At 40.9% G+C, this 72,089-nt stretch overlaps 1 long non-coding RNA gene across 5 annotated transcripts; it reads right to left on the reverse strand.

Moving 5' to 3' along the window:
• Nucleotides 1-21,913: 21,913 nt before the first annotated feature.
• Nucleotides 21,914-42,588, reverse strand: LOC146258593 (uncharacterized). 5 transcript variants are annotated; one of them, XR_014729739.1, is made up of 7 exons: nt 42,460-42,588; nt 42,079-42,183; nt 41,594-41,669; nt 33,462-33,509; nt 33,185-33,256; nt 31,488-31,822; nt 21,914-22,948 (listed from the first exon to the last, which is right to left on the reverse strand). It is a non-coding gene; the product is annotated as an uncharacterized LOC146258593 (long non-coding RNA). The 5 variants fall into 5 exon arrangements; XR_014729735.1 differs by having other exon boundaries at nt 42,079-42,164; nt 42,460-42,579; XR_014729738.1 differs by having other exon boundaries at nt 42,079-42,193; nt 42,460-42,565.
• Between the last annotated feature and the right edge of the window lie 29,501 nt (nt 42,589-72,089).

A 72,089-nucleotide genomic window follows, 5' to 3' on the forward strand; every position in this document is an offset into this window, starting at 1 on the left:
CATTGGCCATACAAATACCATGGTTCTCCCACAGAGACCAGGTGGATATTCATTCTCCTTAAAACATGTCAGGTGAGTCTGCATGGGAAAATCTCTGTAATATGCCAAGATCACTGGGTTTCAAAACACCTCTGATGCTGTGCTATTGGACAAAAGTTTTGAATCATTCATAATATAAAATTGTTGTTCTAATATCTGTTTTATTAAAACAATTGAATACAATAGCAATCATTAGTTGATAGTTCCAGTTCCAGTTTTTTTTGCTAGATATTCCACTCTTGTACATTCACACAGTACATAACATTCTGTTGCATGATGATTACATAAAAGGGGTCTTTAGTAATACAGTTGGATGGTAATACTGAAAGAACACAATGCAAGTGATACTTACATTACAGATGTATAAGGATGTGTGTGCGTGTGTGTGTGTGTTATATGAAGAGAGAGAGAGAGAGAGAGAGAGAGAGAGAGAGAGAGAGAGAGAGAGAGAGAGAGAGAGAGAGAGAGAGAGAGAGAGAGAGAGAGAGAAGAGAGAGAGAGAGAGAGAGAGAGAGAGAGAGAGAGAGAGAGAGAGAGAGAGAGAGAGAGAGAGAGAGAGAAAGAGAGAGAGAGAGAGAGAGAGAGAGAGAGAGAGAGAGAGAGAGAGAGAGAGAGAGAGAGAGAGAGAGAGAGAGAGATGCTGTCAGGTGTTAGGATCAATCCCATGTTTCAGAGTTGTAACCTTTACCCTGTCCCTTGACTTCAGAGAGATATGATACCAGGGGTTTGAAATAGAGATGGAAAATACATTTAAAAGTACTTAGAGAACATGATCCTGCTTTGGGCCTTTCTGTCTATTCCTTCATTTCCCAAACACATTGTGTGTGAAACCTATCTTTCTTCTATTCTACTCTTGCTTGAACTTGATCTGCATGATGAGGGTAAGAAAAGCCATGCTCAATCTTCTATGATTCATCCAATCATCATAGGATACAAAAATGGCATCCTGCCTGAGGTGATTGTCATTGAACATGCACAGTTAACAATCAATGAGAATACTATCATGCATTATCCATTAAAGGCTGACATTGTCTATGTACCCTCATTAATAACTTTGTCTTCCAACTCTGTGGTCTAATCATGTAGCATGGACTTCGGTTTCTGCTAGACAGAAAAAAGGAGCAAAGTCTTGAAAAGGTTACACAAATCACAGAACTGCAGAAACACTAGGCAAAATAATAAAGGGCATCACAATCAAGCTATCATATCAGGACAAGCCACGGGTGTTGAAATGACAGTGCACCCAATGTATTGTTCGCCTGACACAATGTATGCATTATTCTAGATGAGAAGCATTGTTTGCTGGGAGGTACAGTCCATAGTTTTAATTGCAAAGTGGACATGACAAAGAGAATGATTGTTGGATATTTGCATTGTATGTACTGTATATGACAGATTTTATTTTGCAAACTGTCTAAAGCTCATATTGACACTGTATCTATCTATACAACAAGGTTGAAACAAAATAAACCACTCTTTTCCAAAGCAAGAAACTAGGTGAATACTTTCAGAGAGTAAATGAGATTTAGGTTGAATACAGCATTCCAGCTATATTTATTATAGAAATATTAAAAAGATAAATATTGCATATAAAGTATAAAGTGTCAAGGTTAACATTGAATTTCATGTTTTGCATTTCCGATGTGCTCATTATTTACAATGTATGCAATCCCTTTAGCATGAGTAGACCAATTTATGGGGAAGAAGAGGATCAAGTTCAGTCCTAATGACAACCCTTTGCTGACCTCTCTAGAGAAAACAAATGGAACCCCAAGGTGATGTTTCAATTTCACTAACCACTTGGGTGTCCTGGGGAGAGGAACAGATGTAGCCCTGAGGATGAGGACAGGGTGAGGTGCAGGTCAAGGTCACCATACGCCAAGGTTAGGGTCAGATAAGCACGGCTGCCTCGAGGTCTTCAGATGCCCAAAGGCCATGAAGGGAGGGGTTGGAGAAAGGCTCAGGAGTATGGATCAAGTGTTCTGCTAAGGGACTGGGAAGTGGGTGAGGCCAGGGCCCCCCGACTTCACCACTGTCATCTGCTTCGGTTCTACAGTTGCCCAAGAAGTAATCATCTGCTTTAGCCAATTGCTACCAGAATACTTTCTAAATGACTATTATGTATTAATGGGGTTACCATAAACTTTGAAGCTACATCAACACACATCAATATACAGACCATGTTTAGTAAGATATTAGTTCATATTATGATTTTATTTGGTGAAGTAAGTTGTACTATAATTTATAAACTTTCAACAGTTTTGCTTATTCATTTAATACATTAAACATTACTTTATATACCTTTGATTGTTACATTTAATTGTTAATAAGTTATATATATTTATATATATATGACTAATTTAGTAACAAAAAGCTATGTTCTTACTGAACTCACTTGGGTCTAATTGCAAAATTAAAATGAATTAGCAGAAGTTAACAGTGAAATGTCAGAGTAAGCCATTAGTTGCAGAAGGAGATCCCAGGGTATTTCGAGAGAATAAATTAGCTCTGGGACACTTATTTTGACTTAATTAATAAGATAACCTAAATGATTTATTTGATTCCCAAGACTGTATGATACAATAATAACCTACAGTAATGGAGGAAAAGTGCAAAATGTGTTCAACTACAGAAAGACAACAGCGCCAGAGTGAGACTGCAATTACTGTCATATTCATGGGGAGGAGGATAGTAATAGGGAGAGTCTTTGCTGCAGATCAAATCAAATGTAAATGTATCCTGGTGGGCTGTGGTTCCCTTAATTAGAATGGGCTACAGTAGTTTGATAAACTCTTTCAGATTCTCAGTACAGGCTGTCCTAGTTGTCAGCTCATCGGTAACACACTTTCTCATTATGTTGCTGTAGGGGATCTACATTATTAGCATATTATGTTATGGTCCAGTTATTTTACGTTTGAATTAGAATTAGGAAACGATACAATTACTATATGTGTACAATGTCTACTGGCTAAAAAAATCAAGAAAGGATTGTCTACCTCTATTCATCAACTAAACTCATTGGAAAAGTGAGATACGGTTTTAGAAGAATGTTGATCCTGTATTCATCTATTATTTAGTTTCCAGGAGACAAACAATGACTGACCTCCATATAATGCACAGAAGATTAAAGGGGGATCTAGACAGAATGAAACTAAATCAGTTTCACACATCAAAAAACATACCAGACAAAGAACTCGACAGATTAAGGCATCCACTTTTGTTATCTAAGATAAAAGTGCAAATCACATTTGGTAACTTATAGGACTGATGCTAATATAAACACAGCTAAACAACTGAATATTTAATGAAAGAGATGATACTGGATTCCTATCTGATGTCATGTCTCCGGAACATTGTCAGCAGAACACACAATATTGAGTCTACAGTGCATATAGATACAAACCTCTAATGGGAACGAGAGCAAATGCCACAAATGTGGTGTTTGTGGGATGTGAAACACCTCAAATCCATCCAGCACATTATGGATACACTACTTTACATTACATCATATGAATTCATGGTGCAACACAAACACAGCCTTAGCTGCTGTGATGTGCTATTTTTACTAAGATTTGGAAATGCTGATGTTACTGTAACTTGAATCAAGTTTGGCACTATGCCTTTCTGCCACAGCACAGCAGCCAGGGACATGGGGTGACCAGGCTCATTGCTTTTCTGCTGTTCCTCTCTGTTATTGTGCTCATTTTGATCAGATTTTTCAAAGAAGGCCTGTTTGGTAAGTGAGCACATTAGCTAAATCATCATCTTAAAACCACACATTAGGGCAATACATGTCAATGGTGCCACCTTCAAAAACCTAGATCACGCTTCTGGTGCCAATTGTAACAGGGAACTTCACATCATGTCCATATCAAGGAAGTGGTGTTGTGTGTCTGGACAGTACACAAACATTAAAATTGCACTAGACATAGTATAACTGTTATCTCACACTTCTGTAGGCACTTTCCCATCTATTCTAAGAATGTTATGGTGAATTTGTAGGGCTCATAAAAAAATGACAATGATAGTATATGTAGAAAAGCAATGGATAACGAGAAAGGGAGACAAACATATATGTGTAAGAGAGCGAGATAGAGGGTGAAAGAGCGAGTGAGAGAGACAGAGAGAGAGAGAGAGAGAGAGAGAGAGAGAGAGAGAGAGAGAGAGAGAGAGAGAGAGAGAAAGAGAGAGCGAGAGAGAGAAGGGGACAGAGACGTGCCTCCACAAAGGTCACTCCTTCTTTGTAGTCAATAATTGACATTTAAACGTGCATTTCAAACGTCACTGATAATGTTACGCGAGATAATGGAGAGAGACCTGCCTCCACTGGCATGCAATTATGAGTATAATGAGATGCAAAAATGCAAATGTCTTTGTGCATGCTCCAGCCTCCTTTTGTGGGGTGCCGTGGCGTCTGTGGAGGATGATAGATGCCACGCTGGCGGTGGCAGACAGAATGGTGACATGTGGGAGTGGGAGCAAGCAGGGAACAGAATTGGGGCAAATATGCCACATACCCTCGGAAAACCAAATCCCACAACTGCCTCAGCTAATGCTTTCCTGAATGCTTTCCAAACCACCACTTAACTGGTGATTAATTGTTACAGACAGACAGCTCTTTTAGTCAATCTTTGACCAATAAAACTGTGTGTCGTCGTGTCCGTTTCTTTTTCAGTTCAACATGCGCATGATTCGTGTTCTTGTCAAAACACAGTTCTCAAACATGACACAATATTGCTAAGCATATCTGAAAAATCCCCACCGTATTGCAGAGCTGCAGTTTTGTGCTTTGTGAGGTCAGAAAGCAATGTATGCAGTATATACCTAACCTCTAAGTGCTAACAGAACCCTGTGTCAGAGTAGTTCAGCCTGGTCACTCTAATTAAAATCCAGGCCTACTTTGTAAGGGGGGCAAAGTGACAACCAGTGTGAGGCATGCAAATGCATCTCATATTGGTTTAGAAATACACCTGGTCTCGATCATTTATTGATCAGTAGCTGGAAATATGGCATTTGGCAATTTTTTCATGAAGAATAACACCAAGACCTTTTGATACATCTTGTGTCATTAGCTTTGATCAAATGCATGTAAAACATATTGCCAGGAACTCTTGTCCACCCCTTCCAGACCTTGCCTCCGCCCTCCATCTTGGGTGGGTGATAGAGTGGCACACTAAACTTGTGAGCAGTCATGCTGTTTGTTAGAAGCAATTAATTTCTCTGGGGCCTTCAGTCCATTCAGAGTAAGCTTTTGTGCTTTAAATCCCACTATTCTAAGCTTCTCTTGTGCCATGTAGAGGAAGGAGAGGAGAAAGGAGGGTGAGAAGGGAGCGAGAACAGGGAGGGGGGAGACGCATAGACAGAACGCTTTGGTTGACAGATTATCTTGGGCCAGTTAAGCATGTAATTGCTCAAATGAGTTAAAATCCCTTCAAATATCTGTCTATGCACCTCATCACTCCACTTCATAGACTCAAATATTTGACAATTGACAAAGATGAACTTAAAAGGGATCTTCATTAGTTGCCAACCACCATGACAAGATTCTCTCAGCTGAAGGAATACATTCACCAGATTTCTAAAAGCTTACAGAAAGAAAATGTGAATTGCTGTCATCGGTAGAATTTCACATTTTGAAAGTTAGACTAAAGCATTTTCTATTTATAAGTCAGTGACATCCTCATCAATCCTTTTATATGACTGACTGCTACATCACTTCACCAGAGGTTCTATATTGTGTGCCAAAGGTACAATGCACACACACACACTCATCCTTAGGTTTAGTCTTTTAAATTGGGTTCAAATGGTCTTTTTAATTATTCATAATTTTCTACTTCCTTTTCTTGACTAAAGACAGTCTCTGTATTTATGCTATTAGTGTGAGATCGACAGATTGGGTAGGAAAAAAACTGAGCAGTACAGTGGTAAGTGTTAAAGATCATGTAACAGAATGGATATGTCTTAAGTCATAAGACAGAGGGATTGTTTCGAAGAGTGACAGACACAGCAGTCCACAATCAGATCTGGATAAAATGTGCCTTTCTCTTGCCAAGCCTTTTCACATAGCCACTCAGGCCTAGGCTGATGGATCCATGCCTTGAACTGAATGCCTCCTTCATGCCAGTTTGTCTGATGGCCTAGCAATTCAAAGGATTGTTCCCATGGAAATATGGGAATATATTCCCCTTTAGTCATTTTTTCTCAATACCTGCATTATACATGTATACTATATAGACAAAAGTTTTGAAAGACTTCTGTACAGAAGGAATATACTGTATATACTTTACAGAGGTCTTTCACAACTTAGGATTTCAAAGCCTTGATGTTACATCGCCTATGGTGACAGAACTGAATTCCACCTTGACAGCATTAGGGCTTAATTATCACTTATATACCACTCCTACTTATGTGTAGCAATGAGATCCATCTGTATAAGTGTCAACCATGGAGCTTTAAGCTTGTTTAATTATTTTTATACCATATTAGAACAACATTTCATAGCTCATGATGGATGAACAGGAGTTGGTCAAAAACAAAACATGGTGAATTTGATGAACTGGGGCGAGGCAAAGAGTTTTGCCAGGTGTATTTAGGCCCTGCCAAATGCCACCCTCAGAGTAAAGAGGGTGTGCTGCTTTGCTTCCCTGAATGAATGCTAATGAGGGCGTGTGTGTATGTCTGAGTGTTATTCACACCACATCAAACTGGGCCTGCAAAGAGGTGCAAAACTGGGGCTGGCAGGCTACCAAACCAAAACACCCTGGAAGAATGTCAGAACATTATATGTGCTTAGCACATACATGAGTGGAAACTGTGTGCGCCACAATGGAAAGTACAGGGGTCGTTTTAACAGTGGCTAAGCAGTCAATGATACAAATGTAATAAAAAGTATATACACAAAATTGGAAGAAATTGAAAACTCATAACTCCAAAAGCTTTTTTAAACACATTATTTTGTATTTTTGTTAGGAATGCCAAATGCCATGAAGGAAAGCCAAACAAACCAAGCAAGGACTGAGGCAAACTATCACACCTCACATTTCAAATGTAACATATTGGCTTTATCTCACACACTTCTTTAGCAGCACTTGGAAAAATAGTTTTTGGAAGTTGACTTTTGCAGTAAAAGAGGGGATTTATCTTGTTTAAAGTGCAGCTAAATAGTTATTTGCATAATTTGACAGGAATTCACAGCAATGATGGTTTGAGTTGAGACCGAGAGCCCTGCTGTGACTGCTCTTGGTGATGGCACAGTGCTGAGAGGGTATATAATAGCTCCGTAAATGTTAAGCTGAACCGAATGCATACTGTATATGTAAATCCCTAGATATACATAGTTATACAAAAGTCTACTTGCTCGGGAAAACAAGTTTCAGTCTGCGAAGATGTTTTATTTTTTTCTTTCCCTCAGACCTATTTTTTTGAATGTATAAAAAGTATGTATGTATGTATGTATGTAGGTATGTATGTATGGTGACAAAGTGCAAAGGGAGCACATACTGTTTTTTATTCATGTCTCTAAAGCAACTTACAGTGAGAGCTAAATGTAGGCCCATGTAGGACAACTGTCATGTCATGGCTTTACCTGCTCAACACCACAGAAACACAAAGTGAATATAATAAATAAACACATACATATTCTGCAGGGTGATATAAATATGAACCTGATTTCCAAACAAACTTTACCTACCATACTGTGCTTGAATCACCAATTCAAGGATACCATTAATTCAAGTTTGTTGTTGACAATACAACATACAACATAAAAGCGATAACAAAAGCATCAAAGTCACATTTTGTAGGATATAGTGCTAAGGTAAGATACCCAGAATAGCTTTACCATTCGCTGACAGCTGACAGTCTGACAAGGTCATTGGATGTACAAGCTCTCATTTAAAACATAGACATGAGAGCAGGACTGGGGTTAGTTGGGTCTATCAGAGCTGTCAATCAATTAATGACAATTATTGAGCAAGGACACCCGTGGGAGGCAAGAGAGGGAATGAGAATGACCGTGGAGGAACAACATGGGGAACAGGATAAATTAAGAAGATTGGAAAATAATAAAGCAAACTGAATGATATTACCAGCCCACACAAGTAGCTCTCTAACATCAGAGCCTGTGCCAAATGAGAAGAGTGACGTCTGTGGGTTCCTCAACACTACTGACTTCATGATCTGGAAGTGAGCATTTCATAAACTGGAAAAATGACTTTTATTGTCTTTTTGAAAATAAATACATTCAACAGCCTTAACACATTAGTTTAGTTGACTATAACATGCAATACACAATGCTCAAAACAATACAGTAAATTATCGATAACTGTAGGACCCATAGCCAGAAACATGTACAATCTTGGCTAACCAGTATTTGCATGCTACTCTGAATAAACACTCTGAAGTAACCATTGAAGAAGAATTTAAGACAATAACATGCATTTGTCATCAATGAAGTAGTTTATGCAATGCATAAGGGATCATTCGTGACTGAATGAAATACATACTCTTTGATTCAGGACAGCAGCTAGCATGGAAACCAGGTTAGCACATTTTATTTATAAGAAAGGATAGCAAGGAGACGGTTTGTGGGTGGACCAGACAGTGGGCGAGTACAGCACTGTGAACATTTATACAAATAAGGGATTGAGTACTTCTCATTCTCAAATAGAAGAGGAGAAAGGCAATGAAAGAGGAGGGTGAAAAAATGTTTTGAAATTCTCCAGCTGGCAGGCTTTAATTTTCCACCATTCTAATTAAAATGCAAATTAAATTTATAATTAGCAACCACAGTATCCGAGAAACCACCTTGTGTGCAACCCAAACATATGGGGCAACCAGTGGTGGGCAGCACTGTCTCTGTGAGGCAGTGGGGGTGGGTGACTGGAAGGGTAGGTGGGTGGAGGGCCGTGTCGCTGATCACGGGCTGGGCTGGACTGGTGACACTGGAGCAGCACAGGGTTAACCTGCTCTGCTCAGCTGCAGACCTTCTGAGCTCCACATGGGAGGCCTGGCAGGGGAGCATGGCCCAGTTTACTCTGCTGTCACTGGCCATGTCACAGGTCACTGCCTGTGTCACCTCAGCCTGGCTGAAAGCAGTAGCTACTCCTATTGGGGTCAGCTCCTCCAGATCGAAAGGTCCAGGACCAAAATTAGCCTCTGCTGACTCTCAAATAATACATTCTTCATTGATGGGTGTTCATCTTTAATAAAGCAGTAGGCGTCTCTATAACTATTACCTGTCATCTATGGGAGAGCAAAATATGCAGCTGCTTTGCAAGCTTGCTCATATTAAGAACTATGATAATAAAAAATGGCAAACTATTTTTTTCTCTTCAATCAGTTAACAACACATTGTTATCAATATATTGACCAAAATGTTTTGCCAAAGAGATTTATTCAGACTATACGCAATTGTGCAGTTAAAGCAGAAAGCTATTTTACCATGAACAATCTACAGCCAAAGCTGCAGTATGAGGCAGTTATCATTAGCTGACAGGATAACGTTTGCAAACTGTAGTTGTCATGACTATCTTTTATAGTCCCACTCAAAACAAGTCACATGGGTCGCTATGGGTCAACATGCTATTCTCTTTAAGGTGACTGGTTCTACACTGACACTGCTGAGGCGGCACCATCAATCACCCATCAACTGTCAGAACCTGAAGCCGAGGTCACAGCCAATCCATGTCAAAGGACAGGCCACATCTCCGCACGTCTTGTCCCTCTGGATGGTCTGCTGACACAGTGCCTGGGGACAGATCCCTTGGTCTACAGGCATGCTATGTGATGGATTTAGGCAGCAAGAAGGTCTCGTATGACCTCTTCAACGCCTGCATCCCTTTGTCACTTGAGTTGGACCCTTGCTCCTGTTGCCCAGTAAGTGTCTTGCCTAAAAGCTGGACTTATCTGGGAACCTGTCAGGTAAGTTAACAAGCAGGTCAAAAGCTTTGTGTAGACACTTTGATGTAGCCCTGTGTCATGGGTGACAATGTTTCCTCTCTCAGGTTGCTCTTTGAGTGCCATTCATCGTTGCTCAGAGGCAAGCGGTGACACTTTGTCTTGGGTAACGATAGCTACAGGAAGCCTTATTTCTTGTATTGTTCAGTGGAATTCTAAAAATGGAAAGAATCAAATGGATATAGCTTGTTCAAAAAATAATGCATATTCTCTCTGGACTATTCCACAAATCTTAGACCGATAAATAGTAATTTTCTCTAATGAGCAGCCATTGTTATATATAAAAAAATTATATTCCAATTGCAACATCGTACCTTTTGAATATATGATGCACCATACTCCTCTAAGTTGACAAGCTGGACACTATTAAGATGATTAATGAACGTGACTCCTGTTTATGCATCATTCTATAGAGAACCTTAAAAGAAACCTTTCCGCATATAGTAGCAGTGATATCCAGACTGCAGTGGCATACAAAAAAGTCAAGATGATGTATGGCTGAACCAAAGTGGGAGCCATTGTAGGACAAAACCTAGCTACTAAATTTAATCCCTTGCATTGTTTGCCTCTCTCTGTGAAATGTTCTTCGTCGATGCTTGGTTGTGCCACCTGTTGCCTTGTTAATCATGCTGAGAAGATACTCATAAATCATAACATTCCGCAATTAATCAAGCTGTCAGCTCCCAGATCAGAGGTCATGTGTGGAAGAGACAAAGGTCATCTTATGGTGTGAAAGGGTCATGGTTGTGTGGCATCTCTTATTCTTGGGAGGTGTCAGGAGAGGAGCCAATAGAACAAAGGAGAAATCAAAGTCCAGGGAAAGAGAGGAAGGGGGTGGGTGATGGGTGGGGGGCAAGCACACCAGACCCCGAGAAAAGAAGCAGGGTCCGCAGCACAAAGCCAGTCAAATTGACCTGTCATTACATCAAGAGTATCTTGCCAGACTGCCTCACTATCAGACTCTACCATACCCTTTCAAATGACAGAGTTCCCGCAACCTACCAGCTCCCTGCTCTACACCATTTACATAATTAACAACTCATTTCTCTTCATTCATTTCACTCCCAATCATTTTCAGAAAGCTCAAGATGCTTTGCATACACCTTATCAAGCATCATCAATTTGTTAAAAGAGCCTGATGATGCATTTATTCTTGACTCATAAAATATTTAAATTTGTGTGTATTTACACAATTGTTTTCTGTGTCACAATTGCAACGAGGCACTCATGGAATCATACCAATTATGACTATTCTCTGAGAGTGGAAGCATGGTGCATGTGCATCAACCTGTATGTACTGTTGTGTCTACAGCCTGTTTGAAACACTTGATGTTGACTTACCTTCCACCATTTCAACCCTGGCAGACTGATCTGTTATCTGGCACAGACATTGGACCAGGACCGCTTGCTTGCAGATGGTGGCTTTGGCGTAGCTGTCAGTGAAATTAGCCCATATCACAAATCCAGCATGCCATTTTGCAGAGCTGGCATTTTCCTGGCTTTAGTCACATAGTTGGATAAAGCTCTGTTGCTGAGCAGAGTTCACGGAGGCCTTAAGATGCACCCTTCCCCAAAATTTTAGAGATTATGCCAGGCCTGCTTCTACCTGTGCTGTTCTTGCTCACATTAACATCAACAGACATGACTCAAGTCAGCCTGGCCCAGTCATACGGGTCTGATGCAGTCCAAACAGGTGTGCGGCCCATAAAGAACCGACGGGTCGTGACAAGGCAGAATAAGGGCTGCTGACTTACTTCCCCTATGTCACAGAATAGTGACTGCTCTGGGTGCAAAAGAGCATTAGTGTGCATCCATACAGAAAGTTGTGAAGTGATCCTTTCAAACAAAAAGAATAGCTAGAAAAGGTTTGGCTTCGCCATCTCAGCATCAGCACAACCACATTGTACCATAAGACACTCATTACCAGTTTCCGGAAATAAACGTAAATTTTCTTCCTCACTAAAGCAGTTATGGAAAAGTAAGTTACGTTTTCATTATTTGGCCGTATTCTCTGAAAAGTAAAGTAGAGTACTTTCAAATGGTCTGATATCCCATTGCATCACATAAAGCGAGGGTTCATTCATTGCTGTTAATTATAACATCCATAAAATCTCAAACTTAATGTACTATACATTAGATAGTTGAACTTTACACAGCTCAGCACATCAATCAATCTGCAAATGTATTTGCTTTTGCATTTGTGGGCTTGAATGACATTTAAGACTTTTAAATGTTGTTGCTAGCCTTTCAGTGCCCACTTATGCACCATTCCAGAATTGCCATGTGATTTAGTAATTGATTGGCAAGTATCTCACAAAAGTGTATCTTGGCAAATGTAAGATTTCAGTTCACTCCTACTAAGGCCAATTATGTCTTTTTGTCTCTTTTCAAATTACAAAAAGGGCATTGTGCTTGGAATTTGCCAAGGACTGAGCATTTATTTTATAATGACATTTATATATATATTTTTTTTTTACTCTATGCCATTTGCATAAAATATGTTTTTATACTTTTGTACTAACACAAGAAAGCATAAAGCAGAGAGAAAGACAGAAAGAAAAGAAAGAAAGAGAGAAAGAAAGAAATACTGAACATTTCTACCTTGGAGCCACATAAACTGTATGCACCACTGCCAATAGCGTCTGTTTAACAGTTTGATTAAATGCTTTAATCAATCACTTTCCCGGCCTGTTTATTAATCACTTTATCAAGCAGTTGATGCATTGCTGCTTTTAATGGGCTCCATTTATTTTGATTTCTCCCCTCTTCATCTTATCGAGGGGGCTCTCCGAATCTGGACAGATAAAAGAGGGATGTGAGAATGTCTGGGTGTAGTGGTGAGAGCACAGGCGGCCCACTTCCCTTAACTTCATTAAGATCACTGTACTCAGACTTAACCAATTTATTAGTGGCAATATGTGCCCTGAGCGATGGCTAGGTAAACCACACAGTCTCAGATAAACAGACACTCATTCGTTTGTCTCCTAACCTGACACCACAGTGATATATGATCCTAATAAGATTAATATCCCCTTCTTTTATTCCCTCTCAGTCCCGGTGGGCAGATTTTAATGTTCCTTCTCACCAATCTCAGCCTGCTGCACAGTTTCTATGTTGAGGAAAATGCTTTCACATCTATAAAAAACAAACTTTTATTCAGTTTATTTATGTTGGCCTGGTGGTGTTTGCAGATGTACCCCATTGCATTATTAGATTTTCCTGAATTACACTATTACATTAGCAAACCAATGGCATTACTCACTGCCTTATCATCACACTTCGAAAATAAACTCCATTGTCTTCTTCCATTTAGGAGGACTGAAAACAAAATTTCTTAGCTGAAAGCCTCCTCCAGAATTTCATTGTGCCAACTCTTTTTTCAATTGAGAAAGCTTTAAAGTAGTCCTTGATCTTGCCATGTTCTGGTCAGAAATGGCCACAATTAGCAAACAATCCATCCCCTTTTTAGCCTGCCCCCCACCAACCTCCCCACTCAGCAACCCCTACACCACACACATTCACATTTACACAGAGACCCTCAGTCTCATCCATATTTCCCCACCGTCTGCCCTTCAGATTCTCCTCATCTTTTCGTTGTGTGCTAAAAAGCTATTGTCTGCGTCATCTGAAACTCTGTCCACTCTTACCCGTCACCAATGGAAAAAACGAGAGTGCACAGGTTTGGAACAGTGAATAGAAAATTGCACTTAAGTGGTCTTCTCTTGCCCATCACCCCTACCCTCCACCCCTCCTTCTCATGAGAAGGGCTGCCGGGGTGGGCTGCGAGGGGAAGCCGGCGGGGCAATGGCAAACTTGAAAGCAGCCAACATTTGCAGCACTCTCGAAAAAAAACAAGCATTTCACACCTGAAGCCTTTCATACAGGGCCTCGAGGCATCCCCTTCAAGGCATTTAATTGGCTATTGCTTCAGAGCTCGTTGAGCGCACCCATTATGGTGAGGCGACAAGCAGCCAAGTATGTCGAATGAAAAGGGTCCTTCTCCCAGATGGGCCCAGTGGCATTAAAAACTGCCTGATCACTTCTTTCTGTTGACTGGCAGAAGCTAGGGCCAGTTCAGATGTATACACCTAATACTGCTGATGGGTAGGTACATTGGCAAGAATGGGAGGAGGCAATACTAATGCCCGTAGGATAGGAAAGGTTTGTGAAGCTTTTTTTCTCCGGGAAATAGTGTTTGTCACACTCCTGTAAGACTGTAAAGACCACGGTGGCTTACGGATACAGGGTACGCTCAACTGAGACAGGACACTGAATATGATCCTGTCTTCCTGCTCACATGCCGAGAGCTCTGGAGCAGCAGTTAATTAACATATTGTTGTTAGCCCTAAACACATAACTCTACTAAAAAGATGAAAAATGCTCATTCTGCGCCACCACACTTGCTGGCAAAAAGTTCAGGTCATCAACTTTTTTGTCTTCATTTTATATTCGGATGTGCTTTAATACTATCTCTGGGAAGCAGTGTTCTACTTTTGTTTGGCAGTTCCACCTTAAAGATATGCTCTTTTTTTCCTCTTCTGTGCCATCTGCCATCTGAAGTTTCACCCATATCAGCCTGAGGCACTGGAGCTCTCGATGGCAATGTTTTTGAGGGCACACTGACTCCACGGACAGCCCTGGGGGGACCAAAGAAAGTAGGTGCTAACTCTCTGGGCTGCTGATGAGGAGGGGATTGGCTTTGAGTTGGGTTGGGGCTCATGGGAAATCTGGCGTGCAAACTAATTATGTTGTGCTGCCAAACTGCCCATGATTACAAAATGGGGAGGGGGCAGGGGTGGAGCTTAAAATTTATTAATTTACCCTCTATTTTTATTTAAAAGAAAATAAAGCTGTTATTTCAAGGGGTTATATCAAAGAGATGAGACGATTTTTAAAAATAATTAGCTCTATGAAGATGTAGTGATTTGCCTAAGATTTAATTGTAACTACCAAAAGTAGAAGGTTTTCATAGGCAAACCCATAACTTGAGAAGGGATCTGAGTAGTCTAATCTCTGAGGCATCATGGCATATCCTCTGAAAAATCCATCCTCAAGTCATAAATCCTCAGACCAGTCTTCTACATCGGGGGGTGTGACAGAAAATATCTAATTATTCCTTCCATGTTTCCCCACCTGCCAGTCACACTTTTGGGAATGGATGCTTAAAACAGGTTACCTCACAAATGATCTGCTATATTTGTATTAACACCTCAGCTGGTGGCACAGACAGCCCCTGAAGGTAAGAAAACCATTAGAGGTAGTCTACTAGTTTACTACCCCAATAATGGAGCGCAATCTAGTTTCTTGTCCACAATTACAGCTGGAGTCTCTAATTTTGTATACACAAAATATGGTAAAATGCAAATGACTGCAGTTACATTACGTGCAATTGATTATGGAATTGTGGAAATTCTGAAAAAGTACACATCAGTGTAATAACATGAACCTTGGAACAAAGGATATACTTAACTCGATATTTTTTGTTGTTTTACTTAAAAAGAAAAAAAGCATGTGCGAGGTTGTAATAAAGGATTACACATCTGATTACAATTTAAGATAAATCATATCTGTCGGTCCTTTTATTTTTATTACATTTGGTTTCATTACATGCAAATGTGCTTAGCAGATGTCTTCATGCATTGTGACGTGCATAACTTATGTTTTAGCACATAATCCATTTACCGTGGAACATGTCACAAGTTCAGATGAAACACATTTGTCAAGGGTGGAATGACACCAAACACACAACACTAGGAAAAACAATGTAATTCCTTAAAATAACTACCTTGGCAACCTATAGCAAAATCCTCAGCATCTAGAGAGTTAAAGAATGGATCTGATTTTATAAGGGAATTGGAGGCACAGTCATGGATCTAATCGTGAAGGAAGGGATGCTGGTAACATCAGTCATTGACATGGAGCAACATGATATCAGACACGGAATAGATCACTGTCTGTGTGGTATCCATAGCCCCACTCTTCCTGAGACCTCATTCTTCAAAGGGGCAGACTGGTTGTGGTTAGGGAACTGAACTTGGGACTACAGGGCTGCAGGTTCAATCTCTCCAGTGAGACACTGAGCGAACGTACTTAACCTGAGCTGCTTCAATGAACAACCCGCTTAATAAATAGATGGCATGTAAAATGTCAGCACAGCGCGGCGAGCAAGTAATGCTCTGAAGATATATGTACGAGGACCGTAGAGATGCTCAGCTGTAGGTCCTTTCTGCAACATGTGACAGGTGACCATTCCTAGCAGTGTTGTAGAATACAATAGTCTGTTTAACTGTGTAGGATCCAGTACACAGCCAGATATTGAGCATTAGCAGAAACACAGGCCAAAGGATGTAAACTGTCTGCTCGCTGGCTGTGTGGACAGAGCCCCCAGGGCAAAGTACAGGGGCCGGTGTCTGCCCTCTTTTTGGCACCTCAGTTCTCGAGTTTCTGTCCCAGGTTCTCTGAGCAAGGAAAAAAATCAATAAACCAACAAGACAGCTAGTCTCAATGGACTTCACTCTGGATTAGGTATTGGTTAGAAAAAAAGAAATACTGAATGCAATGCTAAGATTGCATTATGACATTATTATCAAAATCCACATTGATTATTGAAGTGTAAAAAATAAAGGGTAATCCTTCAAGTAGTAATTGAACCTAAATCCAGCAGATCACTGTTCGTCCAGCAATGATAGCCAATGACATGACATTAAGCAATAAGACAGGGGCCAGTGGTTTAAGTGATCTGGCAGGCAGTATGATACCCTTCCTGTCAGGATCGATCAGGCCTGGTGAAATTAAGAGAGCGTCTCTAAATTGGTCCTAATGTTGTGTTTCATCCTCAGTCTCCTCCACACATTGCCTGAGCACTAGTGTCCTTCATCACGCTGGGTCCCTGCCCTGCCCTCCCTTCCCCTCCTTTCATTCTGTGCACACGGCTGATCTCTGCTCTCTGAAGGAAGGGAGCATACTGGGCCGGGGGCCAGACAGCACCCACAACCTCACATGGCTCTCATCCCACCACTGGCAGACAGCAAGAATTAGACAGACAATAATGCAGGGGCTTCCCCTACCTACCTGTCAGAATAAAACAATTCCAAAACTGCTCAATATACAACGCAAAAACTATATTTCAACCCAAAACACTTTTTTAAATACATGGGCCAAATTACTCACTACAAGAGACTGCTGTGGAGTGAAACATTTCACCTTAGAAAGAGTTTGTCTGTTATTTCACTGGCCCTGTAAAATGGATATGGACTTTAGTCATAAAAGGGTCCTAAAAACCCCTATATGCCCCTCTCCCACTTTGTAGGAAAGTAATCTGCTTACATCATTAGGCTAAGCTTGCTGAAACTAATTACCAGATGTTGTGTTCCTTATTCTCTCCTCTTTTTTGTCAGCATGTTAAAATACCCACCATTTCCGTGCTAGTGTCCCCTCCTTCTCTGACACTTCTACACAATAAATCCATTTGCAAATAACAACAATTGAAAAAAAGAGAACTCCCCTCCTGCTATTCAGAAGATCTATCTTGGGCTGTTCACCTCCTTCCTATTTCAAACTATGCAGTCATGTAGAGGCTAATAACCTGAACTAAGAAAAAGAAAATACCAGAAAAAAATGAAAGCAGAATGAACCGAAGCAATTGAGGTCCCCCCAGCCGCGTTTGCACTTGGTAGGATTTTTGAGGGTCTAGTTTAGCTTATCACATTATTACCCATTTTGAGATAAAGAAATGCCCCAGTGCTTATTATGGTATGGTAGCATGCTGAGCGTGCAAACATATTACAATCCTCTTCTATTAAGATATTTCTCAGCAAAAGAGGAGCAAATCAAATGAACAATATTATCAAATAATATTTCAGAGATTAACTCTGGAAGTAAAGGTTAAGGTAGATTAAAAATGTATTTGTGAAGTGTATTTTTATCGAGTACCTTTTTTTTCCCATGTAGAATTTCCATAGCTTATAATTAAACATGCATATGTTCTTCCCAACTAATAAACTGCCAAATTAGTACTACATTTTAGCAGAATTATTGCACAAGTATTGATTGTTATTTTAAATTATTATTATTATTAATGATAATAATAACAACATCGACAACAATTAGATGGTTAGTTCTATACTATTCTTAGAATTATTTTACTCTTCATCAAACATAATCAATAACCAAAAACTTTATTTGGTAATTTACACAGAAGAACATTTATTTCACTATGATTTTGATATGGGTAGCTCAATCTATCTACTATCTGAGCAGAACATATAAATACTGTATTTGTGTCAAACAAATACATGTCTGTCCAAATATGTTCAAAAGGACTTCTTTGCAGGATTTATGAATGGTGGGAAACGACAAAAATATATAAATACATTGTAAAAAACATCACTGTTTTAGATTGCATTTACTAGAAACAAAACTCCATTCTCCAGCTAAACTGCTACACTGCCCATCTGGCTCTAACCTTATTTCCTCAAAAGAGTGAATAAATAGACAAACACTTTTAAAACCCAGTAGCTTGTGTATTTCTTTCTTATCAACAGCCCAGCAGCAATTGTGATTCATAGCAGTCATTTAAGTGATAATACACTCATTCACTCAACTAACAAACGCGTACCTCCTGGTTATCTGTGTGGCAGAGTCGCTGCAACGCTAGCCGCCAAACAGGAGGCAGAAACTCAAGATGGTGTTGATTGATAAATTGACAAGTTAATTTTCGGATGGATAATGAGAGTAAGTAAGACTGGATAAAAAGTCTCAGGCCCTTTGCTCTACCTTGGCTGCAGTGCCATCTATCTATTACCAGTAGAACCGCAAGTTGAAACAGGTAGACTGAATGTCAAGCCCTTGCCAGTTGTTATGACTTTCAAGGTAAAGCATGATCTTTAATATCATATATTATCATATATATATATATATACATCCAAATGTTTGATTTTTGGATAGCATATTTAGAGAACAGTAAATGTTAGAAAAGTACAATCTCTTCTATGGGGACAATTTCTGCGTTATATTTCATTACATTCTTTAGGTTTAAAACTACAAAGACAGAGATATCAGCTGTTTGTAGTCCCAATATTTTGTGCTCTTCTATGAAATGTGTATACAGTAGAATGTAAACAGTTATGCCTATCTATGTAATATTCTCACTTTTGGTCATTTCTTTTTTACAGATTAGAACATGGTCACATTTAATAATAACATATACAATTGTGTGGAAGACTGGTTATACTAAAAACTACTTTAAGGATCTGAGTTAGGAAGGTAATGTCAGTTTTGACTAGGCACCATTAGCGTAATTTCACTTCTGTGAATGTTATTACAAAGTAGGTAGAATTCCGGTATAAGGCTTAATTAGGGACCGAATCCTTAGAATGGAAGAAAGGTTTTACGAGAGGTTAGAAAGGTTTCAAATCCTGACACACATGCTTTTGCTGCTTGTCAGTGCAAGGTGCCGAGTCTGCACGTCACTCTAATTAACTCACCACAACTGTTATTATTCTTCTATGAATCAGCATACAATGTAATGCTAACCAAGTGTCCTTAATGTTATATATGCATTCCTATGTGTCCGTTCTTGAAAATAATTACAAAATAAATAAAATGTTCATACTTTTGCCGGTAGAAGAGGAAAAGTATGCTACTGATGAAGTGATCATTTACTATTCGTGTTTTTTCTATTTATTAAACTTTTTTCATTTCTACATTATGAACACAGTCACCAGTGTTTAAAAAGTAAGAAAATCTAACCCAATTAAAGTTCTTCTCTCGAGCTTGTTTGTTGTACAGCTCGAAGAGACCTCAATCCCTTTGGGTTTGTCTGAATTGAATTTGCTGGCTTGTAGTTAGCTTTGCCTTTCTCCCACTAGTATCGTATTTGGCTTGGAAACAAGGTTTACCACTTTGAACCAGCTAGAAATTTAGTTTAGAGACAATGCACAGTTTTATGTTTTTAAAAAGACACATTTAAAATATTTATTTGTAAGATACTGTGTTTTTCTACATATGTTTGTGATACATTTACTGTGGGTTTCATATGAAAACCCAATAATGTGCTGTTACCTGCAAATTAGTAAATTCACTAACAATTTAATTAGCTTGTGTCAATACTATTCTGTCAAAACTGTCCCTTCACTTTGTAATTTGTTCAATAGTATTTATTTCCTTGAAACCATCATCTTATGCCCACGGGGAAATACATGCATTTTAGAAATTTGGCATCATTACAAAGCCCAGCTACCTGCAAAGCTTGTATGCTCGTTCAGACACGAGCCATGTTATGTAGGAACAGTTTGTGTTGATAAGACAATGGAAGGTGACAGTCCCCCCTGAATAGAAATCTCACTGGGTTTAGAAGACTGGGAGCGTTTTGGTAAAAAAAAAAAAATATAGGGAATAGGGAACCGTTAGTACCTTTGCTTATTTTTCTAAAAGAGTTGAAAATTCAATATCCTTTATATGATTATTGGCTCTTGTTCTAAACCGAAATAAAAAGGTAAACAGTGTTATAGTTCTAGCTTTTTCAAAGTAAAAAAAATATAATCAAAGTACCAAACTTGACATAGAAATGTAGAATTCCATACCTGTTTTGCATTGTACAAAAACTTGAATAAAACATGACAGCTATAATTTACAAAATGTCATACGTAAACATACCGTATGTTTACATTTCTATAAAAACCTTTGGTTAAAAATATCGTTCAAGACTCAAGGCTAACAGAAGGACAGTTTGAGGTGCTACCATATTGGTGTTAATACTCTTGTTCATCAAGAACAGCATGGCAACACCTAGGGGTGCCTCACCCCTCCCATTCACCAGAGCACTACCCTGAGGTCTGACAGACAGACAACAGAACAACGAGAGCCATTGACGTTGCTGTGGTAAAGGAAGGTTGGAGAGGACACATCTTGGGGGATTCACCCCGTCCCAGCCTCCAAAGCACCCAGCAGCTTGATCCTGTGTCACTCGGAGGGCATGGCTAGGCACTCCCTTGATTTGCCTTTGAAATCTAAACGTTTAATTGTGACTGATAAAACAGGTTCAAGCAAGAGATGGAATGAATAATGTCGGAGTAGGGAGGGGCTTTATCAGGGCTGTAAAATGATGTACATAAAAAAGCTAAGGGAAAAAATCAAGAGGGAATAATGAAATTAGAGATGGGGCGAGAGAGAAAGAGAAAGCGAGGGCTGGAAAACTTGAAGCGCTGACCCCTATCGTCCGTGGTGAAAAGCAGAAGATTAGAAAGTGTTTCATGCTAATTTCCATGGAGATTTCTGTAATTTCTCAAAAATTACTTCTTCTCGCTTTGATTTGTCGGTCCTGCCCGGCCCCCCGCTAGTGTCGTCAGGGTGGTCTGCCCCATCATGCCGCTGCTCTCGTGGGCCCCAAGACGGACCCTTGCTGAGCTCAGGCGTCGTGAGATTACTGAAGCGGCGCTGACGTCTCTATCAGCTCGCGCCACCACCATGCCCTCTCCCAAACCCCCCTGGCCCAGCCCCCCCTCCCCTACCCAACCGCCACCCACCCTCAGTGCAAACTCTCATAGATCTGTCAGATGATGGCTTCATTGGTGCGCATTGCTCCCTGCAAACTCCTACCAGTCTCTTTGCACTCCCCCATCCCATCATCTCATCCCTCCCAGATACCCACTCCGCAAGAAGAATCAACCCCCACCCCCTTTCATTGCAGACTGTTTCACCTTTTGCTATCCCTCTGCCTCCTCTCTCCCTGCTTCAGCCTGGTTTGTGCTTCTAGCTGCCACATCAAAGGAGAACCAGGGGTCATTGAGCCACAGGCATGGAATATAAATGCAGCCAACTGCGTGGCTGTATGGGAAATCAATCCTCTAAAGATAGCTCTATCCACTTCATGAACCCATCATCATCCTTTATCACATAAAGTATTACATAGGAATTATTGTGTGCGTGGTATTACGCATTATAGAGATGTTTGTTACACATAGAACTGGGCCAATAGTTGTGCTGTCAAAATATTTGTTTTCTAACTACAGCTATTTTTATTGGACTTGTGTACATATTAACTGTATTAGCAGTGATTTCTTTTGGTCAAAAAATGTGCTTGCATGAATTATCAGAGGGGTATTCAAATGTGTTAATATTCACTGTCTATACAGTAAAACAGCCGCTGTTTGAGCATGTTCATCAAATGTTTGTGATGATGAATTGAGGGGTAATACTTTCAACTTCCAATTCACATCTCAGAGGGTTGTAAATGGAGAACATTTGTAAATAATCTGACAATAATCTAAAATTATGAGTTTAATAACAAGAAAGTATGCTGAAATAAAAAATCTGTCTATTCATCAAACTGTCGAGTCTCCTGTTCTCCTGTCATGCGGATAGGTGTGTCCGGGGCACACCTTTGTCATTTCTAAAATATGGGAAGAGTTTCAAAGATGTAGCAAAACTACTAGATAAATACATAAACAGCGCTTGTTGTAAGCCCCCCGCTAAATACTAATGCTGCACTTCTAGTTAAACACCTGTGAAATATTCTTGTATGTTTTACCAATATGTTTGAAGCTCTGCATATCCATGATACTGTACCACCATATTTTCATATGTACAAATCACTAGATAATGTATCATCAAGCTACTAAAACACATTCAAAATACTAAAACAACATTGTATTCTTACTACCAAGTGATGCAAGATACATTTCATGAACAGAATATGTCTGTCTCCAGTTGTCAGATGCTCTTGTTTAGAAATGTGATGCCTCCATGTGGTGGATATTGGCTCCAGTTGCTTGGTGTTAGCATTAGATGAATGCACTGCCGGAAGATGTCAATGTCTCCATTAATGCCAAGCCTGCCACACAGGCTGAGCTTGAATGACACAGGGTTTTGTGGTGTGTGACAGGGTTGCAAATGTTAACTCTCTCTGGCTAGTTCCCCGAGTCTAGTGGACCCATATCTCTCCTGGTGACTCCTGGGAATGGAAGACCCAAAAGACAGAAATGCTTAGTGAACATGGATAGATGTTGTTCAATTTACAATTACCGTATGAATGATACAGTTTATGGTGTCTAGTGGGTAACGGGAAAAAAACATTGACTGTATTCATGTATGTTTGTTCTTAGATATACATACAATTTATGCGAACCAATTTATATCATTATCAAAATCAAATAAATGCTAAATTACAAAAGTGCAAGTGCTTGATTTTGACACATATTAGATTAGTATTAGGGGATGGTTCACATCTTGGCCCATTACTTGATGCCACCCTTCTTCTGAGAAGATTATCCTCATGCAGTGGTGTGGCAACCCCAAAAGGCTTTTCCAAGATCCTCACAAACCACAATATTAAAGCTGTACATTCAGCACAAATGTAGTGCACTTAAAGGAGCACACCAGGCAGTACAATAAGCAGGATATGGGTTTTCCATGCTTTGACAAAGCAGACAGAGGAGTCTTCCAATCAGATGGGGTATCTAGGGATGATACATTTTTAGGTGCAGTAAAAGACATTTTTGTGAATCAAATCTCAGTTCATCTATTGACATACTGTACATGCTTTGGAAAACATATAGACCGGAAGGTAAACAAGTCCCTGGTCCTGCCTGAGGAGGTGTGAAAAAATGTAAATAAAAGAGCTGTATGGAAGTCAGAAAAAAAAGAATATAATAAAAAAGAAAAAAAAAAGAAAAAAAGGTTGATGTTAGAATAATGTTTGGAAAAAAAATACAGAATATGTTGCAAATAGTAAAACTTCCAAATATGCATGGATAAATTATTCTCCATCTAGAAATGCAGCAATAGAAATTGTGGGAATGTTTCCATTCTGACTAAAGCACCTTGAGCTCGATAATCCTGTCTGTCTAAGAGCTGCTCTGTTGTGTTGTAGGCTGGAGGGCTGGACAGAGTAGTGCACTCTCCCCCCTAATGCCCTGTCCATTGATCTTTCCCGTAACTACAGCTCCCCACAGAAACCCACACAATCTGGGCAGGGGAGTGCTCCTGGGTACCCCCCACTTCAAAGGTGCATATTTACTGTTAGAAATTTAGAGAAAGTGCAGCTGTGGATGCATCCTCCAACCTCAATCAATGATGGGGCTGGTCCTCCTGACCCCCTCTGCTGGCTAATAAAGTGCTTCTTGGGCTTGGTGGTAGCACTGTTGGCCTTATGAGGTTGGCTGAAACTAGCACTTAGGTTTGTTTCCATTGCCTCTTCTCGTAAATTGATTTTGGAACAATCTTGTTGTTCTACAAAGTTCACGGAAAGGAAACTTTTTTTGGTATTATATATCAAAATATTCTAAACCACAGGTTTTGGAAAAAAAATATTATATCTGGTGAATTAATTGGGTTTAATTAAGACTTGGTTGATCATTTAGGAGAACAGAAATCTTGAAAAAAAATGCCCCAATTTGAAAAAATGTCAGATGTCTCAGTAAAATTGAAATGAGGAATCTGCAGATGATGCGAATCTGAAAGTTTCATATTCGTATTGTTGTGGTAAATGGCTAACTTACAATGCCTTTAATTTGTGTGTTTTTTAAGGATTTAGATGAGTATGATGTCTACTTAGCAAGTCTCTGTTTCTTGTCTTCAACATAAAAGTTTCATGCTGGGATGCAGATTATCATAATTGTCTTCCCCACTCTTCTAAAACAAATGTGTATTAAGAAAGTGGATAGAATGGGCCTTCCACTGATACGAAAATGAGACAATCAGAATCTTTTGTAATTACGTTCAGTGATATCCTAATTACTGATGATTTAAAGTACTCTGTGCTGCTTCATTCCTCCTTTGCTACAATTAGAAAAAATATGTCACATGTATTTTTGTCTATCATTTCACTTAAATGGAAGTCTCCAAAGTGGAACAGTTGGATATGCATTTGAAACAATGATATCGTAATGCTCATTGAGGAGAAGTGCATGCATCTTCTGCACAGCATGTAAGTTTAAGTAATGAAAGAACAGGTCAGTGCAGATTAGATCAGCATATTCATGAAGTGATGAAACTAGTTTTTGTCTTGCAATGTAGCTGAGTCTTGACAATTGAGGCAAAATAATTACCGTGGGTTCTGTCAATGTGACCTACATGCCAGCTACACTTTAAGAACAAAACAAACCAACCTAAGGGTCTGCCAACTGCTCTACCACTTGTTGTCTGGAGATGGTCAGAACTCAACCTGATGTCCATACTTATTGTTGTGAGCCTGTGCCTAAGTGGATCCAGATGGCTGGTCACTCTTTTATTAATAATTAATCTATACTTTTTAACACTTTTCAATGCAAAAGGATACAAGTGATTCTGGAACCCACAATCCTACAGTTATTCTGAACATTGTCCCTTTGTGGAGGTGGCTATATTCATTTTGGTATTTTAATTAGAACCCATTAAGACACATGCTCAGATATAACACCATTTGTAACATTTTAACCTAACACTAAATCTATCTTTCTAAATCGGCACTCTGATTGGTTGATCGCCAAGGGTGATTCTCCATGTTGATTTGGCCAAATAGGAAGTCGGATAGCTCTTGCTCATCTCCAATGTTGGCCAACTAGGTATGTATAGGGTTGCAATGTTTTGGGCTTAAATAGCTTTAATGCTAACAGCTTTCATTGAGACAATGAGATGTGTTTTACTAGACCAGCTCCGTCAGTAACTTTTAGATTTGATTCTGCCTGGTACCATAGCTCATTACTTTTAACTGACGAGTTGGACTTCCTCAAAGAGCACCTCTCTAAAGCACACACACACACACAAACACTTTATTTCACTCCCTCTCTGCCTTGCTAACATGTTGACAGCCGTTTGTTAATAGGTATCAGTTTTCAGTGTGCAGGATGAGAAGGATGTGGTAATCATCTTTATCTCCGGCCGCTTGGCAGTGGTTCCCCTCGGTATGCTGGCAGACACTTGCCATTGAGCGCCTGTCAGGCAGAAAAGGTGTGGGATGTGGGCTCAGGCTACACAGGTCACGGTCATTTCTCTCCAAAATCCACTGAAGCTAAAACCTTAAGTGGCATTTGAGCTACCTGCACTGTCAGTCTTGACACTCACAGCACTAACAAGGAGACCACCAGTACAGAAGCCAACTCTGTTATGCCTCCCTGGTGGCTTTTCTTTAGCATAACTGGCTCCTTGTTCCTGTCAGGATCCATGTACATGCATGCTATACATGCATGTGTTGACAAGACTTTCTGTGATCTAAAATGTCGATACAAAAATAAACATATTTATGCAATGGTTACAAAAACGCACCTGCTGAACACGCTAAATAAATGTGATTACATGAATGGTCCTTTTCTTCCAAAACTGTTCCCTTTACTAATTGACAAGGGGAAACTGGTTGACAGCACTACCCCTAGCAAACATGCTGGGATGAGAATCATCTCACATTACCTAAACCTCAAACATTTGCTTCTAGTTTTCTTCTTGTTTTCAGTTGGGGCAGCCCTGCCTGAGGGTGGTTTTCATTGAGAGTCCGTCAAGCAGCACATCTCAGACTTGCAGTGACGCCGCCGTTGATGGGCGGTGAGTAAGCTGTTCTACAGCACAATTGGAAACCACTCTGCTCTTGTTCTCTCTTTTGCAGCAATGCTGGATGTGCTGTTGAATAGGTATTGGATTTGGTTAAACACACATCATTGACAGATATACAGCTGCTGGTCAGTGGGGTTTACATAGGTCCAGTAATGGTCCAGGAGTTTGTTTTGTGTTGCATTAGCGCCAATTTGGTAATGATGCAAGCAGTTGCAAGCCTCCATTTAATAGCATGAAATGTGACTAGTTTTGTTTTGATGCAACACCATGCTTTGACATCCATCTGGTACTTTGTTATCCCAAATGAGGCACACAAAATGACAAAGGGGGCGACTTTTATACGCACATCAAAGGTGTAGAAAGTACTGAACTTTAATATTTATTAAAGTAACGCATTACTTAAAAGGAAAGCCAGAGAGTATTTCATTTCACTAGTTTTGACCTTGTAGATCATAGCCAGAACAACCAGTGAGTAAGAATGGATAAAGTGTTGATTCGGGGCCAGGTGGGAACAGATTCAAATTGTTTTCTAAAACCTTGTGAATCATAAGTCACCACTGTTTTCAAAAAGGTCATTGACTGTGACTGCACTCATAAAGCTAAGAACAAAGATGCTTTTCCAAGTCATGCTCTTTTCCATAACAATTATTCTACATTAATTCAAGTTTTTTGCTAGTTCAAAAATGCACAGCCCTTATACTTCATGCAGTTATTTGGAAACAGAAATAATTAGCAATCAAAATCTCCAGTTGCACAAAAAGGTTATGTCCCTGAACTAAACTGGATGAGAAAAAGAACTCTGGCAAGTATGGATGTGAATTGGATCCTGCTCGATAAGTTACAGGCTCCCGTAACCTGGACCTGTTATCTTTTGAGGGATACCCTCAAGTTCACGCCAACAAATGCTCTCAATCACTCAGGGAGATGTTGTATCTCTCTGTTGGCCAATTATTGTTTTAAAAAAGCCTGGGGCATCAAGGAAACTTTGACTCCTAGAAATAAAGACCAATCTCAGAAAGAAACATAGCTACTATTAAAATCTTTATAATTCTGTAAATCACAAGTGATTTGTTTTGCCCTATGGCTTGTTCAGATACATCCTTGCTGCTATTGCAAGGGGCAAAAGGTGACTACAATTGAGAAGAACTAGCTTATTTTTACAACTGGGCCTGAAAGGAAATGGGTTTTTTTCTCTTTTGGATGGGGAGCAACAGCCAAAGATCTCCTCTGTGTCATAATTGCCTGAAGTGAGTTAGCAAAGGCCCCGGACGAGGGGTTTGGAGTCAGAACTTCTTTAAAAGCCCAGTCCCTCCAGAGGATTAGGCTCTCTGTTGTTTATGTAATGAAATATTTTAGAAAAAAAGAATGTTTGTTTGTATGGTTTGTACTGTTATTCTTTCACTTTTGTTGACAGATACTGCAATTGTTGTTATTGTTTATATCAAACAAGTAACCAACTTGTGCAGCATTAAACCATTGCATATTGTTTTACTTTTGCATAGCAGTATTAAGGGCTATACTGATTAATTTTGAAGAAGAATTAGCCAGCCTATTTAAACAAAGTGGGAGCCAAAAGTGGTAGAGAGGATCATGCAATTATGACTAAAATCACTCCAATTAAACATTACCATGTTAACTTTTGGAGAGCCCACACTCCACATAATATACTGTAATTACAAATCAGGGGGGATGGGGAAAGAAATAGAAAACTAAAAAATCATGGAATGACATTAACAGTGTATGGATACAAAAAAAGAAGCTCTTCCAGCCCCTGGTGCTCGGGGTTAAGAATGGCACTCTTACTCTGGCTGCCACCCATCCCTAACCACCCCCTCCCTATTCAGTAGTGATAGGCCCTTCGGTACTAGACAAGGGCCCTGACTGAGGACGCTTTGATACTCCAGCCTCTAATCACCAGAGTGTCCCCAGTGCCCAGCTGATGGACCACATGGGTCGCAGGGAGGATGTCCCAACGATAAATCAGACTACAGGGGTGACAGCACACAAAATAGGTGGATTGTCCTTGGTTTCCCAGCACTGACGGCAACCCTTGTGTCCCCGAGTCACACCACCCTTTTTATTATTTGGGGGCGAGTCAAACGGATGCCTTACCAGCTACTCTGCCCTCCCCCATCTGCTTCTCCTCCACTCTCCAAGCCTGGACCCAGCTATGAACTGTTTCCAGAGTCAGTTACCGGTGTAATTGAAAGTGCTTTGTCATCGCTTTCAACCAAACACTGATGGATGTGAAGCTGAATGAGGTTTGGGTTTTAGTTATATAGGGGGAGTCTGTGTGAGATTTATCACATGAGGCTTCAGAGGGTACAAGAGGCCTTTTAAGTAAAAACCCCTCCACCCCCCTATGGTCTGTTAAGTATTACTCATTAAACTAGCACACCTTAAATAATTCCAGTTTATCTATGACTTGAAAGTTACTTCTGTACATGTGTATGCTGAGCTGAAGGACTTGCGTCCAATCAGGAATTATGTTCAAAAGGTTAATCATATAAACACATAACTAAGCAGAAACTAAATATATTCTTGTTGCAGTGAAATTGGCCCTGAAAAAGCCCCAATCCAAAATGACACTGTAAACACACTTCCATTAAATTTGATAAGAGTAGAGGGTCATGAAGCTGTGAATGCTGATATGTACAGTAATTAAACCAGCCCACCAATACTATATGTTGTTATTGTATCCTGGCAAAAATCTCCTAGCAGAAGGCCTTGCTTCATTAATTTATGAAAGTGAAAATTCAAAATGATTGTAAACAATATCATGAGACAAAAAGCCCTCAATCTGAGTACTCTGAGCTGCAAGTGTCTTACACACAGGTAAAAAAACAAAAAACAAATAAAAAGATCTATGGAACCATTGAATTCAGAACTGAAATTCAACAACCAAATGTGAAGCGTGGGAGGTGGTTCTCATTGTCTCCCCCTTATTAGAGCCCGCCCCCAGTTGCCTGGGCTGGCTGCTCTGTCAGGGCCTGGGTCCTGGCTCCCATCCAGCTCTGCTCTGATGTGGGCCTCTTTGTGATTTGAGGAGTATGGAGTTTTGCGGTGCAGCTGTCCTAAAGCCATGCTGGAATGCTCGAGCAATGGTGGAGGTACAGAGGAGGAGAGTGACCTTACTGTGTGATGTAGGAAAGGGAACGGGGCAAGGGGTTACACATCATGGCTGCAATATAAATAAAGCAAAGCCTGGTTTCTTCACTGAGATAGGGAGATGGCCAGAGGTGAATGCCCATGCTCATGCACTGGCTCCTCCTCAGTCAGCTACACCACATTTGTACATGTCATGTGACATCTGACCACCGTTTCCTGCCTTGAATAGTAAATAGACTTGAGCACAGAAGTGCCAAGAAATCCTCCCAAAGATTTATTATTTCAAATTTGAAATTTGATCAAATACAATTACAAGTGCTGTATCTTCAATATAGTGTATTTGCTATTTAAAAAAGGGGCCTTAACTGAAACAAGGGGAACATTGAAGTAAAAAGAATAGATTAAGACATATCTGACAATGACTTCATATTTCATGTAACTTTAAATTGCAAATGCGTGATCATAGTTTGCTGGCTAAAGGACTACTAGGGAGGTGCCCCCGTCTGGTCTGCTTGGCTGGGCTCTTTCACGGTACACAGGAACACATGGGAACAAAGCACCAGGACCCTGCCACAGGCACAGACACCTGGCCGCACAGACAAAGGCAACGCCATTTGAACAGGAAGCAAAGTGTCCAAAGTAAACAGAGCTCACCTGGATTCACCATCACTAAATGAAACTCAATCTGACTTGTTTTCAGGCTAACTTCTCTTGGATGTCCCACTGGGCCAATAATTAACCGACAGGATCGTGGAGTAATTGGTCCTATAGTTTTCTGTTTGTTTTGGCAACATGTGGAAAACTTTATTAACAGAGACCGGAGTTCATTGCATACATGTGTTTTAACCTAGGGATTTAGGTTTAATCCCGCATAGACTTAATTGAACTCAATGCAACCTTTTCTATTTATGTGGTTAAATGTTCAACACTCATCAAGCAATTCATAATTTCAAGTGTGGATAAGTCCCACAAGAAAAGAAAAAAATCAATGAATAGAATGTTGCCTATGGGAAAATTAGCATGGTAAATTAATATTAACTTGCAGATGGTTGGGTATGGGGCATCTTTGTGGCTCCAAACTAACAATTGATTAACTTGTAAATTCCCATTGCCCAGCTGTTATTCAGTCTGTTTACCATAAATAAAAGAGGGGGAGTAGAGAGAGGATCCAGATGCTTTGAGTGCAGCAAAAAAACAATCTGTCATTGTTCTCAACTAACATTGATGGATGCTGGTTTGAATGGGTATTGGTTTTAGTTAAACATGACAGAGTGAGGGATGACACGTCATTGGTCACAAAGGTTTGGGGTCCAAAAACGCCTCAGCAGTTGCTTTTTTCGGCCAAGGCGACCTCTTGTTCATGTACCAGCTGCTAATTAAGAAGAGTTGGTGTAGGTTGTTTTTTAATGCTACTTCTGCTCAGTGTAACAGTGCTGAAGTCAACTGGGTCGGCACTATCAGCATCTGAATGTAAGTGAAGCAAGATTTTAAGAGATTGTTTTCAATTTTTAAAATTATTTCTTAGCATTAAATTACATTTAACAGTAGTAAACTGTTATATACCATCTAAGTTGGATTGTACGTCTACCATATCAACCCAATATACAACCCATGTAAGGATGGTACTCTTGTTTTAGCACTGGTATACAAGGCTAAGAGTGTCAAAGATATTTAAAACAAATATTAGGAAAGGCACTGTAAAACCTTCAACTGAGGATTTTTGTGGACATCTGGGTTTAGTCAAGGCACAAAAAAAAAAATCTTCACATCAAAAAGACATCTGATGATGTCAATTGGAGACGCTGATGTGTACTGTATGGACAGAACACTGGGATGATAAATCAAGTCTCTCTACAGACCTTAGCAAGACGTGGGCTGGTGAATGGTCCACTGCACCCTGGCTCCCACTGACCCCCAGATCCTTAGAGTGATGGAAGATACATGTGGAACCTCCATCCAGCAGCAGATGATCACATACAGAGCATTGTGTTCAGTGTGTGGTATGCCACCAGAGAGCCGGGAAGAACAAGCCAAGCCTTGGTCTGGTGGGAGCCCCCAGCTAGGCCCCAGATGAGCTCTGGCCAGTCAAACTGGGATCAAATCTGGAGAAGGTCTTGTTTAGGGGTCAAAGGGACGACATCACTGCAGAACTCATCACTTGCTGCCAAATCTGGTTTACATTTCTTTCAGGCACCTTAAAGACGGAGAGTCATCCAATGAAATACTAAGAATCACCAAACTCCATGCTTTCATTCTGTTCATACTGTATTATTACATAGCATAGACATTGGACACTGCCAATGTTACTTTACTGCATTAACAATATACACCATTGATTGTGGAATTTATTGGTCAGCAACATTAAAGAGTAAAGTTTAAAAGTTTTTTTTGTACATATTTTTTACATACATCAAAAAGGAAGATGGATACCTGAAGTGTGTCCACATGCCAATTACAGTGTATTAAGTTTGCATTAAACTAGACAAGACTAGACTAAACAATTAATGTTTGGCTGGCATTGACTTAGAAAGTGGAATATTTTAATAGAATTGAGTGGATGCAAAACCTTTCAAAACGTTATTTTAAGGGAGTCACATATCTGCATTTATGATTGCAATTTATAATACTTTCATACATTTATTGAAACCTGTGTTGAATAAAATTTTAGTTTAATAGAATGACCGTTGTATGGAACATAATGACATACATTATAAATATCTTAATTTTTTTTCTACCTATCAACATTTTGATTTATTATTATTGTTAGTATTGTTTTAATGTGGTAAGGAGCTGTGCTTGGTCTCTAAAGTAATCCCATACAGGCAGACTTCTCCCAGACAAAACCACCGGCTAAAGCCAACTGTCTGAGCAAGGCTGGAGAAGACAAGACTCCTCACGTGGAAAGAAAAGGAAGACATAGAGGGTTTTCAGCAGGCAGCCTTCAGACAGGAAGACTCTGGAGGAAACACCAGAAAGCCATTAACTAACCACAGTATTACGGTGATCTGCTTGCTGGAATGAGCTACAGACAGCTAATGAACTATCGTAACGGCTTTTCTTTTTTTCCCCCTAACTGAAATGCACCGCTGAAAGAGCTCTTACTTCTACAAAACAGCGTGACAGATCAATGCCTGATTCCTAAATCAAGGGAAAAAGGTTGTTCTCTGTCTCACTGGGATTCCACAACCCATGACCCCTATACCTAAGACCCTCCCATACCCATTTAAACCAAACAAGTATCCCCCCCCCATTCCCACCCCACCCACTCCTAATTAAGAGTGAGGCAGTAGGGCTTTTTGTCTATGTGGTTATGCTTGCAATGTTAGTGTCTGGAGTGTGAAAACAGATCTGATAGACTGGTGCCCTTGGTTCTCCCTGATCAGGCTCCAGCAGGTATTCGCCATGATTGACAGCCTGCAGGTCAGCCGCCCATCTCTCAGACTGTTAGAGGGTGGGCGTTAAAGGGATTTGGAATGCCTAGGACCCTGATTGCTTTATTGCTCGCCTGTCAGAACCATTGTACAGCTCTGTATTATTAGGGTTTGCCATCTCTCACCGTCTGGAAGGCGTCGCGTCTCAGCTTTGCATAAAGAACAACCGCACCATTCAAAATCCTCTTTCTCTTTGGCTGAAAGAAAAAGAGGCACAGATTTTCCTCAGAATCGCTTGTGTTGGTTTGTCAGATTGTGTCACCAGTGTCTCTGGGGAGTAAGTTTGATGGTACTGGGCTATCTCAAACTGAGACATAAGATCATGCTTCGCAAGTATTCATCAGAGTGATAGGAACATTTGCATTTACTAAAACGATGAACTTGAATGAGTCTCTGACTTACCTGATACATCTTATCATACTGCATTTTAATAACCCAGTCTTCAATTACCTGAAACAGACACAAGGCAAACAAGCTGTTAAGATCAATTAACATGTATTTTATTTGCGGTCTGCATTCAATATTAAACTTTGAACTGTCAATAGCACACCAATTTCCTCATGGTGTTCAAATTAGCAGCCTATTTAGAAGTTGTATACTGTGCACAAAATCCTATATGTAATCCTTTATGCCTCCACAGTATGATGGCTGTTGAGTGGAATTGCTATGAAAACGAAACCTTGTGCACACCTGGCAGTGCATGGCCAGGCGAGGTTAGATTAGTAAGGGTTGGTGAGCACAAAGCTGTATCTCGTATACTTTGCATGCACATTGCGTTGTGAAGTGTAACCATGGCCTGAGTGCTTTAGAGTAACGTTTAGCAGCACATTTTGGGCTTGTACATAGCCTATAATAACGACAGGTGCTACTGATTAAATTTGGGAGATTTCTTTCTTTTAAATCAAATCTTGCAAACTAAAACGCTGCCTGGGGGCCTGTCCAAACAGTAATTTCACTCCATTGTCTGCTCTTAGACGTAAAGAATGAGACTAGAATACAGGAATTGGGATGATAGTATTGCTGTCTAATTATGTTAATGTACTCCCTCCTATTCTTTGCCAGCTGTTTCATTTTCTGCCACCAATCAGCAACAAAATAAAAAAAAAAGTGATGTAGTCTAGAATAAGTCAACATTGTGGGTAGCAATGCTTGTCTACAATCTTGTGGTTAGTATGTCAATTCATCCTCCATACAGAATATCATCCATGTTGCTCCTATTATAAAGAATCCTCTTTGTTCTCCACACCAACATGCACAGGGCCAGTCCAAGAAGTCTCTACAGACACCCACACCTTTTTTTTCTTCCTATTTCTCTTAATTCCCTAGGCCAAGATGACAGGCTGACAGGTTGTTGAAGGTCATCGGAGTTGTGGCTCCTGGTCCCCCTGGAGTCCAGGCAATGGCCAGGCCTCATCCCAACAGCTCCCGGCTGCCCCAGCCCACAGAGGAGGGAGACAAGCCCACAGGGGGGCCTTGTCCCTGTCTCCGTGGAGACGAGGCGATGGGCAGGCCATGGCTCAGACTCACACCTTTCTGGTCAGCGCCTCTGAGTCTCTAAGGAGACTTACCGGCCTAGCAGCAGTCACACACAACCCCCCCACCCCCAATATCTTTTTGTTGTCTTCTGTAATGCCAGTACAAGCACATTGTGGAACGCCTCACCTCCAGTCCGACCTCCCTGCCCTGGCAGCGCTACCCCTGTAAGGCCTGCTGGGAACAGTGGCGAGATGTGAGATGAGACCTGCGAGTCTGGGCAGGGCCTGGGAGGGGACCCACGCACTGGGACAGCCCACACTTTCAGTGGATCACGCTCCATTATGTTTGTATCAGGGTGTGTGAAACAATCATTCCCAAAAGCCAATTCCTTAAAAATGTTTTCATTTTTATTTCGTATTGTGCACTGTTACACTGTGTATAACTGTCTTGAACTCAGTTTGTACTCAGATACAGTACGGTTTGTTCAAACCACATTCACTTGACATGTACATACAGTACATTGACAGGCAGCTTGCTCATGTTCATATCAGTATCGATTTAATACAAACCATGACTCTTTTTTTTCTGTGTATCCTGATCTGAGAAATAAGTGTTAACCTCTTCATCACTCTACCCTGGTGTGTCCTTACTGGGAGCCATATTGATTTTATTTGTCTGAGAGTCCTCGCATTGCCCATGGCCTTTACCGCTGGGACAAATCTAATTGTTTATCTCTGGACACTTTCCTGCCTCCACTCCCTTCTGTCTCATTATGTGCCAAGATTTGACAAGTCAAGTCTCCACACACTCTCAAATCTCGCTTTTACAACATGTCGCTCTGTAGAACACTACAGATGGCTTGCTTCTCGGCAGAACCTCCCACATGGAATGCTACAAACATGACAACAGAACACACTTGCAAAAATACACACACACACACACGCCCAGAGACACACATATTGTATTGTACACATACTGTACATCCACTTGCTGTAAAAATTCAGTTTGGATGAAGAGTGACACTACCCTTTAAAAACACACAAAACGAAAAATTGATGACGCATATTGATTTCATCATACTTTTTTTTGCAAATAACAAATACTTATGAAGGAAATAAACAATGGGTTCTTCTCAGTTGCTAATACTACTGTTTCGAATGTTCTACATGAGGTGCATCTTTTGGTAGATATTATTCACCATCACTTGAGAGTGGCTCTTTTCACGTCCTTCTTTAATATTATTTTCTCAACAGCCATGCAAGCGCTTTCAGAACCATGGAAGCCTATGGCCAGGTTTTATCCGTGAGTTAACTCTACAGAAGTGGGCTAGATCAATAAGCACATTCTCCAAGCGGAGCCGGGGAGGAGAGTCGGAGGCGCGGGGGAGAGAACGCGAGAGGCAGGGAGCAATCAGAGATCTCTGGATGTGTGTGCCTTCAGGAACGGATCGATGCTCGGACAGGAGCTCTGCTTTGTTCTCTCCCAGTGCTCAGATGTTAGGCGTGCTTTACATGATTGCTTAAAGGTTTTTGTTTGCCGAGTTGTTTGTCTGTTTGTCATTTATGCTCTGTCTACTTAACAGTATTTCCCGCTGTCCATTTTGTAAGCAGGTTGTACATTCCTCCAAAACACATCACACAATCTAAGGGACTATACTATTGGACTAGGACATGGCACAGATCTGTATTGAATGTAGTCCACTGCATCTCAACGTCCATAGTATGATAACAATGATAGAATGAATATTAATGTAATTTCAATTTTCAAATGTAATTACCAATACCGTACATATACAAGCACATATACAAGTATATATATATATATATATATATATATATATATATATATATACACACAACATGAATATACTGTACATAGCAATGTTTTGCAATGTTCAAAGAAGTTTGTGGACTAAGTTTTAAAAATATCAATTACATTATTTACACGCTTCTGAAAGTAATGAGCCTCGAAAAGTGATTGGCGGCTGTGTGTAACTGGCCACACAGAGAGCAGCATCCTTACCATTCTATTCAAACTGAAGGGCAGTTTTTTTTTTGTTTTTTTTTTTGACAGGACTGGCCTTTGACATACTTTGTCATCTGCTTAGTCTCAAGGAATTTTCCATCATCATTATTCTGAATTTTTCCCTGCTTATGCCATTTCTCACATGGCAACCTAAACCAAGTTAAGCACTTTGCCTCTTCAAATAAGCTGCCAAGAATTACTCCTAATCAGAATGTGTGTGTGTAAGCTGGTCCTCCACTGAAAGGTGTTGACCGCAAAGGACAAGTAGGTGTCAATAGATCTGGTCTCGGTGCCTATGGGAAGTTGAGAAGTACAAACTCCTTTCCAAGGCTTAATAAGACAGCACAGATGCGCCGTTGTCTGAGCACAACCCTGTGTCTCATTGTACTTTGGCCTTCCAACCCTGCCAATGCAAGAGCAGTATTGCATTGGCCGCGTGAGAGGGTCTCATTAGGACAGGCAAACGAAAACCGGGGTCAAGGTACATAAAGGTAGCCAGAGCTAAGGAGCATGCCTCTAAGATGAGCTGGGAGCTCCACCACGTCCTAGGGCCACCCCTCCAGACCTCTGGCCCTCCCTGCAATGACCTCCTATCTCTACCATTATTTGATGAAGCGGTGCTTGATAATTATTTTGCGTGGATGGAGAAGGGGGCACAGTGTGAAAGGAGTGTGTCACTCCAAGGGAAAGGATAGCAGGGGATGACAGAAAAGAGGGAGAAAAAAAAAAGAAGAAAAAAAGATCAAAAGCAGGCCTTTCACTTTTCATGCCTCAGAAGGCTCCAAAGAGGATAAGGAACAATCGGGCCCAGGGTCTCCTGTCCTCTCTGGCAATTAGACTCAGCTGATGAAGTGAAAGGGATGAATGGCAGGGTTCAAGGCCTTCTCTAGGATTCACACAACAGGGTGTGTTTTTTGCCTTATTCTCCTTTATCTTCATCTTTCTTGAGAGTGGCAGAAATGCAGCTGAAATATTTCCAAATGAAGACAATGCAGTCCAAGGTGCCAAATCTTAATCATGCGGGTTGATGAGATTGAGGGGGTTTGAGAGCTGCTATGGGGAACACAGTAGACTTGTATTCAATAACATGTATCTTTACACATGATCAAGACCACAAAGAAGAGATTTACACATATTAGGTACCACTGTGGATCCACATTTAACTCCATAAATTCACATCTATTATAAAGAAGTAAAAAAGAAAAAGAAAAAAAAGAGAAACTCCAATTCATTATGGACTGAAAGTAGCAGTACTGTCAAAATATCAAAGTGGTGAAAGCAGATGCACCTCACATATGGCCAATTGTTCTAACTGCAATGTGTTCACGACTACACCTGATAACTGACTGCTGGGCCAATTAAAAAGCAATCTCCTTCCAATATATTACCAAAAACTGTTTGAATAACAGTATGAAGTATGGACAGTACAAGTAAGAAGCTCTACTTTATTAATAAGCAAGCAATAAAGCAAGTAAAGATAGTTAATATGTAGCTTGCAACGCTGCAATGTATCCAACTGACTCATGCCAACCTTATTCTTTCCAACGTAATATTGAAACTTAATTAAGCATAATGAAAGTTTTTTTTTCTTTCTTTCTTTTTCTGGACACCCCCCTTGGACTGTTTTCTTAGCCATTGTTAATACAGTATATCCCCGTAAATGGCCCCAGAAGCCCCAACGATGTCGCCACACTGCACTAAAACCTTAAGATGCTTAGTGATATTCTTTAATCTGGTCCACTGATAATGTGTTTTAAGAAGCGATTCAGCTTTTCCAAACTTTGAGTTCAAAGTCTCAGTAGCATGGGGTCAGAATGCCAATGGGCTAAATAAAGAGGAGCCAAAATGGGCTTTGGGGGATTTGAAACTTAGGCCCCTGAAGCCCTTTGATCTAAACAGAGTTACGGCCATATTAATTCCAAATATCAAATGCCAAGCACTGCAGCTCTGCCAGTATTGTGTGGTTGGCATGTAGAATGCAAAGCTCTACATTTAAAATGGAACAGTCAATATTGTCCACATGCAAAATTCATCTCAATTGGATGATCTGGAGTTCTTTAGACTGTGTAGCCTCATGGGATTAGGGGATGAGGCTGAGGGAACCTTTGACAGTTTTTTTCTCTTTCTCAGAATATTAAAACTAAAAAAATAAGCTGCTTTCTGAAGTAGAGGTTGCCCTGGTGCTGCTTTGCTAGCACTCCCCCAACTACCTTTCTAAATGTCCCATTCTCCAAGCCAAATCTCAAAATGTCAAAAATCTTCTTAGCAAGATGGAAATCAACCCTGATGCATCAAATGAAAGGATGTATTACTCTTTAACAGGACACAAGGAGGGAGTTGGATGGAAGTACTGTACACATCTGTGAGAAAGCATCCATTACTGGTTCCATATCTTAATGTTGCAAACCCCATCTGGCTTTAGTGTGATTAATGACCTATTATAAAGGTTAGGAAGAACGATAGATTAAAGGTTTACTCTTTAATAATTACAATGCTTGCAATGTCTTTTTCAAGAGTCAATATTACTGTCAATGAAACTGAGGACACAATCAGAAGCTTATCTTTATTTTAAATATTACTTTGGCTCTGCAATACATAAGCTCACTGTCAATTAAGGAAAGCCAGCTTCGTTTGCCCAAATTGTTTTGGTAATAACACATGTTCTCAACTGAAATGTTACCAAATGTTTTGAATGAACAGAATCATTCCAGTATTACAGTCACTGTACAGTAATACTGACCAGGATATTCATGTAAAGCGAATCAAAATGCTCTTTTAATTGACCTGATCACCTCTTGATGTTGTTGTGCATGGAGGAAATATTTGCATTCATGCAATATGCAGCATGTTTAATGGGCAGGAACATTGCAATTACAGTGTACATAAACTGTCACTTGAGTAGAGCATACTGTACTCTTGTTAAATCAGTTTCTGTCATGCACAGGTTTGCAGATATGCAATTAAAAGAGTTTACAGTCCTGTGTAAGAAAGTTGACTACATTGTCAACTTCAATCCACATCCAATTAAATCAGACATAAAGAAAAGCAAGTTACTCCATGAAAAAAATCAAAGTATAAAAATACTTTCCCCTACTTTAAATCCTAATTTCTAGTTACCTACTAAATACTAAATGTTTTCATATTATAAAAAAAACTTTTTCTGATAGTTACTAATAGGTTATTCAAAATCAGATTAATTACAATACTGCTAATGACAAGTGAACTTGAAGAGTAGCAGATAATGGACATCTTGTTTTAATTGTTCACATATTTGGCTCTTTTTCTGGGCGACAAGGCTATTACTCCACCGTCACCACTTATCAGCGAAATCAGGGAGGATTAATGGTTTCACTTGTGCTGGTAAGAAATGTTTAAGTTGTCTCGATTATCAGTGCAAGAAAAAGAATAATGGTTATTTGTCATTGTGTTAAGCAGTTTGAGAGAGTAATCTAACAATCCACAGAGTTTACCACCCTATTAACCCTAACGGGAAATTCAGGTTCAATAGAATGCATACAGTTCATGCCAGAATGACCTATGTAGAACTGGGACTTCCTTTCTTGACCATCAAGTTTGATGCACAAAAAGGAATTGGTTTTGTTATTTTGAAATCAAACATCTTTACCTCACAAACCTTTCTTTAACTCTTTAGTCTAACAAAAAGTGTCAAAATTAATCACTGAATTGGTAAAAGTGCTACAAACCTGACATGCATTTGCTTACACCTATCACAAAGACATGAATACTTAGAATTCAAGGACAGACATTGAAAGTTAATGGTCTCGAATAAATCAGGGACATAATACACACAGTTAAAACAGTCAATTCAGTAAAGCACATCAACCTTGAACTGAGATGCTTCTTTCATTGACATGCTTTTAATACATGAACATGTCTAGCAACAAACACCATCCTATTAGTCACTATTTTACCAAGTAACAATCAACATGCAATAAAATAAACGGTTAATTATTATTAAGTTTGGTGATGGATACAAAAATATAACTTCCATTTCAGAGTGACACCAGGGGGCTACCCTTGAGTGTTGCAGCAAGCATGGTGTCAAAAAGATCTCCTTTCCACAAAAACACAGTCCGGGGACACCACAAAGGGAGGGTTGCAGACCCGGGACACCAAAAGAGAGGACCCTTCAGCTAATCAATATCTGCAGAATCTATTGCAAAATTTCAGCTTTTACCTGAATCATTTCCCAAAAAAATGACACAACTAGATCTATATATTTTGTATAAAGGATAGCAAAACACACCGATAAAAAAAGCCATATACTGTAGTTATTTTGTCTCAATATTCTTAAGAATATAACACCTTGTTGGAGAATGTTCTTAAGAAGAATTTACTAACACTCTTAACAATGCCTTCCTAACATTGTCTATGAATCCATTCCGATTGGACATGGATTTTCCTCTTGCAGTTTTCACTGAATCTCTGCCCCTGTAATCTCCTACATTATTTGTCCTGTCTGTCTCCGTTGAAGTATCTATAAGCCATTTTCCACTATCTGTTTGTGCGCTATTTTCTCCTCTTTCCCATGAATGTTTTATGTATTGGAAAGAGAATGAGTGTTCTCTGCAATAAGGCCAGCCCACAGCCTCAGTAAGACAAATTGCTCCAGAACGCCTAAATGGCAGTCAATGATAACTCATTGTAAGGAGAGTAAGTGACTTCCAATGGAGTGGATAGGGGACGGAGAGTAATGGCAGAGCACAGGTGAAAAATAGATGTTTGGCTCTGTGTAATTACTCCATTAGGGGACTCTCTGTTAATCTACCAAACCACAGCAAGTGTTTTTACAGTGTCGAGGAGATGACAGAAAAAAAATGACTGCTACCGGACAGAGAGGAGCCCTACAACACCCTATCAAAACAGACACGATGGAGTGTTACCTAATGGCCAAATGTGCTCTCTGTGTATGCTCTTTAGAACATCACACACATCAATTACTCAACAGTTCATTGTACTGTTAGATGTATAGGTAAAGATAATTTAGCAACTTGACCAATTAATTGCATTACCTGATGTAGGCTTCCATGTGTTCAGATTACTTTAACCTTTCCTCCATACCGTATGTCTCACTGGTAAATGGATAGTCTGTTAAAAAGGAAAATTAAGATTAAGACAAACAGACAGAAATAAAACTCCACCCATTTGAAACCTTCCTTACCCATGGCTATCATCAGACAAAAATAATGATATCCATTTTTTTGACCATTTGGTGTTGCCTGTGGCAATCTAGACAAAAGAGCCATGAAAAACATAGCAATATGGTCTTAAGAGTTTTGTCTGACCACACAATCTGTTTTCTTAAGTCAACTTTTAAAACACTGCTATGAGCAGTGCCCACAGCTTTATCACGGAAGCTGAGCTTGACCTTTACTCATCTTCTACAATACTTCCCATCTGCTTAGGTCTCACCCCAAACTCCATCCCAAATGGCATTGGATCCAGTTTGCGTATGCTCTGCATCCATACAGTAAAATACGGATTTAGGTTTACTTACTGGGATACTTAGCAAGGCAGGCCCTGTCTGACAGGAGTTCATGATCCAATTTTAGTGAGTCTTGCGTTCTTGCGTTGAGTATCCATCTGAGGTTTGCATATTAGACTGTCAATCACTAATGGTGTTAGAAAGGATTAACAACTGTCGGTAACCCCACATGCATAACAAGAAGGCCAATCAGTATGTGTTAAGTGCAGAGATTTGTAGCTCGACAACTTTTCTGACTGCTAACATGTTGGCAACAACTCAAACAATCCGCGGTCACCGCAGCAGAAAACGAGCATGGTGACCTGATTAACCATGCATTTCCAGGTCAAAAATTCTTATTTGCTGCACTTAATTTGTATATCTCCATTTACATGGACTGTGACTTGCACCTACCTGTTGTATGTTTTCATGAAATCGTAGTTCAGACTGCCTGTCACTATCGGCCAGCACAGAGAAGGACATGTTTTATTGGAGCTAGCGATACTACCTTCAAAAAGCGGGCTACGGCGCCACTCAGTGGACGCACCTGTTCAATATGTTTAAGTTTGTCCGTATTGCAGCCTCCAGTGATCACCATATCGTAGCCTACTGATTGATGTTTCATATCACAGGGTTTGTCAATAATTACCGACGGCATCTGCTAAATACATTTTAGACAACTATCAACAAGATTTAGATTAGAACTAACTTTGTTTTAGTTTTTTTGCGAGTCTACCTTTGACAGCTCAAAATGAGTTCAGTGGAAAAGAAAACTGAGTTTCCACGGATAGTCAGTCATTCGCGAGGCTTGATACCAAGCAGCAAAGTAAGTATGCGATTTTATGGTTGTGGCATTTTCGGGTTATAAAATCCATCTCTCAGTGTAGTATCTGCTGCTTGGCAAGACTGGTTCACTGACAATGTGAATTTACATATAAAATGTAACTCTCAACACTGCGTGTGTGTGCGAGTTGACTGCAGGCTGCTGTATGTGTTGATTCTAGTCTAGTTATGCATTTAAGTATACGATTTATTTTTCAAACACATCATCCTACAGATACCCTACCTTATGAGCAAAAAAAAAGAAAGAAAAAACCTCAGTGGAACAGTATGTGTTCTGACCTGTTTAAAAAGCAAGGTTTACCTTGATTAGCTTTGATTGATTAATTAATAACAGATCATTGAGCATGCATGCTGAGATCTAACTGAGGCCTGGCCCGTGGCAGAGGGGGGGTTAGGCTGGTGCCTGGCTCTGGGTGTAATTGTGTGTGGCTGGGTGGCCTCCTGCACTGCGAGGGAGGGAGAGAGCCTGCCTCCTGCTCCCTGGAGCAGCCTGCCGTGACATGCACACCCAGCACCACCTCACGCTTACATCTAAGAACAGAAGACAGAAGGAGACTGCTAACACTCCGTGATGTGTGGTTGTAATGTTGAACAGCAATATTTGAGCAAGGCTACTCAGTCTTGTCTTGGTGAATGGTAATATTGCAAATATTACTATTAATTAGTCTACTAATAAATACAAGAAACAGCATATGTTTGCATGTGCCCATTTATCATTTAACATCTTTGGACAGTTACCATAATTTGGCACGTGGCTTTTGTGTTTTTAAGATTACTCAAAGGTAGTTGACTTGTCTTTATATGACAGGAGCTGTCTACAAGGAATGATGTAATGCCTTATCCTCAGGTTCACTCCAAGTGCTTAGTCTGCATCCATGCTGATTGAGGTACCAGCAACAAATGAGTTCACAGAGCGCATGGTCAAGGCTTTTTGTGTCTTATTTAAGCACATCTAAGTGCGTCTCTTCATATCATGCTAATGTGAAGTAGCACAGGAAATAAATGTCCTAAGACATTGCTGTCTGTCTTAAAAAGACTGTGCCTGGTGTTTGATGCCATACAAGTGACAGACAACTTCAATGGGAACAGTCTAGACTGGCAGTCTTTAAGATGAATGTGAGACAGATGGGCAACATGTTTTTTTTTTTTTCATCCAGAGGGATGGTTTGTACCCAAACTTGATTATTAGAGATGGACAGACTGATAGGATGTGGGATTATTGAGTCCTTGAATCAATTCACTAATACTTTCCATATCATAATCCTGCTTTTATCCTTTTGCATTCTTGACGAAGCATCACAGATTTTCTTTTTCAATGTTCAGAGTTTTAGTTCCGATGCAATGATTCCCATTTTATAATTAGAACTGAACATGTGTATCTGTCGTTTTTAAAGATGTGTTTTAAACACCTCTCAATCTTCGGACGGCCGTTTAAATCTAAAAAGCTAACAACAGCATCCCAGCTTAAACCAGCTGTGCTGTTATGTGACTCTCCTGGGTTTGGATCCTGAACCTCTGCCCCCTCGGCGTAGGGTGTCATTAGAACCCTCCCTGTGAAAAGCTGTGTTTCATTTGCTACTCTCTCCATGATAGTCAGCATTTTTGAGAATGTCCTAAGCTCTGAAATGAGTCCCATATTATTTCAGACTGGACGGGATAATGCACGGCAGGAGGCAGAAAATGAGATCTTCCCTCTAGAGAATGCCTGCAGTGCCTTCTACTAGATGCAGCCATAGGGAGCATGCATACTGTGAAAAACACACTCTTTGACAGAATTATTATATATTTATTAACAGGTGGTTTTATTATTTTTCCCGCTTTCATAGTCATTTGTAGTTGTACAAGGAAAAGAGGCAGGACATGCACAATGTTGTTGAAAATATGGGCGGCCTTGTAGTTTGGTGCTTGGGAAGATTAGTATCACCACAGACATGAGGGTGCAGGCAGTAATCAGTGACCCATAAAATAAGGTGTTTTATCACCCTCTCAGAGACATGCCCTCATCCCAGGGACACAGGCAAGTGCTACAGCTCCCAGTCGCACACAGAGTATGAAAGCTGCATCAGGTTCAGCACAGGAAGCTGCCCAGATTGATTCTTGAACTGCCAATACTGCTGGAAATCAGATCCCAGTGGTTTGAGATTAGCCTCCGGCGGTGACTATGTTCTGGCACATGGTGCTGGAGGTGTGTTACTGTAAGTCACTCACTCGGAACTGCAGTCTGGAAAACAGAAACAGAAAACACTTGGAAAACAGCTCTGTCTTTGTTAAAAAAAAACCTGATTGTTACATGAGCATTTACAGGGTCGTAATTAATATTGACATTGGATTAATAATGATTATTATTTATTTGTTAAGTATTTATCTATGTAGATGTGCAATATATGTGCAGGGATAAATCCAATCAAGTTTCTCCTGAAATAGAAACATAATTAGAACAGAAGTACCATTTTAACAGTAACCAACTTTATATTTTGACGATAACATAGGCTTTAATTATGTGTTGTTGGAATGATCAGTCAGTTATAATTTGACTCTGACCTATAAAGTATTACCATGACAGAACGTCATTTTCTGATGTTGATCTGGCTCCATTTGCACCCAAAAGTGAAGATCTCCATTGGGAAAAGTCAAACAACAAAGCTTGGCTTAGTCATGGAAACTTCAACTGACTGACCTTTGGGAGGGATCCATATCTATACTTGGGGAAAGAAAGATGGCGATGCCAAGCAGTTGTGTCCTTTGTGTTTTGTGAAGATATTGAATGTTTGAAGTGTTAACACTGACACTAAGCTTCTGGGGCGAGAGGGTGAATGCAGCGTGTCACACAATGGGAAGGGACTTGGATATTACCTTATCCTGCTCTAACCTCTGACCTTTGCTGGTTTTTGGGTTCGCAGTAGCCTCCACTCCTTGGGGGCAGTGTCTGTCTGAATTGGATCATTAGAATATGTTGGAAATAAAATATTGTTTTATTTTTATATAAGTGGTTCATACACACACACATTATAAAAACCTGCTGTATGTGCATTCCATATTTAATTAAGCATTATGGATGCATGTATTATATTAAAGAATAAAAATCAGTCTTTTAGTATGAAATCTCCTTTCAGCTCTAACAAGACCCTTAGTGTATTGGCCAACCAGTAGGCATTTCCTGTCATGGAAATTACCTCTATTAATGAATCTTTGGATTTTGGATGACAATGTTTTCGTGTGATCTTCCATATTATGTGCCTCCAGTAGCTAGGCTGACATAATCCATTGGGGCCACACATAAAACAGTGTGCCATCTGCACCTGGAGCATGGCTTTCAGCATCTCTCTCTCTCTCTCTCTCTCTCTCTCTCTCTCTCTCTCTCTCTCTCTCTCTCTCTCTCTCTCTCTCTCTCTCTCTCTCTCTCTCTCTCTCTCTCTCTCTCTCTCTCTCTCTCTCTCTCTCTCTCTCTCTCTCTCTCTCTCTCTCTCTCTCTCTCTCTCTCTCTCTCTCTCTCTCTCTCTCTCTCTCTCTCTCTTTTGGTTGAGCCTTTCCCTGTCTGTGTGTAGCCTGACCCTGCTCTTCACTTTCTAGGCTACAGAAGCCAAACCAAAGGCAGCTTTCAAAGGGGACTGTCTGCTCAAATCAAGTCAGGGGCCTTTTTAGAATCGGTTCAGAGATCATAGCAAGTTGAAGTCAGGGAAGAGGATGACCCTATCCTCGAGGCTTGATCGGATCTTGGCCCAGTCAAACCCAGCAGGGCTCAGTCTCTGGACAGCTCCGTCTCTGCAGGCTTTGACTCTGTGATAGTGGGAATGAAAGGGGGCACCAAGAGAGCAGTAGTTCTGATGTGTCAGGCTCAATGTCCTGGCAGTCTCACAGAGCAAACTGGGAGAAGCAAAGGACATAGCCAGCAGGCACAGGGCCATAACAAGACCCCTAGATTGTGTGACATGTCATCTAATGGCTGTCCTTTTGCTTTAACTTTATGCATCCTAGATTAGTTGGGGCCAATGATGAAGGTCAGTATGTGTTAGACGGAGACAGAGGGCTAAGCAGGTTGTAAATGCTACTTACCAAAATACGGCACCATGCATACAAGATTCCGTAGTTTTAAATGAGGTATTGCGTGATCATCTGTCACTTGTGCTTGTCAATAGTCCTGCATGCAGAGCACATGCAAGTTACTTGCATGCAAGTTAGCTTAATCTCTGAAAGTGACCATGTTCATGCTTGGCAAACTGACTGTGGGATTTGAAGCTCTGTTTTCAGGCACGTCAGGAGTGTTTCTCTTTAGTACCGCACTTTATTGATGTCTAGATCAATCATATATCAGAGGCTAGAAGCCCTTTAAGTTGCTCTCCACTGTAAATGTTGCTTCATGTGGTGACAGAGGGAGCGAACAGTGGTTTTGTTGACACACCGGATTGTTCCCTCTGTGTTCCTGACCCTCCCTGCTTGACTAGGCTTCCCCTCACCCCTACCCCCAAGACCTCCACATTCATTAAGATTACGTATTTACTTAAAGCCGTCCGTCTCTTTGCATAATGGCAAGCAGGTTTTGTGTGGCTGGTACTGTGCGTTTCAAGTGCTTGGTAGGGAAAGGACTGAATTTTAAACATGATGTGCCTTGCCTCACCGTTGACCCTGTAAAAAAAGCCCAGTGATCTCATTCTTCGCTTCACTAGAATGCTGCTGATTCCCTCTGTTGCAGTGTTACCTCTCCTAGAGAGGAGTCCTGTATTGGCTGACAATAGCATATTACTGAAAGCATGCTATTTCATTTGCTCTCTCTCTTTCTCTCTCTCTTCCTTTCTCACTCTGTCTCTGTCTATTGCTCTATGTCTGTCTCTTTCTCTCCCCCCGGACAAGGAAGCTTTGAGAAACATCACAGTGTGTAATTCTTCCATATTCAGATGTTGGAGTGGTGACATAGTAGTAGCAACTTTACTGGTACTACACTGGACTGAGAAGGAAGAATTGTGCTTTTTACATTACACCACCGTTATTCTTTCAATAAATTGTGATCCCTAAGTCTTCAAATGTAATCCCCCCCACAAGAGGGTGATCGTAAGTTGAAACGTCCAAGTTGTAATTTGATGTAACCCGATCCTAGGCTGACTTCTGGCCTGTGAACCTTGAGGTCATGGGGGCTCGTAGATGTAACCTTTGAGCATGGAGGCCACATTGTTCCAGCCAGTCGTATGGATCAAAGGCTTAGATCCGACGGCCTTGAGCTGTGGCTTGTGACACTTTGCTACACTGTTTTTGAGGGGGAGGGATCTCTGGTCTCACTAGGTTCCACTTGGGGTTTCTTGAGACACTTGTCTGCATCCATCTGAATAATGCATACCTACATAGATATTTGTTTAAGTCTAACAGTTTTGCAGTGGCACAGTGCATACAGGAGAAGACATCATGATACTGTAGGTCTCACACAAAGGTACTGCTGTTATAGGAATTTAAGTTTTTTGAAATAGTCTGCTACCATTTGAGACCCTCTTATTCCATAGCATTATATGGCAAAAAGCATTTAGTAAAGCGACACACAACAGTTACATTGATACTGTGGTTGTCAGTCCTTGGAATTGCAAAGATGTCAGAGTCTGCGACTTGAGGTCACGAAGGTTAATATTGCTAAGCGCTCAAAATTCAAATAGAGACATGACTGGCTTATTGATGAATGGCGGATAGTTGACCTCATGTTTCATATGTCGTCGTGTCCACTAGAGCTTTGTCAGACGAGCTTTGTCAGACGAGGTTTACAGCTTATCCCTCAGTTGTCTCCATCTTTCTTTACTCTGTATCTCAGCAGAGGAGACAGTCTCTTATCATGACTCATCACCAGACCTGATTAAATAGGATCCACGCTACAACCAGTTTTCCTAACCTCGGGGTTATGGTTTAGATGATTGAAAATCTATTTGTCTCCATATGTGTGCATGTGTTTGTTTGTTTGTGTGTGTGTTACCTAAATGCAAAGCTTGTATTACCAACATGGAAAGTACAGTACACCTACTATAGCTGAATAATGGTGATATAATTTTAAAATTCAATCATTTCATTATGACAACAGATTTGATGGTTCTTTTTTGTGATTGTTCTTTTTGGGCAATCAAATCATACATAAAACTGGAGACTTCATATTGGTGAAAACACATCCAACGTTGATGTTTAAGAATACACAATATGCTAACTATACTGGACATTTATAGCAGGAAGTAAAGTACATATTCCTTCAACCCAAGGTTAAAGGTAATAAGTTGCTAGTCATCCTCTCTTAACTTGTCTCCAAACAATGACCTTTATAGAACGACACTTGTAAGCAAGAGCATCTTCCTGATAGCCTTCCACTGTCAAATACTATACACTTTGAGCATTCTCAGAAAGCGGCCTGATTTGGCCAACCTTGGCCTCCAACATGCCCATATTTGTTGTGAGAAGGCCAATATCCCAATTTTGCCCCAAGGTTTGCCCTTTCAAGAATTTAACTTGAGGGTAAGATGGTGAGGCCTTGCCATGATGAGGGCAATGTGTCAGTCAGAGGCATTTCAACTCTTAACCATTGCTCCCCACCAGTAATTAGTCTTATCAACTTTGGATCAGTGGTCAAAAATCATAGGACAAAGGGTACTCAGCAAGCAGGCTTTCATTTTCTGAATCATATCTAAAGGTCAACCTAACCAGACTTGGCTTGATGTTAGTGTTTTAGAAAGGCCTAATATCACTGCTCATTCTGCAGATCCATCCAGTCAAACAGGAGAGATGTGTCTTTTAATATAGTATAAGAGAAATGGCGATACAAACAGACCCGCTATCCTGATATAATACTATTAAACTCATTTATATCAAGAAATCCTACTGTGAAAGTATTTCATTCAGGCCCAGATATTGAGGTTGACTGTTGACGGTTGAAAATACATGTGAATTCTCTTTTCTCCCTGCTCTTGCTAACCGACACACCTACAGATCATGATGATAGCATGTAATCTGTTCTCCACGTCTGTCTCCATCTACTGGGTTGATTGCTCCACATGGCAGCGAGGTCTCAATTATAATGTCGGGAGAATACTATCATCACCAGCCCCCCTTCCCTGCGTGGTTGGGGACCCCTGCCGGTCCCCAGAGTGGGGTCTCCCTGCTGCCTGGTCCCAGCACTGCAGTACCACGCAGCCATTAACCACCATTACAGGACAGGGCCATTTCATGGTCAAAGAGCATTTCAGTGTTAGCTCTCCCTGGGGCTGCAAACTCCCCCATGTGAGATACAACCCCACATGGTTAGCCACGTACTCTGTGTTTAACATTTGACCAGTTCTTCTCTGTTTCTCTCTCCTCCCTAACAACTCTATGCTGTGAACTTTGACCCTTCAGGTGTGTCTAAACAGAAGTTGCCTTTACATGATCGATGGAGTGTAATGATCTAGTGAACTGTACATTTTCACCAAACTGCAGATGATTTAAAATGGCAGTGCTCATACTTTACGGCAATCAAGGGCTCGACAAGGGCACTGCCTTCTGACATTGGTTACTGTATGATGATACAGTATTGAACATATAATGTCATTTTTTGGCTTTGTCTTGGATCCCCTCCATTTCAGAGGAGAGCATACATTACTTTCCTGCATACGCCACATGCGTGTGATGAAACGCTGACATTGGTTGCTTTTGTAGGTCTTATGAGTCATGTTCTAAATATTCTAAAGTAGCTTTAAATTCTTAGTATGTGGAAAGCCGATATTTATGCTGGAGTAGGATGATAATTGGTACCAAATGTAAACGTGTGTTCTCTCTCAACCTTGTTCCTACTATCCCTTGTGTGGAGACTGGATCACTCATCTGAACATCTGGAATGCTTTAGAAATAAAGTAATCAAAATTGACACCAAGCAGTCTGTAAAGTTTATCCTCAAGAGTTAGCAATCTGGCTAACAATCAATATGCAGTGTAAAGAATGTCATTAACAAATGGTTTATGGTTTACAACGATACACTGTTGCATAGCAGAAGGGCAGTGTGCAGCTGTTGACAGCTGTATGCTGTTTATTTATCTAATATTTGAACAAGTTAATAAAAAGCCTGTTATAATTGTCATATTATAAAACTTGTCATAATTGTGTGTATGTGTGTAAAATACGCTGATGCACGAGCAAGGTTTATTCCAGCATACAACTATACACCCTCGCCTTCATTATTTTTTACATGTATTATTTCTCAAAATGTAACCTTGACTTCTGAAAATCTGGACATTAGTTTTGGTTGAATGGTATGCAAAAATAGACCTGACGATTGTGGGTGTCATAAGATGGTGAAGTCAGTAGGAGGTCTTCATGGAACACAGAGAGACAATCCAAGCTCTGTCAACATGTACACCAGCTCAACAGTCCATGTAGCTCTGACAGTCCCCACAGCTGTACATTTTACGCTATGTGAAGCCCAATAATTAGCATTCAGTTTTATGCTATGGAAAGGAAAAATAGTAGTGAAAATAACACACACACGCATTCATCCATTGCCGTGCACACCACGTTGGTCGAATTGTCACTTTTTTTCAGGGCCTCGCCTCTCAGGATGATTTTCACTGTGCAGGTTTTGTATAATTTGTGTCACTGTTACACTTGTCAGCATGGAGCTGTCACAGTGAGCCATATTCTTCTTGTCCAAATGCAAACATGCCAGTTCTGCCTCATGTGGCTCCAGGATGACAGTCAGGGTAGATTATTTGAGCTCAGTATGCAGTTTCCTCTCAACTCAGCCAGCCAGCTGTTTGTCTCTCAAAACTGCTTCATCTTGAGACGTCAGTGGTTTCTACGCGTAGATGGGGATTTTACATAGAGTGTACCTGAGAATGTTACAAAAAATACTTTCGGCGACTTAGTCCCGCTGTATGCCAGTATTGACACACTGACATACAGTACACGTTAAATAATAGAGCTCAAAGCAAATACCTAACCTTCTGCAATTCCTCATAATACTGTCCTCCGCAACAAAGGGCAGTATAATATGTCATCGATAAAGGAAGAGACTGTCTGTTGTGTGTGTTTTGTCCTAGAGGCAAGCGTAGCAGGACGAAACAGCAGGCCCCAGGACAAACCTTCCTGTCACAAGAGATGGAGAGGCTGACCAACAGCATTGACTGATTGTTAGCATTAGTGGCTGTGAGTGTGATTAATATGCCTGCCCCTCACATGGCACTCAGGAAAAAGAGTGGTGTTGCTTAAAACTGAACAGGGGTGGCCACATTTCATCCTTTTTAAAGGAGATAATGCATAACCTGGGCTTGGCTGCCATACGCAGCAGGATGGATGGCTCTCTGAGTCCAGGTGCTGTTGTATTCATTCCTCAAAGCTAAACCAGAGTGAAGATGTACCGTAGCCTAATGAGCTTGTTGTGTGGGATGCTGCGAATGCTGCTGAGATGCTGTGAGAACACACTGTGCTCGGGTTTAGTGAATTCTCAGCTCCCATAATTGCCACACTGTGATGATGATTTTTTTTTCTCTCTCTCTCTAAAGAAGCCCTATGGCATCTGCTTGTTTGTCTGGGCCTCCTGTCTCCCTCAGTCATAGTACTCCCTCAGCATCTAATCTCTGGGCCTGTAGCATTTGCTGAGCATTTGGGCTGCAGTCTGAGAGGATTAGGTTCCCGCGCTTGTCAAATACTGTACTGCAGTTGTTTTGTTTTGACGCAGAATGCTGTCACCTTCCTCTGGGAGGAAACTCAGAAAAAAAGCCAAGCTTCTAACAATCCAATCCTCCCTATTCAAGGATTGTTGACATAGTTGGGTGGGACATGTGCTGCACGGTATGTGACAGGCAGATACTGTATCTATACTGTTTGTCATTCTTCAGTTTTGGAATGTATTTCCTCCCGCTTGAGAGGAGTTGGAGACGGCCACGTGAACCGTCAGGTTACTGTTCTTCACAACATCTGTAAGAGGTTCATCTGTGCAGTAGGTATCCCAGGCACTCCTTCCATGCCCCTATGGAAAAAGAGACCTGCCAGAATGAGCAATGATGCTGAGAGCCCTGATTATTAGGATTAATTGTCTTTTACCCGTGCAGTGGAGCAAGAGTGCCAGGGTAAAGCAAGGTGGAAATAATGAGGGCCGGTGACTAGTCGTCTTGTTTTTTTTGTAACCACCCTTCACGAGACGGTTGTTTTAGGGCCGTTCATCTGTCAGCACTGCGGAGATTGGCATAGCAGGAAAAAGAAAACTTCTATTTGAAAATGACAGTGATCTGTAAAGAGCAGATTTTCAGTGAGGTATAGTGTACCTGGTACAGTGTTGATGGGGTTTTACCAAACATACCACAGACAAAGGGGTGAGGCCTTTACTGGGTGGCCACCCACCCCATCAAACACACATGCACACACACAAGCAGACATACACACACGCCTGCTAGGTCAAGACTGAAGCCAGGGGTGTGTCTCTGATGTGGCCTTTGCTCCTCTTGACCTTCCTTTTGACCTCTATATATCACTGATATTGATTATCACATGTGACAAACTGCCTTGATCACAAGGATGTGGTTGCTAGTAAAGAAGTAATGGTACGTGACAAAGATGCATGTATTTTGAAAAGAAAGTGACATGTTTTTCTTTTCTTTTTTTTTTTTTAACATTTTTGGTATAGTGGGGGTGGTGGTACTGCTTCAGGTGAGAAAGATAGCACCTGGAATGTTTCAACACCTGCAGTACAAAGAGTATGTCAAGGTCCTTGGATGAAGATATTTTCAAAAAGAAAAGCAAAACTGAGATGCATTTGGACGTGCTCAGAGATGATGTCACACGAGACTTTTTTGTTGAATGTTTGAACTGGAAAAAGTATTGCACTTGCAGGAGTGTAAAGGTTCTTTACATGTCCTCAAAGTCAACCAGAGCTAATGTCAGGGAAGTCACCAATAGACGCCTGACTGCAAACAAAACATCCAAACAGCTGTCACTTGCAGGCATGTTCATTCATCATTATTAGGTAATAAGTGGGGAATAGCCCCTGAAAACCTCCATTACCTTTTATGTACTCTATAGAAGTGTGCCACAGATAACAGATGAGGCCGGACCTCATATAGAATTAAATTGCTTTTTATATTGGGTGCAATTAATGGCTTTCCAAAGCAGATCAGCTCAGTGCATTTGGGGATGTGTCCTATCAAGTCCTCCTGGGGATTAACCTATCAGCTTTGGATATGCCTCTGACTGCAAGCAAGCCGTTTTAATCTGTTCACATTCAGACAAGCCCCTCTGAGTAACTTTCAGAAACTTTCACTTTGATGATGAAATGACTGTCAACGGGAAGTCATTAATTTAGTTATATGATTGAGTGTTTTTAGGAGGCTTGTCAAACTAAAGTTTGGAGCCTGGCGTTCCCACTCTGTGTACAGGTATTTGCAAATACCTTTTTTTGCATTGATGAAGATGGTTTCACAGATACTATTTAGAGTCAGTTGTTGTTTTATGGAATTCCAAAATGCTTTATGAATGAAACTCAATAGTTTTGTCATTGTTGTTTCAATGATGACTCTTAGTTACATGTCCAATCCTATTTACACGTCAGCCATGTTGGATGTGCATGGGCCTAGGACTGGATGAGTTTCTCCCCTGCATTTTCAATTTGTTTATTTGCTCCAACACTTTGCTCTTTGTTGGTTTTGTGCGCTGTGATTTGTTGTTCTCGCTTTTTTGTGCTTGCAGACCCCTGGGGGGCCCACCGCGAGCATCCCTACGGGCCAGGCTGCGACAATCTGATGTTTGAAATGGAAGTTGGTGGAGAAGTGTCTTTGATTCCGGGATGCAGCTCTGAATCTTGCCTAGCCTTGGGTGAGACACAGAAGAGCAACATGGAGGTACTGTACAACACCATGGAGGCACTGAACATGAACTAATCAGTGCTTTGGGAATATATTTGTCTCTATTCGAGTCAAGGGAGGGAAACGGTTGTGAAGTTTCTCCCCATCCAAAACAGATCATCCCTGCAGCACTTTATATTTTCTAAGAATAGTGACTGGTTCAAATGCCAAATAGCGCTTTGCTCTGACATATTGCCCACACCATGTGTTAACATCGAAGTGTACAATATGCTTGCTAAGTTTGTATGCATGTGTGCGTTGTGTGTGCTAGAGAGTGTCTCAGTGTACATTCGTGGAGGGGGCTGGTGGCAGTGTACCAGATAGACACAAACCGAGCAATCCAGTTTTACCATTTCAAAGATTCTTGTTTTTCGAAAGTTTACACACACACACACACACTCGCACAAGCGCACACCCACACGCTGCTTCTCCAGCCTGTCTGCGTGCAACGTGGGCTGTGGAGGCTCTGTGCGAACAGATGGGAGGAACAAACCGGCGTAAAATAAAGTTAAAGTAGAACAAAATGACTATGCAAGTGGCGTGGCCGCCCTTTGTTTGCCAGGAAGGTGATCCTCAGCATCTGGGGATGATGGAACGCATGATTAAAATTACCAGAGGGAATGATTAATATCTCCTTAAAGCACACACTTCCAGCATATCAATCATCTCATTACACTGGAAAAGTTAATTGTGTGAGGGGAGGGTTGGGGCCCCTGAACCATGAAAAAGTACCCCACCCCTCGACATGTTTACTTACACAACAGGACAGACCCAGTAACTACGTGTTCATCCACGCCACCACTACCTCACCCATGAGAAGTATGTGTACGACAAGAAACGCTGTGTCCCTGCAACTGCACTTCCTGTTGTTTCCAGTGTTTACAACACACAGCATTGGAGCGCAAGTCACAAAGGGTTCTACTCATGGTTCTACCTTGACCTACGTCCTCTGGTCTTCCAGGATGCAAATCCATAGGGGTTAGCTTCTACCAAGCAATAACATAATGACTTCCCTGTTGTACAATTAAATGAGTGCTGTGACCTTAACCTTGATCATGTATGGTAGTATATTTACAGTATACCCTACTTGGGGTAAATGATGATTTGGTTTACTGTTAATGTGAGTACAGAATGTGGGGGCTGTGTGTGTGTGGCGAGATTGGGGCGGGAGGCAGGGTGTGTGTGTGTGTGTGGGGGGAGGGGGGTGGGGGGGGATGGGAGAGTGATGCTTATTTAAACACTAATCCACGGTTAGTGTGCATATGTGGAGAGAAGAGGGAAGGTAGAGGTCTCTGTGCCTACGGTGGCCTGGCTTGCCCTTGCCTCGCCTCCCTCCCCCTGGCTGCCAGTGTGTCCTACTCTTTGCCCTCTCTGCTCCGCTGCGCCCGCACCCGCCCCCCCTGCCTCCCACCTCTCCCCGCGTGCCTACGCTGCCGGAGCCAGCTGCTCCCACTTCATCTTCAGCAGCGTCACCAGGCGGGGTATTAATCATGTTTTTCGAGGGGGACACTCCGCTATTTATCTCTCTGACACTTCCAGCATTCAGAGGCCCGTTGCCGGGCACAGCCCATTGAGTAGTAAGATTACACATTACCTCGCTTCATTGCCTCTCCCTGCCCTCTCCATTGACTGGCTGTTCAACGGTGGCATCATGCTTGCACGATCGGACATAATTTATGCCTTACATGTATAAAAAAAAGACTCTCTCTTTCTCTCTCTCTCTCTCTCTCTCCACTTTTACGAAAGCTTTAGTGTAGCATGTGCCCATGTCTGTTCCTTGTGGACTGAGCAGCACAGATATGATGTATTGTTACACGCACAATCATTGGAATGAGAAGTTTTTAGAGATCGTTAAAGACCCTTTGGAACTACCACTGGGTTTACAGCACACAATTTCAACACTGTATGTTCTACAGAATGATATGAGTGAGCCCTTCATGTAGTCCTGGTTGAGATAGAACCAGTGGTGTTTGATTGGACTACTGAATAAAGACTCACTTTTCTATTTATCATTGATGTCTGGTGTTGGACCGTTAACAAGGGTTAAGGAGATGTCATCAGTTGTTATGATCTACTGGACTACTGTAAAACTTACAAAATATTGTGTACTTGCTTACATTTCCACTCATCTTGTCAAATACTGTCACAGGCATGCCTCCAGTTGCTTATACTATAAACACATTGTAACTGTTTGTTCCAAGCAGACCATCAATTGACAAAGTCCGTTCTTTCAGGCTGATGCTATTCCCACCTTCCCAACACTTGTCAGTGCTGCACATAATACGCTACAGCAGGAACACACACTGTACCAAACATCTGCCATTCAATCTGCAGATTTACTGTACCTTAACTAGTATTTCTAAAGCCCATTCATGATATACACCATATGTCTCTGTGTGTTACAATGTTTGGCGCAAGTATTCTGGTTGGTGAAATGAAATAGAACAATGAGTGTTAGGCTGATGTAGCATATAATGTCTTTATGAGCTGTAGACATTTTTCACACAACTGAATTACACACAAAATGAGAAAAATGTTTCCTGTGAAAACAGGAAGCAGTAGTCTGGTAGTCCATCTAATGCTTGGCTGGAAATGCTGAATGAATGAGAAAGTCTCCTGGGATCTTCAGCCATGGTAGAATTGTTGTCAAGGAACTCCTCATCAGTTGAAAATGTAGGGTGAAAGAGCATTGAATTCCTGCCAAATAGTAAATCAAATGTGTGTTCACAGAAGAAAGTGCTTTTTGGAGCAAAGTACTCCATCTCTCTCTCTCTCCCCCCCCCTCCCTCTTACTTACTCATTCACACACACACACACACACACAGAGACAGATTGTATATGATGCATACAATACTACAGAAAGTTTTCAGACCTCTTCACTTTTTCCCTATTTCTTTTTACCTTCAGTACACATTACAATGGTTACTTAAGAAAAAGTGACTTCATGGTAACATTCCCCTCACTGAGGTTATCATATACATCTTATTGCACAGAATGAAGACCAAATAGGTGGCTGGAAAAAACAGCTTGAAGTTCCTTTTTTGTTTGTTACCTCATTGTTGAGAGCGTACATAAATAAAACAAGTAAATAGCAGCAGTAGGCTTGTAGTATCTCTGAAGCATTTTTTCTATGCTCCAATCGGAAGTGACTGCACAGAAAATCTCATGAAGCTTGCTTTTTTCTCCGTCTCTCTGACCCCTGGGACTTTTCAAACACATGTGGTTCAAATTGCAAGTGTGAAACTGGCCTAAACACCAATTATTTTATGGTATAAACAATGGACAAAGAGTCTGTCTTCTGCTGTAAATGCTCACCGCAGATAGACATTTACCCACGTTTCATGTGAACTAAACACAACCGCAGTGTGACAGTTTGAACCCGAAGGACTCCCTAGCCTGTGTTCTGACTTGCCATGTTATAGTGAAAGCACAGCCTTCTCCAGACCCTGCTGTGCTAATATGAGACAGGAACAGCAGCATCAAGGCTCAAGGGCTAATGTCTACCTACATGCCCTGTAATTGGTTGACTTCAGAACCACTTTGAGGTGGTGTTGGTAAGGGATGATGTCTCAGGGGTAGGGGCCTTCCTTACTTAATCTACTGAGTTTGTGTCAGAGGACTAAACCAGATTCCGAATGGAGCGCTGTAAGTAAAACATTTTTTATCAGTGACTACTTTACTAAGGTAGCGTTTGATAAACGATTGTAAACCGCAGACTGTCTGGGGGTATACATGTTTTTGCTTGTGCGTGTCGGTGTGTTGCATGTATTTGGGGGTGGGGGGGGGGGGGGGGGGGGGTGGGGGGGGTTCACCTGGTGGTTTTCTTTTACCAGGTGGGGGGGGGGAGTTCACCCGGTGGTTTTCTTTTACCTGTCATGACTGAACATAACACTGGGATTTTGAAAAGTTAAACATCAGTCACAATGTCATTGCTTGTAAGATTGTTGGCTCTCGTGCAGACTGTGGCTCTCAGATGAAAGGCGTGGACTCCTCTCAAAAACCTTGGAAATGGAGCATGGTACTATATATTGCAGTGATAACAAGAATTTGGCTTCAAACAGAGGAAACATCAAATGCCCCACGGAGTGTGTGTGTGTGTGTGTATATGTCTCTTTGTGTGATTGTGTGTGTGTCTGCGGGAATGCACATGTATCTGTGTGTCTTTGCACCCCAAACCCACCCATATGGGTCGGTAATGACACAGTATGTTGTGGTTGAGGCCAGGGACTTGGACATACATCCACCTTGCTTTTGATGACAAAAAATTGAGACCAGGAAAAAAAGGGGGCAACATTTGGACCAGGGATTCACCAAAGGGAAATAGATGAAAAGGAAGAGACTAGACGGGTAGTGGAAACACCGTCAAGGCCAACAGAGTGGCCCATTCATCTGGTGTAATTCAGGGCATTAAGCCTTCCAGGATCAACATTGCCAAGACTACAAACAGGAATTGTTATAGACCTCAGTAGTTCCTTTTCAGATGTATTTCACAGCATTCTTTCATGTAATACCATTCATATCACAATTTTGTACAGTAGCTGTCTTTGTTTTGTTATGATAGTACCAATATTGTGTATCAAAAGAAGAGATGATCATAGAATTCCTTTTGTTGCACAATGGTAAATTACAAATGGATCCCTCTTTTGCTCGCAACCCTTTATTCCATCGGAGAACCAACTTCAAATACATTGTTAGTATTGTTTTCTCCTGAAGTTGGTTAACCCAGTCCTTTGTTTGCAAAAAAGCTTGGGAATTAGTTCCCATCCCAATGCCTCGACCCTAAGACTAAAGGACCAATAACAAAGTGTTACCATGATGAATCACCCCTATCTCAGGCTGATTCCTGGAGGACTGGTGATATTCTATCTCCAAATTTCCTATTGATTCTGATCATAGTGTGTAAAGTTGAGTCTTGACCTCTCTTAACAATTCCCTCTGTCTCTGCGTGGGCCAACATCTGAGGCTCTCCCCAGTAGCAGGACTCATTAAAGCCTTTTTCAGGTGGCTTCATTGCAATGTCTCATTTTTTGGCCCCTATGATTGATTGTTGGCATAGGGAAAGATTGGAAATGCTCTCCACTATGATTGTTTTGTTAAACAACTGCAGAGTATCTATTACAGAAGTCATTGGCCTTTGGTAATCCCAGAAGGCCTGATCCTAATCTCTGTCATGTTTTAGAATCTCAGTTTCTGTCGACACATAAAATCTCCAGTTTTGTTACCTCACTTGGATTGTGTGTAGCTGGCTTTACATAATTTTTTGACAGTGTTTTTTTGTTGTTTTGTTTTTGTGGTGTTTGACATTCATGAACTTGCATGTAGACCAAGAAGAAAAACTAAATAATACTCAAGCCATAGTTCTCTAAGAATTCAATCAATTACTGATGTGAATCTGATCAAAGTATATACATCTGCTGATATAATCAGGATAATTGAGGTGTTGTGTGTTTAATGGGTTGTTCATTAAGGCTTCTGAAATGGAATGTCTCCTGCCATTTAAACTTTTAAATTTTTTCATATTTAGTTAGTGACCTTAATTAAATGAAAATGAGATAAAAAATATGCATCTTTCTCCTCTGCAGTATTTGCTCCATTTGATCAAATTTACATTGTATTGATTGAATAAAACTAAATAAGCACAACTGAAAAGTATGAGTTAGTTGCGGTATAGTTACGGAGAATTCTTTGCTGCACTGAACTGATGTGTTTCCTTCATTCACAAAGGCTTCCCTCAGAGCAACACCATTTGTTTCTTAAGTGTTTGTCAAATTGGAAAGTGCTCCTCTGCACATATTAGAATATCTATTTATTTGAACTTCACAGTTCAAATGGGAGTTCCCATCCTTCTACATGTATGCAAGTGTGTGTGTGTGGGTGTGTGTGGGTGTGTGTGGGTGGGGGGGAATCATTGATCTCTTGTTGCTGTCCCAAAGGGTCCACTCGTGAGGTAAAATTAAGAAGCCCTTAAACTCTGCAATTGGCAATAATGAGCTATCATTACTCAAATTACAGCAAGCACTGATTGGGTTTAAGGTAATGAAGAAAACAACATGATCAATCATCGTCAAGGCCCAAGGCCATCATTCTGGAGCCCAGGCCGTGTGCTGGGCTGCTGGTGGAGTGCTCCATATACAGGGACCAGGTCCTTGGGGCCAACATTCATCCTCCAGCAGCGACACAACATTTTTACTTCACTGGCAACCATCAAGACCAGCATCCCAAAGAACAGCATGCGATCCAAACACTTCATAATTTAAGGGCGTTTTTTTTGCAGGAGCAAAATATATTTTTGTCTGTGATCATCAGCAAATCCTAATCCCTAATTTCTGCTGGGTGAAAGATGATTAGACTGGTCCTTTTAGGCCATTATTATTGCAGTTTAAATTGAATATTTTCCAAAGAAAAGGCAAATGTAATAGCAATTTGTATAATCCCAGTTTTTTAGAATAGATATAGTTTAGAGCTCTTGCACCGCCCATTATCATTTTAATACCCTACCGTACTTCAGTCTGAGTTGCTGACAAAATGGTTTCCTGAAGTAAGTAGTCTTAAGAAAGAGGAAGTGATTTATTCCTCGTTCATTGTGGACAGTTCTATTAAGATAAGAGACTTTCATATTATAGAAAATCTAAGTCAAATTAAGAGGAATGTGAAGATGGTAAAGAGAAATCCCTTTTGTGATTAAGAACTATTATGAGATGAACGATATTACTGATGACTCATTAGCGATGACTAGAGAACCTTATACTTGAGTGGTGCAAATCAGTCCAATACAAGAAAGTTGTGTGCCACATCTCCTGAATGAATATAGACTTTTCATCTCTTTGCAGGCATAGTTTTCTCTCTTTTGTTGATTGCATTATTCAATTTCAACTCATCTACTACTTTCCACCTATTAGTCCATCTTCACCTCCTCATCCCATCTGCCCCCAATCTCTAGCAGTTGAGACACATGGCACCCCAGCAAAGTTTTATTGCTGATCCAATCCCTACGCTGATCCAGTGTGGATGAAAGCTCCTAAAGTTGCCTACCATCAATAATGAGGTCTCATTTACACAAATTACTCTGAACGCTGATTAGGTATTATCTAACGGCAAGGGCCACCTCGATCAATCATCATCAGCACATAGAGCGCCAATGGACATCGAAAGGTTAACCCAGATCTAGGAGGCCCCTGGCTGTGTCAGCAGAATCAGTGAGGGAGGGCCCCCATTCTGTCGATAGAGCAGCCAGACAATTAGGTAATGATTAAAATAGAGGCACCTGAGAGTCAATAAGAAAATGAGCCATCCCGGCATAATTTGAGAATGATTTGTTTACCAATCTATACAGCCGTATAAGAAAGTCACTGAAGTGCAATGTATTAAATGCGGTTGGTTCCTATGTTTAGCCACAACAAACTTTCAGAAGTGTTTTCCGCTCAGCCACTGTAATGCAGTAGAGGTCCTCTATACAGGATTTCACCCTCGGCCCTAAGAGAAAGTTGAGCAATAGAACTTTTAAGTCTAATTTTATGCACTCATGAAAGAGTTTGCATGTGGTTGTATTGTTTTGTGTCAGCATATGGAAGGTAGACTCAATGACAAAGTGAATGTTTACCTGACATGAATGTGCGACGTGCAGATGTAAAACAGCCCGGGAAGCTGCCAAGGGATCTTCTCCTCCGCCAAGTATTTTCAATATATATAGCCAAGTGCTTGGCAAGTTTGTGCTTGTGTTTTGTTGTTTGCGTTCGGAAACAGTTTGTGCGAGTCAAAGTGAACTGAATGTATACAGCATGTGTCATCTGTGTGGGCAGACTATTTATGCAGTGATATCAGAGCCACAGTCTATCGTACATGGGTCAGAAATGTTCAGAGTGTTCTGAAACAGCTGCTGGTTTGCCATAATATACAGTAGGTGATAATGTCAAGTTGTGACAGGAGACAATTCAGGCTGTGAAGTGAAAATAATGATGGATGCTTGTTCTGTTTCTCAGGCAGACATAACAATTGAGCAGAACATGGTGCAAAAAAAAACAATAGACAATAGATTTTCACCAAACACACAGAGGAGACTTCATTTAATTCTTACCTGAGCGCAGTATAGCAGGAATAATAGAGTGTTCACATCTTTACAATTACTGACATTTGCCCAGAAGCTCCTGGATATTACTTGCAAATAATGCTGAAGTACATTAGTTCTGAAATAGAGCTGGTCTACAGAAAATCAGAATTCTCTGCGTTTTTGAAAAACAGTAGTTTTGAAGAATGTCATGTTTGCATTGTGACATAATCTTTTTTTCTACATGCAGAGAAAAGACTCATCATTGCCTAAGTCAACTGATGGATCTTGCTGATTTGAATAGTGAAATTAGATCCTGTGTGCTTCGTCTCGTGGCCCTCAGTGTTTGACTACCACTGACTAAGGGACAGCATATGAACAAGTGACCCCTAATTTAGAAAATGATTTGCGCGATATTGCAGAGGAACAGATGGCAAATAAGATTCAATTGTGAGGAGAATCGAAGGGCAGCAGGTCAGTAATAACATCCTTGCATATATGCACCTGCATTATACACACATAGATTACATATGGAATGATCTGTTCACATGTTCAGCATTATTATGGTACAATGTTGGGGTTTACATTGCAAAAGCCACAGGAAACAGAACAAAAGTAGAATACAGTAGTGTTGCCTTCCTTTTATATGCCAATTTACAGAAAAATGACTCACATTTGTGATAAGAACTTTGTAGTCATAGTACACTGATGAAATACATAATTTAAATACATATCAATTAAATACACACTACTTAATGTTTCACTCAACTACACAAAATGTCTAACCCATAATCCTTACATTTCAACTTTCAGTCTGGTACCCCCCTGCAAGCCAGTTCAAGCCGAATATTTGCTCTTTGGAAAACCTGTTACCCCAATCTGTTGGGGGTCCTTGGTGTACATCCACCCCATACGACGGGATTGTGTGGCATGCTGTGTGTCTCCGCTAATACAAATGAACTCCTTTGGTTTGGTCCAGCAAATGGCTGGGAGCTAATAGCAGTGAACAAACAGAGCAGCGTCCTTATCTAATGGAGAGCAGTGGGGCATGGCAGTGATACGACAAGGCAACCATGGCCCGGCGGCTCTGGGTGGAAGGGAGAGCCGTCTAGCCACCAGGATTAACACGTCCCCCACAGCCAAGTAGCAGGCAACTCCCAGTCTCCACCGCACAAGGAGGGCCACAAGTGGTATTACCTTAGTCTTTGAGATGGGGTTTAGACTGACAAGATTATTAAATTAACCACAGGGCACTGCTTTTGTGTCCATAAGTACATAAGCCACTCTCAAGGCCATGCTCCCTGGTCTTGAGGAGGGACCTGTTGCTGTCCTCCGAGAGCATGCATGGTGCAGAGGTGAGGCTACTCTTTATACCTGTGTTGGCCTCCTGGTCTTTATGTGCTTTGCATGGAAGCTCTTCATTAGCGGGTGTTTTCACTCGGAAGGACACATACATACCCAGTGTTGCCAGTGGGAACACTGCATGTTCTATTTTTAGAAGCCTTGCTCAGATTTTCCCGATTTTCACTTATGCTCCATTCACATGGAAATGTCTAAAGACAATGTCCCAACACAGTACTTCCATCTGTGTTCTTTTGTTGGTTTACAGATTATCTGTAAACCGATAAAGAATGACTGCTGACAGCAACACATGGACGATGCTATATTATCTTGGTATTACATCTGGTCTAACTGGCCAGGATTTCCCAGTATTTAGTCTGTACTGTGGATCTGCCAGTTCATTGTCAAGAAATACATCTGATAGTTGTAAGTGCAGACAGCTGTTTGTGACAGCTTTGTTGTCTTGACTCACTGCATCCTGTCACTCTCGCAGAGGTAGAGTGAGGTTTATGTACTCTGACTGCTAGCTGCGGAGTGAAGAAATTTGCACATGAATCAATTGTCAACATCACTGTACTCTGACAACTCAGTGACAGCTCAGATGCACTGACAGTGTTGTTGTGCACTTCTTTCTCTCTGGCATCGAAAGTTTGTGCAGATCTTTTTCCTCGTCATGTGATTCGGAAATGGAATATCAAGGTTATCTCATCATTATAAAAACATAAGTGCAGGAAGCTTCAAAATTATGGACGTGAGCTGAGCACGAAGAAGGATGAAACATCTTCCCTTTTTTCAAGATATCCCCTCTTTCAACAACTACTTGAAAGTGAGTCACTCAGATTATGATTGAGGCTCTTGTTGCTCAAGATAACTGCTTGACATTTGCTAAATCAGTCAGTGTCAGTCTTGCATACTCAATTTTCCATCAACTTGAAAGCTCTCGCCAACTTTGGCATTTTGCAATGTTCTGTCACTCAAGTGGGATTTGCCATGGGTATCAACAAACAAAACAAAAAAATAAACTGTGGAGCAAAATGAAAATTATGTGTTTTTTTTTTTGTATTCCAGAAATAACTCACACTGTTTTCTATATACATCTTGACAAAAATGATAGAGAGACAAGAAAAATGGTTCCACAAAATACAGTAGATAGATGATAACCAGGCGCACCTTGCAGCATGCCTTTGTATCGGTGGTCAACACAACGTTAATCCCCCTGCTTAACCTTGAAACTACATGCTAAGGGATGTTTTCATTTAGGCCACAGTTCCCAAAAGCTTGTCTGAATGCCAAAAATAGCAGCACTGGATTTTCTTTCAGCCCAGTTAAGCACAGACCGGGGCTATGTCCAGTTGTTTTTACATGCAGTGGCCTGAGAGTCACAGCCCATGGGTTAATAAGTGTTGGGGAATCAAGATGTGATGACCTGCTGTCGGCAACAACAAGTCGTTTACACAGGCCAACAGGCAGTGGCCCATTGATCGTCTGTGGTGAGAGGAACACTATCCACTCCCATTTCATCCTGGACTCTTAAACGTTTGGCCAGTGTCAGTGCACTCTCAAGTGCTCCCGGTGAAAAGATAATCACAACGATCAGTGTTCTTTTAAGGCTTGACCAGCTACAAATAATCTGTTCACATCAACCACTGGGCACTCACTTGTGCCTAATGGCTGTTAAGTTCCCCTGCCCCCCACTCCCCGCCGCCTCCAACACACAGCCTGCCAGCATCAGGGTTGATCAATTAAAACGACTTTAGCATTTACAGGCCCATCAATAAGTAGTCCCTTGTGGCTCAACTGTTCTTGCCTACGTTGTAGTGTCTGGTTTTCTTTTTTCATTGCACGTGAGGACTCAGTTGTTTCCAATCAATGGGCTTCAATGTCATAAACAAAGCAAATTCACAGCCAAGGATTGATTTGTTGTGAGCTAAATGTTGATTTACTATCAGTGTTTGTACTGTACTTCTACAAGATGTGCCTATCCACTGCCAGTTTGGTTATTACTACAAAATGCTAAAAAACTATTTTGATTCACTTCTTTCTTTCTTCCATTCTTCAATGTCTCCATTATTTGATTCACAATGGCTAATATCCAAACTGAACTGTAATGGTCCTAATCTGGACGTTTTACTTTGTGCATTTGCTTCTTATTAACGGTTTATACTGTGTCATCAATGGGTCATCTAATTCATGCCATACAATGAGTAAGTCAATTGATTTCACATCATCTGAAAACAGGTCAGGTAAAAAAATCCAAGAGAGATGCATTATTTTACTGTTGCCGAAGCTAGACATGCTACTTTGCGTGTTTGCTGTACAGGAAAATGGCCCTGATGTTCCCATCGATTGTTCAATTGTTACCACTCATAATTAATGAAGAGGAACAGGGTTTCATAGAAACAAATACAGTATGTCGACTTTACAGCAGAAGTGGGAGTTGCATTCAGCTGGCTGGGCGAGGGAGACGAGTTTGAAGTTGATGCTATAAATGGGCTGAGCGTCTCCCTCGAGGGAGCTTCACTTGACATGTGTTCCTAAATCTTACAGAGCTGCCATCTGCCTCAGTGTGAACTGCTGGGAATGCTGACCTCTGCCGGCACTGAGGTCATCCAAACCTGATAAAACCCTAAGAGGGCCCATCCCGTCCTGGGGGTGTTCCAGAGGACTTTTTTACTTGCTTAATTTTATGGTAGTGAGACAATTTGACCACTTATAAGACATCATTCCTCTGGATCAATAGATAATGCTCATGGAGTTGAGCTTCTTGCTCGTTCGTGTTTGTGTGTGAATGTGTGTACTGTAAATATGTGTGTGTTTGTATTCATTTGAGTATGATGGTATTTACGTTACCTACAACAGGATAAACGGGTCAGCAACTGTGAGGTCTAGGGCCAAATTGAGTTTTTGGATGTAAACAGTTAAGAAACAAATAGTCCACTTTGACTTGCATGGTAAATTGAGGGTGTAGCTTTTGACCGAACATAGATCTCCTTTTGGAAGAATGCTTGAACTCTGCCTCATTGATATTCATGTACAATTGACCAGTGTGTTGTATCATGTACATTTATTTTGCTCAGGAAATAGTTGAAGTTGAGCATCCTGATCCAAGCCATCTTGTATAACCGAAGCTGTGGAGATAGTTGTGGGTGGATACACTTGCCTGGAGCGGGAGGTCAGGACTTTGACATACCAGGCTCTCTGTCCTTAGATGTGACTGACAGGAGGAGGCAGCTTGCTGATGCCTTTCACGTGGGAATCACAGCTTGCAGCAATTCTTAAACAAAACCGTCTGCAAGACTTTGTGGGAACATTTAATTGTGAGTTTTTTGGGACCCTTTATGTGTCTTTTAAAGTAAACTGGCATCCAGAGTTTGTTAGTTCAGATAACATTTTAGTCAGAAGAAAAGAGCAGCTGCTTTTTCTGTGTTCTCCTCAAGGTCATCCAGTAGACATTTGCCAAACAGAGCTGCTTCCCAAATGATGGTATATTGTTCTTTGCTTTGAGATGTACTATCGGATGTGCTCCAATAGCAAATTAGAAGCTAAACTTAATGGGTGTTCCATTTGTCATTTCAAAAGAGTTGGACTGTTTTTGTTTTATTCTGAGGCTTGTTTATCTTATTGAAAGAAATTGGTTCCGAACATAGCCTTCTGGTTCAAGGCTCACCATACTTCAAATGACATCGGTAGCAAGGGAAGCCTTAAAGTGGCCCCTCCTGCTAGTTGTGTTTGGCACGTAAGGGCTTTAATCACTTTGTGAACTTATAGAACAATTATTGACTACCGAGCCATGCGGTCTGAAAACCTCAAAGACACCTTGCTCATGGAATAGCAGGGGGCCTGTGGGCTTTACAGTTAGGAAGTTCTTCAGTGAGTCTTGCGTGGAAGTTTAGTGGGCTTATTACTCAAGGGGGGGTCTTCTGTGTTTTCCTTGTGTGTCCCATGGGTGTCTTTTTCAGCTGTAATGAGGCCTCCAAGAGCAGAAAGCTCTCTTTAAAATAGGGAGTAATGAGTCCTGGTTGGCAGCGAGAACAGGGATTTGCGCTCCTCTCTGGAATGAGAAGGTCACCAAGAGGAGTTTTATTTTGGGAAACTGTCTTGTTTCTGAACCAAACAAAGCTTGGGGGAAAACAGCACAAAGCCTTTGTCCATAGAGTGGATGAAGTGGTCCATCAGAAAAACATCAGACATGTTCGAGGATTCGAATTCCAATGGGTCTACCCCTCTTCTTAATGGCAAATGGAGAACTGAATTACACAGGGAGATTTCATTTCGACATAGAATTATGGTGCACCTGTAATACTTACTTGAAATTCATGTGTCAGATGTTCTCAAGTGAGTAATCAGAGCTGTGGGCAAATGTTTTATACTGGTGTCACTTCAATCAAGCACCACAGGATAGTTCACTCAAATGTCAAAGATTATTATGTCTGAGCTGTGATTGAGCTTTTCAAGGTCAGGAATAAGTTTAACTGGGCACAATTTCAAAGTTTGATGGAATGTAAAGAATGATTTACTTTTCAGTGTGATCATTCAGAAACGTATGCCATGCATATATTCATTTTCAGCTTGGACGCACCAAAGCAAGGCATGATGTCTTTGGAAACATTTCAACACTGTGATTCATTTGGACATAAACTCAATGCCTCTTAGTAAATATGATCTTTCCTCACCTTACCTCACCTCTCTCCTGCTTTTAGCCGATCACCATGCCACTTGGGTGGACTTCATCAGACATCAACATGTTGAATACTTGTGAAGCCAAAAGAACAGGTCAGTCAATTACATGAAGAGCAGTCAAACTTACACTTCCAACACTTTTGACAGCTTAGTTAGACACAAATGGGCCCTTCACTTGCCTTCCATGGAACCCAGACTAGAGGAGTGTCAATCTTATACCTGCTAACCCTGGGCTTGGTGGAGAGGCTGGCGACAGCCTCACGTCATCCCTCTCCAGCGCTAATCGCCCACCCCATCCCACATCCCTGCCACATTCAGGGATAATTGCCCCTGACAAGAGGGCAAATCATCAGCAAAAGCCTGATAAGCATTGCAGCCAGATGACAGCGTACAGAAGTGTATTAGCAACAGTGTGACATATCACATTACCACTGTGAATATAATAAAGGACATACTAAACACCATGGCAGCTTAAACACGAGCCATCTCTTCTCCCCTCTGCCTAGCCATTATGTCCTATTTACGGCAGCTGATAAGTTTTGCTAAACTGTCACCTTGTATGTATCACACACACACACATACATTTTGATGCCAGATAACCATTTAATTAATGTCATGGCCCTAGCTATTTTTGTAGTCGTGATTGAAGAAGATTCTTGTTTTCTTTGGTGCCAGTATAATAGTCAATATGTGTTTGTTTGTTTTTGGTGCGAGAAAAGCATTGAGCTGAGGCATGTTTTCCATCATGCCCATGTTTTGGACTGAATTCAATTATTTCTGCAAAGCACATGCATGACGTGTTGCGAATGTTCCCACAAGTGTGAATTTGATGCAGTTTGTCTTGGACAATGTAAAGACATTCGGGTCCAAAATGATGTCCCTAAACCAGACACTGAGAGGCAGATTTTAGACAAGCAGGCTGCAGAAAATCCATTTGGCTCAATTGTTTTACAGTGTAACACCTGTATCAAAGAGCCATGTGAAACTTGATCATTTAGATACTGGGACAGGTCTTGAACCTGATAACTTGTACATGTTTTATAGCTGTTACATTATAAATTATTTCCACAGATGGGGGGCCTTGAGGGATCATATTCTGTCAGCTTCAGTTCCTGGTAACATCATTTAATGATATTAACAGATTTGCAGCTATTGTGTTTCAAGTTTATCTGGGAAATCTTAAACGGCTCCATGGTAAATACTTGGTTATGATATTATCAGGCCAGCCAGTTGTGTGCTGGGTGTATCAGATGGCTATTAAATGTGGGGCAGCACTGGTAATAACCAGGCTCATAAAGGCCTGTGACGCTGCCCTAACAGCCTTCCTGCATTTCCTGTTGTAACTGAGAGATGTCGGCTGCAGATGCAGGAAAGAACAGCCATTTAAATGGACGCAGAAGCAACATTTTATGGTTTATTTTTCATGGCTCCATGGTGCTCTGTTAAACCTCTCATTAACCTCATTTTTAACTTCCTCTGCCACATTTGATACAGTAGTCCTGCCTAACTTCAGTGGTGGCATTGCTAATGAGGCCAGCAGTAAAGTGTGGGACCTAAATATATATTTCAGGGTTCACACTCATATATGAGTCTTTTTTAATGTTCAATTAGCCTCAAACTGTTTGTTTAAGATTGCAAATTTTGCACATTTAGTTACCTTGCTGTTTCTTCTCATTGCAACCATATGCCCCATAATGTCGATAGTGCAGTTAACAGTGAGTTAAAGTAGTATACCTCAGTATGTATACTAGAGGATGCGCATGGCTCAATAAAGTAGTAAAGTATGTTTATATCATTGTGTTACGACATGTATTCCTCTTGATTACACTGTTCATCTTATATGAAATGCGTTTTAGTATATATTTTTTTACATACTTCCGCACTGACAGAATACCTATGTCCTTAAACACCACAATCAAGTTAGCATTATGAAAAGTGATGTTTCGCAGTTGAATTCAGCATCACGCTATATTACAAACTCCATTTAATTGATATATGTAATCATTCCACCCGGGTGCAATTTTGTCAGATCTTATTTTAAAGCTTGTAGCCCATGATATCTATGGAAAATATTTAGCTGCTTATCTTGTATATCTGAAACTAATGAAAATGTACATGGAATAACGAGCTGCCAGATATAATTCCCTGAGACCACGCGGACATGTCCCACCTCTGTGGCCACACAAGACATGACACATTTTAATCTCCGCACGGAACTCCGCCAAAGCCCATTTCATCCCACAGACAGGGAGAGGGATTTGCCTCGACTAATGGAGTTCAATGATTGCAGCATGTCAGATAACTAATAACCATGAGGAGTCAGGAAAGTGAGTGACAGGGCAGTGAAGGGTGTTAGGGGAGTGTGTGTGTGTGTGTGTGTGTGTGTGTCGGCAGGAGAGTTGATGTTGTTTAAGGGGGATGTGCTTGCTCTCTCTTCCTCCTGTACAGTTCTTTGTAGTGTTTCTGCTTTCTTCCAGTCACAACAGAGAAGATGAGGAAATGTTCTCAAAACCACCTTAAAATCAGACCTGAGGGGCCCCTAAGCACTGTCAGTCCAGACAACTATTTATCGGAGATGACAGTTTGCAAATATCTCAATCCAGAGGAAGGCACCGTGGGTGACACTGAGAAGTGCCATGAAATTGGAGGAGTCAGCAGCCAGCATTTATTTCATCAGACTTTCTCCAATGAGGTAGAATCACCTGACAGCATGAGATTGCTGCAGGATACGTCACAGCAGTCCCCCCAGACACTTTAATCCATTCTGCATAGATCTGCATTAAACAGCCTAATGGAAATGTAAAAACTCCAAAGAGAGAACAGGAAAATGATACAGAGGGCATTATTTGGGCTGGGGAAAAACTGGGCAGCATGTGATTATGGAAGTGCTGGTGTAGTAGGTATCGTAACAACAGTTCTATTATGCGGTGATCATTAGTAATGCAGCATGCATGTTCTCTTTATTTGTATCTCTCATTTCTGTTTACATTCTTTGCTCATTTTGTATTGCCATTATCAACATGGATACCTCCAACTCCAAACGTCAAGTTGGTGTTAGGGGTGTGCATCCTGGCTGTTGCAGAAGACCGGTGCTGACCCCCTGTTCAGGGTGTGCGTATCAGTCCTGGGGCTCAGATCAAAGCCATGTCAAAGTCCAATGGTTTCCATGAGTTACTAGATTTGAAGAGAAGGAGAGCTGGCTTGCCAGCAGGTATTTGTGCAGTGAAGGGCAACAGCTGTATAAACACTATTAAATAAATACGCACAATGTTTTTAAAAGGAAGCTGGTCATTTACTGAAACATTTCGGGAAAG

The sequence above is a fragment of the Hypomesus nipponensis genome, chromosome 14, assembly GCF_054491055.1.
Source record: "Hypomesus nipponensis isolate SF chromosome 14, ASM5449105v1, whole genome shotgun sequence".
NCBI classification, from domain to species: Eukaryota; Metazoa; Chordata; class Actinopteri; order Osmeriformes; family Osmeridae; genus Hypomesus; species Hypomesus nipponensis.